The sequence below is a fragment of the Gossypium hirsutum genome, chromosome A08 (genome assembly GCF_007990345.1).
Source record: "Gossypium hirsutum isolate 1008001.06 chromosome A08, Gossypium_hirsutum_v2.1, whole genome shotgun sequence".
NCBI classification, from domain to species: Eukaryota; Viridiplantae; Streptophyta; class Magnoliopsida; order Malvales; family Malvaceae; genus Gossypium; species Gossypium hirsutum.
Genome location: NC_053431.1, coordinates 10108271 through 10180359, shown reverse-complemented (window position 1 = coordinate 10180359; position 72089 = coordinate 10108271). Strand labels below are relative to the sequence as shown.

General features: G+C 35.8%; 2 protein-coding genes and 2 non-coding genes across 8 annotated transcripts; 3 read left to right on the top strand and 1 right to left on the bottom strand.

Moving 5' to 3' along the window:
• Nucleotides 1–20609: 20609 nt before the first annotated feature.
• On the top strand, nucleotides 20610–20716 carry LOC121205360 (small nucleolar RNA R71). The gene has a single exon (XR_005900441.1). It is a non-coding gene; the product is annotated as a small nucleolar RNA R71 (small nucleolar RNA).
• Nucleotides 20717–33344: 12628 nt separating this feature from the next.
• LOC121205783 (small nucleolar RNA R71) lies at nucleotides 33345–33451 on the top strand. The gene has a single exon (XR_005900858.1). It is a non-coding gene; the product is annotated as a small nucleolar RNA R71 (small nucleolar RNA).
• Nucleotides 33452–55486: 22035 nt separating this feature from the next.
• On the top strand, nucleotides 55487–57730 carry LOC107928136 (uncharacterized). Of its 5 annotated transcripts, none has more exons than XR_005900113.1 (4): nucleotides 55487–55802; nucleotides 56190–56271; nucleotides 56892–56947; nucleotides 57284–57730. XR_005900113.1 is itself a non-coding variant. In XM_016859352.2 (3 exons), the coding sequence occupies exons 1-3, from the start codon at nucleotides 55749–55751 to the stop codon at nucleotides 57555–57557; spliced, it is 390 nt and encodes a 129-aa protein (XP_016714841.1). In that variant the 5' UTR covers nucleotides 55688–55748; the 3' UTR covers nucleotides 57558–57730. The 5 variants fall into 5 exon arrangements, 2 of the variants coding, with proteins under 2 accessions (XP_016714841.1, XP_040931767.1); XR_001692579.2 differs by having other exon boundaries at nucleotides 55511–55802; nucleotides 56886–56947; XR_005900112.1 differs by having other exon boundaries at nucleotides 55687–55802; nucleotides 56196–56271; nucleotides 56886–56947.
• Nucleotides 57731–61188: 3458 nt separating this feature from the next.
• LOC107894065 (putative BPI/LBP family protein At1g04970) lies at nucleotides 61189–69286 on the bottom strand. Its single transcript, XM_016819297.2, has 7 exons — nucleotides 69038–69286; nucleotides 68371–68510; nucleotides 67633–67683; nucleotides 67463–67542; nucleotides 66974–67015; nucleotides 61913–61988; nucleotides 61189–61414 (listed from the first exon to the last, which is right to left on the bottom strand). The coding sequence occupies exons 1-5, from the start codon at nucleotides 69104–69106 to the stop codon at nucleotides 66999–67001; spliced, it is 357 nt and encodes a 118-aa protein (XP_016674786.1). The 5' UTR covers nucleotides 69107–69286; the 3' UTR covers nucleotides 61189–61414; nucleotides 61913–61988; nucleotides 66974–66998.
• Nucleotides 69287–72089: the final 2803 nt, after the last annotated feature.

Here is a 72089-nt window from a genome sequence, read left to right as displayed (position 1 = left end):
CGTGTGCTAGGCCGTGTGTCAATTAGGGGGTATACTGACTTGTAACGGACCAAATTCCAGTGGTGTCGAAAAAATAATTTGAAATCACTAAATCTGACAAATGAGCAGAAAATAATATTAATTTAATGAAAATAAGTTAGATGTGAAGTTAGGAAAATGATTAAAATAGTGAATAGTATTTTATAATAAATACTAAATAATTTGGAAGTGAAAATGAGGTATCAAGACCTCGATATATTAAACCGAGCCATAAATATTTTTATAAATATTTATGGAGTGTTAGGTAGTTAGTATTAAAGTTTCGTCAAGAAATTTTAAGGTTTCAGTAGTCAATTGGGTAAAAAGAACTAAATTGAATTAAGTGTAAAATTGTGAAATGTGATTAAATAGCTCTAGTAATAATTAAAGGAGGACTAAATAGGCAATTAAACACCTATTATTGGGTTAGATGGCATGTGTGTGCAGGAAATATTGAAATTAGGTGTGAACAAGGGGTAAAATTGGAAAAGAAGTAAAAATTGAATAGTTAAAAATGGGATGTAAATGGAAATCTAAAGATTTCTTCAATTTTCTTCATCCTCTTCAGCTAAAAATAGCCATTGAAGAAACCTTAGAGCTGGTTTTTCATATTTTTACTGCAAATAAGTTCAAATCTCGATTATTTCTTGAATTTTTTGTGTTCTTGGGACTTTTACAACTAAGTCCTATCATCTAATTCATTAGTTTTTGATTTCATGGTTGATTTTGAAAGTTTCCCTGAATAAGTATTGGAATTTTATGATGATTTAGCATGAAATTAAAGCTTTAATTTGTTTATATGCTGATTTTATTGAAAGAATTATATAGAAATTGAATATTTGGGGACCTAATTGTAAAAGAGCTTGAAATTAGGGTTTTAGCAGAAATTCTAAATTTCAATGGTTGTGAAGTAATTTAAAATGTCTAAGGAAAGTGTTAATTGAGAAGAAAAGGTTCTATTGATAAGTTAATTGGTCAGGGACCAAATTGTGAAAATTGTGAAATTTGAGGTAAAAGTGTAATTTTAGGAATTTAAAGGGTATAAATTGTGAGATAAAATAAAATTGAAATGAATGATAATTAATGAATGATTTTGCAATTATAGATCAAGAAATTGAAGTGAATCGTGGAAAGGAGAAAATAGTCGAATAATTTTCTCGAACTTCTACAACTATTGCGAATTAGCCCAGGTAAGTTCATATGGCTAAATTTTAGTGATCATTGTTATTCTTATAAATTTTATAATGAGTTATACTATATGATTATGATAAAACCATGAATAATGTAAAAATATGAAATTTCAGAAATGATCAAATTGAATGAAACATCGGATTGAATATTTCTATCTAGTGACAAATGAGGAATTGACGGAAAAAGACCATGGTTGGACCATGGCAACAAGTGATAAGCGATATCCGTATAAGACCATAGCTGGGCTATGGCATTGGAAAACAAGTGATAAGTGATTCCCGTGTAAGACCATAGCTGGGTTATGGCTTCGGATTAAAGTGATACAAGCGATCTGTATAAGATCACAGCTGGGCTATGGCATCGGAGAAAAGTGATAAGTGCTTCCGTGTAAGACCATATCTGGGATATGGCACCGATATGATATATGACTCGTGTAAGACCATGGATGGGCCATGGCTTTGGAAAGTAAAACGTGATCATGTGCAAGTCCATAGTTTTACTATGGCAAAGTGAAAACGAAGTACTCAATTTCGTATAGTTTCTTAATTTGAAAAGAGATGGTAAGCGATAAACGGGCCCAAAAGAATGAAGTTTAAGTGTGAATAATATTAAGTGAAATTGACTTGGTTTGTGAATGACAGGAGAAATTAGTGAATTGTATAATATACGAATGTTTTACCATATTTGGTAAGTTTACGTTCTAAGCCTATGAACTTACTAAGCTTTCACAAGCTTACTTGAATGTGATTGTCATGTCATGTAGATTAACGTGGAGTAGGAGGATCGGATCATCATCAAGAGTCACACTATCCAGACGTTTGATTGCGTGATATTGATAACAGGTTTTAAAAATTTATAAATGAATCGTTCTTGAGACTAACTTATTATCACGATTAAGGCAAGTGTACCTATCAAACAGTAGTATAGTCGAGTAAGACCGAATTTTCGAACCCAAAAGAACTACGAGTACTAGTATTTACTTTCTTTTTATTATCTAGCCAAAAAAGTAAGAGGTTTGGATTATCTAAACTAATTACTAACTAAGAATGCATAGAAAGAAAACTTGGGAAAATACTTTTGGGAAAATTCGATTGATTGAGACAATACCTAAGGAAAATTCCACCTAGACTTCACTTGTTATTTGACTCTGAATCAGACGATTTATTCATTTGACTTGATCCGTAGAAATCCCTAAGTTATATTATTATCTCTCTCGAGACTAATAACGTCTAACCCTAGGTTGAATAATTGAAATATCTTTCTAATTAACACCCTAGAATTGCATTAACTCGATCTATGGATTCCCTTATTAGGTTTCACCCTAATCCGGCAAAATCTTATCACCCTATCTCTAGGTGTGCACTCAAATCTGCTTAATTATGACTAATTTACTCTTAGACAGGGTCTATTCCTCCTCTGAATAAAAGCTTAACTTGAATCAATATCCTGGAATATCAAAACAAGAATTAAGAACACATAATTAAGAACAAGTCAAATATTTATCATACAATTCAGATAATAATAACAAGATCCGACTTAGGTTTCATTCCCCTTAGGTATTTAAGGGGGTTTAGTTCATACTTATGAAAGAAAACATCTCAAAAGAATAAAGATAACAAAACATAAGAAAACCCAAAACTCCTCAGGGAATTTGAAGGGAGATCTTCAGTCTTGATGATGAATCCAGCTTTTGAGATGGATCAATCGGCTTTCTTTGAGCAATTCCTTGCTTCCTACTCCGCGTCCCCCCTTTAAGTGCCTCCTCAGGTGTTTAAATAGGCTTTGGAATGCCTAAGAGCCCTAAAAATTGGCCTTTTCCAAATTGGACTAAACTTGGGCTCGGCAGGGACACGCCCGTGCGACACACCCGTGTGCAATTACTTAAAGCCATGGTCAAGGCTATTAAATGGGCACAGGCGTGTGATCTACCTGTGTAAATCATGCTTCGACCTTGCCAAAGGGACACAACCATGTAGTCAACCCGTGTGAAGAGGTTCAGGCTGTGCCAGAGCCTCTCAAACCTACACAGGCGTGTGGTCTACTCGTGTGGTGAACTCTAAGCCGTGCTGATTTCCCATGTTGGCCTATTTTCTCTGTTTTTGGCCTGTTTCTCGGTCCTTTTACTCTCCTATGCTCACCTAATATAAAACATGAAAATAAAGGATTAAGAGCATCAAATTCACTAAATCTAAGGAGAAATCATCCATAAAATGTGTTAAGCATGGGGTAAAAATATGTATAAATTACGGTTTATCAAATACCCCTACACTTAAGCATTTGCTTGTCCTCAAGCAAAACCCTCAACTCACAATCAAAATAAATTCTTCTTGACTTATAATTCCTATTCATAATATTTCAAAATAATCCATAAGTAATCATACATTGAGAATTTGACTGAAAGAACATCAAAGTTTCAAACATTCCAAGTTGAGTATTTTATCATGAAAGCATAGGTGTCTCCCCTCATCTAAGTAATTACCTTCGACTCAAAATATCACACAGTTTCATATCCTTACTAAATATTCACTCAAATCACTCAAGGTGTTTAAGAACAATACATGAAGCACTCAATAGTCAATAATGAAAAGTCATTACCATAGGCTTGCATGAAAATCAAATCTCCACCACTGTATATTGAGATGAACATTGATCAAAAGGTCTTTAAAGGGTCGTAACGTGGCTTTGGTTAGGGGGTGTGGTCACAAGCTGAAAGAAAAGGCTAGAATCGAGATTGAATTAAAAAATCACTTAGCTAGAAAAATAACTAGTCATCAATTGAATACAAGTGAGCTTCTTCTCAGAATATGGACTTAACATTCAAGCTCAAAAACGACGAATTACTACTAATATGTATTGAATTAATTTTTTTTAAGAACAAGCTAAATACACAGAAGAACAAAACATAGCTAAGCAATCAGTTCAAATCAAATCTCGACAAAAATAAGGATCATATTAAGGGATTTCAACAATAATGGGTTATGGGTTAATATTAAGGGTGAATCAATTAATGGCTTGTTAAGCTCAAAGGGGTTCACTAAGGGTTAATTATGAAGGTAGGCTTTTGTAGAGTGAGTGGGTTAAACCTAAGCACCTTTATCATCTTGACATATCAAATCAAATGGTGTGGTCTTGACATGTATAATCAAGCAAGTTCTAGAATAACAAATCAAAACTGATGCACTCATAATGAAAGTGAGCATGAAAGGAATACAATATGCTCTAAAGGCTCAAGATCTCACAAAAATTATGGTTTTTTTATGTTCAAACTTGTGAATTTCAACTCAAGATAATATCTAAACTTAGGGAAACAACCTAAAAGTTTCTAATTCTTCAAAAATCAACTTATCATTCTTGATTCTCTAATATCTTAAAGTTTAAACAATCAATGCATAAATGCCTAAGTTTTAATTCAAGACATATCAATAAAAATCATAAATTAATCAAAATTCATTCTAATCATGGCATGAGAAGATCACATGAGAATAAGACAAGATTCAAAGATTTTTCGAATAATGAAATAAATAACCCCCTCACACTTAGGATGTACATTATCCTTAATGTACAAAGATAAAAATAAAAATAAGATCATAAGATAGGGAGAGAAGTGAAACTTCCTAATTTATGAATGGATCCTAGAATTGGAGTTATGGAAAGTAATCAGCCAAGGTACTGACGAGGGTAGGGAGGATACTCCGGTGATGGTAGAGGTTGGGTTCCACAAGTGCTGCGCCAAAAGAATATTATATCTCGTGGTAGCTATGGTCGTGGTCGAGTAGGACATGGCAGTCGTGGATAACCTCTCTCAGTGGAGTTTCAAGTTCCTAAGTGATAGTGAGCTTTGGAACTCTTTATAACTGTGATAGAATCGAGAACTTTTTAGGAAATATATAAAGAAGAATAATTACTCGTAATGGAATAGACGAGATTAAAAATTGTTAAATAAAAATTATAAAACTTAATAAAAATAAAAAAATTAAAGAAAAATAAAAAGTAGTCCTAGAAAGATAAAAGTAAAAACATAAAAAATAATAAATAAAAGTTTTTAAACATCTTCATCGCTAGATGGTTCACGAGGTGGGGGTAGCGATGAGATGTAGAAGTGCTGACAAATCTGTTGTAGAGTCGCATCAATGTGATCAAAGCGCTGAAAACATTACTGCTCAAATCGATTAAGGCGCTCAGAGATGTCAGTGTATGAAGTCGCCGCATGAACTGGACGAGAATGGGTGGTGGCTGAGTCGGTGGATCCTCGTGACGTGGAGGGACATCATCAATAATGTCCTTTGAGTCCTCCTCCTCGATGGACTGGGCGAGGCGGTATTGAGGAGGGCATGTGCCACGTCGTTTCTCGATCATCCTCATACTTAGCATGCTCGAGATGCCCTGTGGGGACATCTGGCTGATTAGAGTGAGGGAGGATAATTGGCCTGCTGTGTAGAGGAGCCCGAAGTGCTGAGCCAGTCGAGCACATAGGGCCTGATAGAGATGACCCTTCTTCTGTACTACTCCGTCTAGTGGCAAATGGCAAAGGCAATAAAGTAGGCGAGGTCGATGATATGCCCATTTGCCATACTCCATAAGAAATAGACGTCGTGGGTGGTGACGACGCCGGTGCTCTCTCGTCTCCCTGTCAGAGTGTGAGCTAAGATGGCGTATAGATACCTTAAAAATGGAGGTAAAACCGATGCCTTGGAGCAGCTAGGATCGTAGGTGGTCGAGGCAGGGACGAGGTCCCTCTAGCGTTTCGAGGGGGAGTAGTGGATGTGGCGGTTGAGGGTGTTGAGTTCATTATCGTCCATGAACTCCTCCGTGTATAGCCCTAGTACAATCCCAAACTCAGGTACGCTTAACTGGCATACTAGACCACCAAGGCGGAACTGGACCATTCTAGGATCGTCGAAGTTGGTCATAACGGTCTGAAGATGGAACGTCGAGTAGAGCTCCAATGTAAACTCGAGATATCTTAGCTCAACAATCTCAAAAAAAAGCCCCCACGGGTCAGTCGTTAGGAGGGCTCAGACCGCGTCAGCCAATTGGATCTATTCGAGTGCGACCTAGTCAATACAACAGTCCACACCCAGGGGTTGTGTAACGCCCCAATTTTCGAGAATTCTGTGAATGTTGGCATAGGTTTAATTATGTTAGTGAGCCTCTAGAAGGCCCAAGCTTAAGATAGAACCCGACAATTTTAGTTAATTTTTGTTCCATAAGAAAAAGGGGGTGAAATTATGAAATAGATGTGAAAATGTTTGAAAATGCTATAGGCTAAATTGAAGTGGCCAAATAAATAGGAGTGCAAAATAGGAGGATTTGCATGACAAACCTCCCATTTTACATGAAGTGGCCAGCCATCATGTTTTTGTAGACAATATGAGCACTTGATATCCATAATTCATGGTACAAATTGATAATGGGTTAGGTAAATGTTCCATGATAATGGATTAGGTAAATATTCCATGATAATGGGTTAGGTAGATGTTCCATGATAATTGTTTAGGTAAATGTTCCATGATGGGCATTTCATGTCTTTTGTATTAAAGAATTAAATGGATGAAATATGAAATTTTATTAAAAGAAAAAGGGGTGAAAAGAACAAAGTTTTTTCCATCTTTGTTCACCATAGCCAAAAGTTAGAGAAGAGAAAGGAGAGGAGAAAGCTCTTGAATGTTCGGTCACTTGGGGAAGAAAATTGAAGGTAAGTTCATGGTAGTTTGCTTCTATCTTGATGTTCATGAGTTCTTCTTGATTCTACCTTAACTCTTGAAGCATATTTTGGTTTTTAGTTGTGTTGTGAGCATTTAGTCATGAATTAAAATGAAGGAAATGGTTGTTGTGTCATGTTCTTTTGATGAAAAATGGAAGATAGGTGAAGTTGAGCCAAACAAATGAGCATGCATGTGCCTTAGATGCTAAGGGGAAAAATCGGCTAACATGTTGTGCTTTAAAATATGAAATGGAGATTATACTTAAGTAAAATCATATATATGTGATGATTGATTGGTGATATACATGTTTAAATAACAAGCATGCAAGTTAGGTGTGAAAGAGTGATTTGGTAATAAATCTGCTTGCGACAGCAGCAGTAACGTGACTTTGGAAAATCACCATAAATTGTAGGAGATGAGTTAAAAGCTGCATAAATTATGTAATTAAAGCTTAATGAGTCTAGTTTCAAATGAAATAAATGAGAACATATTTTGAATTTTGTACAATGATAAATTTGATTCGTAATGAAGAGTGGTCAGATTAGTCAAATAGTGAAACATGGGAAACTTTAAGAAAAATCTGGTATTGATTTGCCAAACCAAAAAATTCTGAAAATTTTATGGATAGAAGATATATGAGTCTATTTTCATGGAAAATTAACGGCACTTGATTTGGAGTTTCGTAGCTCCAGTTATAAATGATTTAGTGACTGTTGCTCAGGAAGACAGCTTGCAGTGAAATTATGATTATGTGGTAAACATTGACAAAAATTTGTTAATGAGTTGCTTATTGATTTCTTATAAGCTTACTATGACCTGTAGGTGTGGTTGGCCGAATATTGTAAGGGGTTAATACGTAGTTTGTATTTGAATAGTTAGATTAACGTGTTAGTAATCCAATTGTGGGCAGTTCGTGTGTGGATCTCGTCAGCATATCGTCGCAAACAGGTGTGTAACTAACACCCTCTTTCTTAGTCTAGATCGGCAAAAGCTGAAAAGCCGAAATGCCGAAAACTGGTATTTTGTAGATTTGTGAGTGTGCGAATGCTCGTGAGGTAAATCGATTAATGTTTTTGGTAAGCTGCAATGTTTGGATTGTAAAGTGCATGATTTCTATGCCCTCGATATTTTTGGGCTTAATGGGCCAAAATTGGAATGATGGGCCAATGGGCCCGATTCAGTAAGAACCCTCAGTAGTGATTCTGTTAGTACGTGAAAGGTAGGAATATGCATGGAAAACCCTAAAATAGATAAATTACTGAAATACCTTTAAAAGTGGAAAATTTACAATTTTACCCCTAAGAGATAAATTACCGAAATACCCCTACGGTTAAATTGACCTAAATGCATGTTTGACTGTTCTTATTTACTGCATGCCATGTTATTATCTGATGCATGGGACTGGGATATTGACGGATGAAGTACTGAAAGTGGCTTGTCCACATACTGGAGGCTTTGCATCAATTTACTGTTAACTGAACAGCAAGGCTGCAACTGTGGAGTGTTGGGCTGGGTGGGTTGAGCTGTTCCCCACATGGAGTGTATGGCTGGTACGGGTGGAATGTAGTGGTTGGTGGGTTGAGTAGTCTCCCCAAATAGGCTGGCATATGTTTGCTGATGTTGCATGTATTTTGAAATGGGCCTATGGGCCATACTGTTATCTGAATAAGGGGCTAAGGCCCAGTTTATTGTAAGCTGAAAAGGGCTCTGGCCCAGTACCACTGTTACCTGAATGGGCTTAGGCCCAATGGGCTTGAGCTGACTTGGGCTTTGAATGGGTTTTCCTTACACACTGAGTTTCCCCAAACTCACCCCTTCTTTAACCTTGCAGGTGAGCCTTGATGTGGGTGACTTGGAGCCGAAGGGGATTTAGAGTGGCCATGGTGAACACTTTTGGGTTTGAAAAAGAGACTGGTTTTCTTAAGTTATTTTTAATTACTATTTAATTTTTGGGTTGTAATAAGGTCATTTTAACTTTATTTTCTTCTTTGATTTTTTGGGATTATATTATTTTAAACAACTTTAAATTGATGGATACTAATTCAAATGGGCTAGACTTAGGGCGTGATTTCAAAATGATACTTGTTTTTTTAAAATAACACGACGTCACGAATATTCGATTTACCAAAGATAATCACTCAAAGAAATTTCAACTTGTTATAACCAAGTATGGCAATGGATGTGGGCATGTCTACGATTGGATCTAATCGGAGAGCTTGGTACTTAAGCAGCCTTCATGGCTCACCTCCTCTGTTATGGATACCTACCTGGTCCCCAGCTTCCGTTCACTTGGTTAGTTTGACAAAAGTCGCCTTTTTAAAACACTAAAAAGGGAACACGGGTTTTTGACTTCAAAGTGGCACGTCGGATTCGGCCTTAACGTCTAGGCCGGGTTTGGGGTGCTACATTTAGTGGTATCAGAGCCCGGTTGCAACAACTCAGCTGTGGATCGGGTCTAAAAATTGTTTTCAAAACTTTATGCCAAAAAAAGGGTATTTTTGGAAAAATCTGACTTTTGAAAATTTCCTGTTTAATGGAGATAATCTCCGAACTTGTTTTTTTTAACACAAATGTTTGGAAAATGGATTTCAAAAAGTCTAAATCTTTTGAGTTTATCTAAAAACTGATGAGGTGGCACACTGAATCCCTGGCACCAAGGCTGTAAGTACTATTCTGTTTTATATACTGAACTGTACTATAGTTAGTACTAAACCTTAGAGATAGTACTATAGATAATATAGCGTAAAGGCTACGAAACTGAGACTGTAGGGTAAAGTAAGCCCTAGGAAACTGAGACAGTAGCTAAACTGTGGTTACGCGAGAACAACTCTGAAACCTTATCTGTTCATAAGATATTCTATAATAAACAGTGGAAATAGTAAACTAACTGCATAAAATTCGTAATCAGATAAATCGATATAAGTACGAGAGCTACTTGGGGAAGAGGCCGTGGTCGAGGCCGAGGTAGTACTCAAGTTGGATCTTCGTTTTCTGAACACATACCTGCTGGAGTAGCACGACCACCACCGGTGGATGAGAATGGGCCATATGATCGGGCCGTGGGGGATGACGCTCTGTCCCAGACCATGTTAAGAGTTTTGGAAAGGGTGGCCGGAGCTAATATCGGGCCCATGAATAGGGGTCCCATTTCTGAGTGACTCTGGGCCAACGGAGCGGAAGTTTTTAAGGGTGTATCTGGAGTAGTCCCAAATGTGGCTGAGTACTGGCTAGAAGCCACGGAGCGAATTATGGATGACTTGGACTGCTCAGTAGAGCAAAAGTTAAAAGGACCAGTATCCTTACTACGGGACGAGGCGTATCAGTGGTGGATCACTGTGAGAGAGGGTAACTTGGGAGTTGTTTAAGCAGTCCTTCAAGGCGAAGTATGTCGGAGCTAGCTATGTGGATGCGCGAAGGAAGGAATTCCTGAACCTGACCCAGGATGGTAAGACCGTTGCTGAATATGAGGCAGAGTTTCTGCGATTGAGCTGGTATGCTAATGGTATTGTCTCTACCGAATACGAGCGTAGTGTTCGCTTTGAGGATGGCCTCAGGGATGAGTTAAAGTTGCTCATAGCTCCGCAGAGAGAGTGCGATTTTGCTGCACTAGTAGAAAAGGCTAAGATAGCCGAAAAGGTGAAGCAAGCTGAACGAAGGAACCGCAACAGGGATCGAAATCGATTCAAGAGAGATGCTAGACCAACTGGTGCTGCAAACCGGAATGTTAAGAGAGCTAGGATGGAGGAACCAGTTTGAGTGGTTCCGGTGAATACTGTTAGACCACAAGCTTGTGGAGATTATGGTAGAATGCACCTGGGGAATGTTGGAAACGTTCTGGGGCTTGTCTTCGTTGTGAATCAAAGGAATATAAGATCAGGGATTGTCCTAAGAGGCCAGCTCAGGCTCAAGTGGTTGAACAAAGGGCTGTGCAACCCGTGCAAACAGCGCGAGGTGGACCGTCACCGTCGAGAGCTAATAGCCGAGGTTGCAGTGGCAATAGCCATGGACGTGGGGCACCTGGCAAAGGTACTGTTAACACTGAAGCTCGTCAACTAGCTTTGGTATATGCTGCTCGTCGTCGCGAGAAGGGTGATGCACCTGACGTCATAACTGGTACATTTTTGGTTTCTAGATGCCATATACTGCCTTGGTGGATGTTGGATCTACTCATTCCTATGTTGCATGTGCCATATCTGGGTCGTTGGGTGTGCACTCTGAGGAGATTGTGAGTGGGGTTTCTGTACTAAGTCCTTTGGGTCACTCGGTTAGGGTAGACAAACTGTATAGGGATGTACCCCTAAAAACTCAAGGTAAGATTTTCCCTGGAGATCTGATGGAGTTACCGTTCGGAGAGTTTGATCTCATTTTGGGAATAGACTGGCTTGTTAAGCATAAAGCGACTCTGGATTGTGCTGCTAAACGAATGGTGTTAAGGACCACAAAGGATGAGGAGGTTATGGTGATAGGTGAGCGAAGGGATTATTTGTCCAATGTGGTGTCGGCATTAAGAGCCGAAAAGTGGATTCGAAAAGGTTGTGAGGTCTATTTGGCATTTGTAAGTCAGTCAGAAGAGGAGGGACTAACAATGGATAAGGTTAGGACCGTAAAGGAGTTCCAAGATGTTTTTCCGGAGGAGCTTCCAAGATTGCCTCCGAACTGAGAAGTTGAGTTTGGAATAGATTTGTTGCCTGGAACGACGCCTATGTCCATCGTACCATATAGGATGGCACCGAAGGAGTTAGTGGAGTTAAAGGCTCAAATTCAAGAGTTGTTGGATAGGGGCTTCATTAGGCCAAGCGTGTCTCCATGGGGAGCACCGGTGCTATTTGTGAAGAAAAAGGACGGGACAATGCGCATGTGCATCGATTACCGCCAGTTGAACAAACTGACGATAAAGAACAAATACCCTCTGCCAAGGATTGATGATTTATTTGACCAACTTAAAGGAGCTTCGGTATTTTCCAAGATTGACCTACGATCTGGATACCATCAGTTAAGGGTAAAGGAAGTGGATATTCATAAGACAGCATTCAAGACTCGATATGGCCATTACCAGTTCCTGGTTATGCCGTTTGGGTTGACGAATGCACCTGCCACTTTCATAGATCTGATGAATCGAGTGTTCCAACCTTACTTGGATTGATTTGTGGTAGTTTTCATCGATGATATTCTGGTATACTCAGAAATCGAGGAGAAACATGAGGAGCATCTACGTATTGTGCTGTAAGTGCTGAGAGAGAAGGAACTGTATGCAAAGTTTAGTAAGTGTGAATTTTGGTTTCGAGAAGTGGTTTTTCTAGGTCATGTGGTTTCTGCTGAAGGAATTAGAGTGGATCCTTGAAAAGTTGAGGCAGTTCTGGGATGGAAGCCACCAAAATCAGTATCGGAAATTTGGAGTTTTCTGGGTTTGGCAGGCTATTACCGAAGGTTCGTAGAAGGATTTTCTCTGATTGCTGCACCATTAACGAAACTGTTACGGAAAGGGGTAGCATTTGTCTGGACTGAGAGTCAGCAAAAAGCTTTTAACCATTTGAAAAAGGTATTGACTGAAGCACGAGTGTTAATTCAACCGGAGTCTGGGAAGGACTTCACTGTGTACAGCGATGCGTCACATGTGGGGTTAGGATGTGTACTGATGCAAGAGGGTAAGGTGGTCGCTTATGCTTCGCGGCAGCTTAAGTCTCATGAAGCGAACTACCCTACGCACGACTTAGAGCATGCAGCAGTGATCTTCGCGTTGAAAATCCGGAGACATTACTTATATGGAGAAAAGTGTATCATATACACGGACCATAAGAGCCTAAAGTATCTGTTAACTCAGAAGGAGTTAAACCTTAGGCAACGAAGATGGGTAGAGTTGCTTAAGGATTACGACTGGTCGATTGAGTACCACCCAGGTAAGGCTAACGTGGTGGCTGATCCGTTGATTCGAAGGGTTGTTTCTGATTTGAGAGCCTTGTTTGTACGTTTGAGTCTGTTTGATGATGGAAGTCTGTTAGCAGAATTGCAAGTGAGGCCTATTTGGACTGAGCAGATTAAAGAAAAAAAGTTGAAGGGTAACTCGTTGGTTCTTCGGTTTCAGCAAGTTGAGAAGGGTGAGAATGAGGATTTTGGACTGAATACTGAAGGAGTTTTATGCTTCTGAGGAAGAATTTGTGTTCCGAAGGACTCTGACTTGAGACAGTCAATATTGAAGGAAGCTCATGGGGGACTTTGTGCCATGCATCCTGGAGGGAATAAGTTGTATCACTACTTGCGAGAACTGTACTAGTGGCCTGGGCTCAAACGAGAAGTAACGGAGTTCGTGGGGAAATGTCTGACATGCCAGCAAGTGAAAGCTGAACATCAATTTCCTTCTGGATTACTGCAACCGGTGAAAATTCCATTGTGGAAGTGGGAGAGAGTCACTCTAGACTTTGTGAGTGGGTTACCTTTGACACCTACCAAGAAAGATTCTGTGTGGGTAGTGGTGGATAGGTTAACAAAATCTACCCATTTCATACCAGTTCGTACTGATTACTCCCTGTAAAAGTTGGCTAGGTTGTATGTGGCAGAGATAGTGCGACTAAATGGAGTACCAGTGTCGATTATTTCCGACCGAGACCCTAGGTTTACATCTCGGTTCTGGAAGAAGTTGCAGGAGGCATTGGGTACACGTTTGGATTTCAGTACTGCCTTTCACCCACAGACATATGGACAGTCGGAGAGGGTTATTCAGATTTTGGAGGATATGTTAAGGGGTTGTATCATCGATTTTCGTGGGAGTTGGGAGGACTACTTGCCATTGGTGGAGTTTGCATACAATAACAGCTACCAAGCAAGTATTCAGATGGCTCCATATGAGGCACTTTATGGGCGGAGATGTCGTACGCCTACGTGTTGGACAGAGTTGGGTGAACAACAAGTGCTTGGACCGGAGTTGGTGGCAGATACTGAAAGTAAGGTTAAGTTGATAAGAGATCGATTAAAGGAGGCATCTGATAGACAGAAGTCGTATGCAGACCTAAAGCGCAAAGAGATAGAGTTCGCGGTTGGGGATATGGTTTTCTTAAAGGTTTCACCTTGGAAGAAGATCTTGAGATTCGGCAAGAAAGGCAAATTGAGTCCGCGATTTATAGGGCCTTATCGAGTTCTTAAGCGGGTAGGGCCAGTAGCGTATCAGTTAGAGTTACCACCAGAGTTAGACAGAATCCATGACGTTTTTCATGTGTCTATGTTAAGACGATATCGATCAGATCCCTCACATGTTGTGCCAATGGAGAAGATTGAAGTAAGGACTGATTTGACTTTTGAGGAAGAACCCATACAAATTTTAGATCGAGAGGTTAAAGTTCTAAGAAGGAAGTCGGTTCCTTTGGTAAAAGTACTGTGGCGTAATCATGGAAGGGAAGAAGCTACTTGGGAATCAGAAAGACTATGCGTCAACAATACCCTTAACTATTTAGATCCGGTAAATTTCGAGGCCGAAATTTCTTTAAGGGCGGTAGAGTTGTAACGCCCCAATTTTCGGGAATTTTGTGAATGTTGGCATAGGTTTAATTATGTTAGTGGGCCTCTAGAAGGCCCAAGCTTAAGATAAAACCCGACAATTTTAGTTAATTTTTGTTCCATAAGAAAAAGGGGGTGAAATTATGAAATAGAACCTATGTGAAAATGTTTGAAAATGCTATAGGCTAAATTGAAGTGGCCAAATAAATAGGAGTGCAAAATAGGAGGATTTGCATCACAAACCTCCCATTTTACATGAAGTGGCCAGCCATCGTGTTGTTGTAGACAATATGAGCACTTGATATCCATAATTCATAGTACAAATTGATAATGGGTTAGGTAAATGTTCCATGATAATGGATTAGGTAAATATTCCACGATAATGGGTTAGGTAAATGTTCCATGATGGGCATTCATGTCTTTTGTATTAAAGAATTAAATGGATGAAATATGAAATTTTATTAAAAGAAAAAGGGGTGAAAAGAACAAAGTTTTGTCCATCTTTGTTCATCATAGCCGAAAGTTAGAGAAGAGAAAAGAGAGGAGAAAGCTCTTGAATGTTCGGTCACTTGGGGAAGAAAATTGAAGGTAAGTTCATGGTAGTTTGCTTCTATCTTGATGTTCATGAGTTCTTCTTGATTCTACCTTAACTCTTGAAGCATATTTTGGTTTTTAGTTGTGTTGTGAGCATTTAGTCATGAATTAAAATGAAGGAAATGGTTGTTGTTTCATGTCCTTTTGATGAAAAATGGAAGATAGGTGAAGTTGAGCCAAACAAATGAGCATGCATGTGCCTTAGATGCTAAGGGGAAAAATTGGCTAAATTGTTGTGCTTTAAAATGATGAAATGGAGATTATACTTAGGTAAAATCATAGATATGTGATGACTGATTGGTGATATACATGTTTAAATATTAAGCATGCAAGTTAGGTGTGAAAGAGTGATTTGGTAATAAATCTGCTTGGGACAGCAGCAGTAACGTGACTTTGGAAAATCACCATAAATTGTAGAAGATGAGTTAGAAGCTACATAAATTATGTAATTAAAGCTTAATGAGTCTAGTTTCAAATGAAATAAACGAGAACATATTTTGAATTCTATACAATGAGAAATTTGATTCGTAATGAAGAGTGGTCAGATTAGTCAAACAGTGAAACATGGGAAACTTTAAGAAAAATCTGGTATTGATTTGCCAAACCAAAAAATTCTGAAAATTTTATGGATAGAAGATATATGAGTCTACTTTCATGGAAAATTAACGGCACTTGATTTGGAGTTTCGTAGCTCCAGTTATAAATGATTTAGTGACTGTTGCTCAGGAAGACAACTTGCAGTGAAATTATGATTATGTGGTAAACATTGACAAAAATTTGTTAATGAGTTTCTTATTGATTTCTTAGAAGCTTATTATAACCCGTAGGTGTGGTTGGCCGAATATTGTAAGGGGTTAATACGTAGTTTGTATTTGAATAGTTAGATTAACGTGTTAGTAATCCAATTGTAGGCAGTTCGTGTGTGGATCTCGTCAGCATATCGTCGCAAACAGGTGTGTAACTAACACCCTCTTTCTTAGTCTAGATCGGCAAAAGCTGAAAAGTCGAAATGCCGAAAATCGGTATTTTGTAGATTTGTGAGTGTGTGAATGCTCGTGAGGTAAATCGATTAATGTTTTTGGTAAGCTGCAATGTTTGGACTGCAAAGTGCATGATTTCTGTGCCCTCGATATTTTTGGGCTTAATGGACCAAAATTGGAATGATGGGCCAACGGGCCCAATTCGGTAGGCCCAATTCGGTAAGAACCCTTGGTAGTGATTCTGTTAGTACGTGAAAGGTAGGAATATGCATGAAAAATCCTAAAATAGATAAATTACTGAAATACCTTTAAAAGTGGAAAATTTATAGTTTTACCCCTAGGAGATAAATTACCGAAATACCCCTAGGGTTAAATTGACCTAAATGCATGTTTGATTGTTGTTATTTACTGCATGCCATGTTGTTATTATCTGATGCATGGGACTGGGATATTGACGGAGGAAGTACTGAAAGTGGCTTGTCCACGTACTGGAGGCTTTGCCTCAATTTACTCTTAACTGAGCAGCAAGGCTGCAACTGTGGAGTGTTGGGCTGGGTGGGTTGAGCTATTCCCCACATGGAGTGTATGGCTGGTACGGGTGGAGTGCAGTGGTTGGTGGGTTGAGTAGTCTCCCCAAATGGGTTTGCATATGTTTACTGATGTTGCATGTATTTTGAAATGGGCCTATGGGCCATACTGTTATCTGAATAAGGGGCTAAGGCCCAGTTTATTGTAATCTGAAAAGGGCTCTGGCCCAGTACCACTGTTACCTGAATGGGCTTAGGCCTAATGGGCTTGACTTGACTTGGGCTTTGAATGGGTTTTCCTTACACACTGAGTTTCCCCAAAGTCACCCCTTCTTTAACCTTGCAGGTGAGGCTTAATGTGGGTGACTTGGAGCCGGAGGGGATTTAGAGTGGCCATGGTGAACACTTTTGGGTTTGAAAAAAATACTGGTTTTCTTAAGTTATTTTTAATTACTATTTAATTTTTGGGTTGTAATAAGGACATTTTAACTTTATTTTCTTCTTTGATTTTCTGGGATTATATTATTTTAAACAACTTTAAATTGATGGATACTAATTCAAATGGGCTAGACTTAGGGCGTGATTTCAAAATGATACTTGCTTTTTTTTAAATAACACGACGTCACGAATATTCGATTTACCAAAGATAATCACTTAAAGAAATTTCAACTTGTTATAACCAAGTGTGGCAATGGATGTGGGCATGTCTAGGATTGGATCCAATCGGAGAGCTTAGTACTTAAGCAGCTTTCATGGCTCACCTTCTCTGTTATGGATACCTACCTGGTGCCCAGCTTCCATTCACTTGGTTAGTTTGACAAAAGTCGCCTTTTTAAAACACTAAAAAAGGAACACGGGTTTTTTACTTCAAAGTGACACGTCGAATTCGACCTTAACGTCTGGGCCGGGTTTGGGGTGCTACAGGTTGGGCCCGTAATATCTGATATAATTCCTCCTAGGGTCCCAGGGGAACTTGGAGGAACGAGTGCCTAGTCTCCGTGGTAGGACCCGAGGATGACGCTACTCCTTTCCACTTCTTCGAGGCAGGAACAACAGTCTTCTTACTACATGAGGATAACATTATAACTATGTTGAAAAATTGAAGTTCAACCAATACGTCCTAGAAATAGCACGGAAGCACAAAACTAAGTAGGAAGATTTCATAAGACTTACGTAGTGGATGAAGTAAACAAAACTACTAAATATATCAAGTAATAGTTTTATGGGAATAATGTAACAGGAATATGAATGAATGCATGTGGGTAAGCATAAATTTCATGAAACTAGGAAAAATGAAAAAGTAGAGCATAATGGAGTAACTAAAATGAAAAAAAATTTACAAACAAGCATGAGTATTTTAATATTCTAACTATGAATATTCTTTCAAAATAGTTCAATAGAGCGGAGAGATCATGAAATAAGCAACATATTTAGAGAAAATAGAGGGAAAAGAGTAAACAAACGCAAAAGGAAGGAGCTTGGGGCGTCAGAATCGGTGTTTTAGGCAGCGCACGGTTGTGGGGGGAAGGCATGTGAAGTTGTAGCAGCTAGGGTTAAGGATTTTTGGGGAGCGAGATGATGAATAATGAGGGGTTTATATAGATTTTGGGGCACACAACCGTGGGACATGCCCGTGTGGCCTAATTTTTACCCGTTTGTTTCGCGAATTTTGAATTTGGGTGCGTCTGACAATCGGGCCACACCCATGTCCTTTGGACATGTGGGTGCACACGGCCGTGTCGAACGGCCGTGGCTTGCTTTGTTCACTTCTCCCACGCCCGTGTACATAGGTACACACCCGTGTTCGTTTTGGGAGTGTCGACCACGGGTGTATGGCACAGGCATGTCGTACGCACATGTTACTTTCTCAGTTTCAACCATGGTCTCGAGGCACGGACGTGTTGCACACCGTGTTGTTTTGGCAGTTTCACCCACGACCATGTCGCACGGTCGTGGCAACTTATTGTATCCCGTGTTGGGGAAAAAAATTTGCCCTATTTTCACACGGCCTAGTGTACGCCCGTGTGCCTGGCCGTGTGGACTTTAAAAAGTCTGCGTTCCATGATTTGGTTAGTATGTTAGATGTTAAAAACTAAAATTTTAAAGAAATTAACACTGTTAATGCTCGGTTTGCCTCCCGAGAAGCGCTTATTTATAGTCTAAGCTTGATTTACCTCTCTGGTGTGTGATCATGGTGGATCTAGGAGTTTACACTCCTCATCCTTGCTATCAATTTGATCAAAATAAGGTTTAAGACGAGTACGATTTACCTTGAACGTATCGATTTTGGGGTGATTTACCTCGACCGTACCGTATGGAAAAATGCTAATTACAGTAAGAGGAGTTTCTTCATTCGATTCAGAAGTGGCAATTCAAGGATCTACTGCATCTAGTAGTACTGTGTCTCCAACTTTAAGTTGATTTTGGGAGGAATTAAACTCATCATGGCGTGGTTTTGGTTTATCGTGTTTTCTCGGTTTATGTGACCGCCACTCATCTAGCTCTTCGATTTGTAACCTTCATTCTTCATAGATACATCCCTTGTTGTTGTTTGAACACGGCTCATATGCGTTTTTCGTAACTGTTTCCTACACAGAGGGTGTCACCACATGATTAGTACTAGTAGAATGATTTATACAACCACCTTCAATTTTTGATGTGTTACTTGAATTACGAGCTTGAAGGGTGATTGTTTCGTCTCCCACCCAAAGTGTGAGTTTACCTGTACCAACATCAATAATGGTTCTAGCAGTTAATAAAAAGGGTCATCCTAAAATTAAAGGTGCGTTACTATCCTCTTCCATGTCTAGAACAACAAAGTCTACTGGTATATAAATTTATCGATCTTAACAAGAACATCTTCAATGATGCCCCTAGGAAATCTAATAGTTTTATTAGCCAATTGAATGTTCATCCTAGTTTGTTTGGGTTTCCCAAGGCCTAGCTGTTTAAACATTTTATAAGGCATAATATTAATGCTTGCCCCTAAGTCAACCAATGCGTGATGTACATCTAAACTACCAATTAAACAAGGAATCGTAAAACTCCTTGGATCCTTCAATTTGTTAGGTAGCTTATTCTGTAATATGGCTAAGCATACTGCATCCAACTTTCGTTTATTTGTCAAAAGCTCCTTTAAAAACTTGACTGCATTTGGCATCTATGAAAAAGCTTTAATAAACAGTAAGTTAATATGTAGTTTCTTTAAAAGTTTAAGGAATTTACCAAATTTTTTGTCTGAGCGGTCTTTCCTTGTCGTATTGGGGTATGGCACACGAGGTTTATATTCTGTAATTACCGGCTTTGGCTCATTGTGGCCTACCTCATCCTTACCTTTGCTTACCACCATTTCTGGCCTTGGTTCTGCAACTAGCCCTTCCTCATCTTGAATGGAAATCGCGTTGAGTTGCTCCATTGGGTTAGATTCAGTGTTGCTTGGCAGGCTACCTTGTGGTCATTCGGAAATCAACTTGGCGAGCTATCCAATCTGAGTTTCAAGCCCCTGGATTGATGCTTGTTGATTTTTGAGTGCCGTCTCGGTATTCTGAAAATGAGTTTCTGACAATGAGATGAATTTGGTTAGCATCTCCTCAAGGTTTGGCTTTTTCTCCTGCTGGTACGATGGTCTTTGATTTCCTTGGCCTCCCCATGAAAATTTTGGGTGGTTCCTCCAACCTGCATTGTAAGTACTGCTATAAGGATTGTTTTAAGATCAAGGATTGTTACCCATGTAATTTAACTACTCGTTCTCCATGTTGTGGCCATAAGGTGGGTATTCTGAACTACTTGATCCACCTCCACTTACTTTGCACTGTACTACTAGATGAACCTATGAAGAACTAAGAAAACCATTAATTTTCTTATTCAAGAGTTCTACCTGATTAGAGAGCATGGTGACCGAATCGACGTTCTAAACGCTGGCTATTTTCGTTGGCTTTGTCCTCATGACTTGCCACTGATAGTTATTCAGTGACATCTCCTCTATAAATTCATAGGCATCTTCAGCTGTCTTATTATCGATGGCTCCGCCAGCAACTGTGTCAACCATCTGTCGAGTCGAAGGATTCAGGCCATTATGAAAGGTTTGAACCTGTAACCAGAGTGGTAACCCATGGTGAGGGCATCTTCTCAAGAGGTCCTTGTATCTCTCCCATGCATCGTAAAGTGTTTCTAAATCCATTTGCACATAAGAATAGATATCATTACGTAATTTAGTCATTTTAGCTTGCGGAAAATATTTTAATAAAAACTTTTAAGTCATTTGTTCCCAAGTAGTGATTGACCCCCGTGGCAACGAGTTCAACCACTGTTTAGCTTTGTTTCTCAATGAAAAAGGGAATAACCGAAGGCGAATGGCATCATCAGAAACGCCATTAATTTTAAATGTATCACATAGTTCCAATAAGTTTGCCAAGTGAGCGTTGGGATCCTCGTCCTGCAAACTATGAAACTAAATAAACTGTTGTATCATTTGAATTGTGTTAGGTTTCTGTTCAAAAGTATTTGCAACTATAGCAGGTCTAACTATGCTCGATTCAGTTCCTATTAAAGAAGGTTTAGCATAATCATACATAGTGCGCAGAGTAGGATTCTGATTAACAGCAATCGCAGGAGGTAGCGGATTTTCTTGATTTTTAGCCATCTCCTCGGTTGTGGTTGAAGTATCGTCCTCTTACTCTTCCTTTGTGTATCGTAAGCTTCGCCTTATTTCTCTTCAGTTTCTGCAAACTGTGCGATCGATCTCACTGTCAAAAAGTAATGTCCTGATGGGTTCCTTCTAGTCATAAACTAGAAAAACCTATGAGGAGAAAATAAGAGAAAAATTAGCAAAGAAAATAAAATAAAAACTTAAATCGCAAATAAACTAAATGGCTAAAGTAATAAAAATCGAGTTTTCCTAATATCCTAGTTCCCCGGCAACGGTGCCAAAAACTTGATTGCATGATATTCGTAACAGGTTTTAAAGATTTATAAATGAATCGTTCTTGAGACTAACTTATGATCACGATTAAGGCAAGTGTACCTATCGAACAGTAGTATAGTTCAGCAAGACCAGATTGTCGAACCCAAAGGAGCTACAAGTACTAGTATTTACTTCCTTTTTATTACCTAGCCTAAACATTAAGAGGTTTGGATTATCTAAAATAATTACTAACTAAGAATGCACAAAAAGAAAACTTGGGAAAATACTTTTGGGAAAATTCGATTAATTGAGACAATACCTAAAGAAAATTCCACCTAGACTTCACTTGTTATTTGACTCTGAATTAGACGATTTATTCATTTGACTTGATTCGTAGAAATCCCTAAGTTATATTATTATCTCTCTTGAGACTAATAAAGTCTAACCCTAGGTTGAATAATTGAAATTCTTTCTAATTAACACCCTAGAATTGCATTAACTCGATCTATGGATTCCCTTATTAGGTTTCACCCTAATCTGGCAAAATCTTATCACCCTATCTCTAGGCGTGCACTCAACTCCGCTTAATTATGACTAATTTACTCTTAGACGAGGTCTATTCCTCCTTTGAAAAAGAGCTTAACTTGAATCAATATCATGGAATATCAAAACAAGAATTAAGAACACATAATTAAGAACAGGTCAAATATTTATCATACAATTCAGATAATAATAACAAGATTCGTCTTAGATTTCATTCCCCTTAGGTATTTAAGGGGGTTTATTTCATACTTATGAAAGAAAACATCTCAAAAGAATAAAAATAACAAAACATAAGAAAACACAAAACTCCTCAGGGAATTTGAAAGGAGATCTTAATCTTGATGATGAATCCGGCTTCTGAGATGGATCAATCGGCTTTCCTTGAGCAATTCCTTGCTTCCTACTCCGCGTCCCCCCCTAAGTGCCTCCTCAGGTGTTTAATAGGCTTTGGAATGCCTAATAGCCCTAAAAATTCTCCTTTTCCGAATTGGACTAAACTTGGGCTCGGCAGGGACACGCCCGTGTGACACACTCGTGTGCGATTACTTAAAACCGTGGTCAAGGCTGTTAAATAGGCACGGGTGTGTGATCTACCTGTGTAAATCGTGCTTCGACCTTGCCAAAGGGAGACGACCGTGTGGTCAACCCGTGTGAACAGGTTCAGGCTGTGCCAGAGCCTGTTAAACCTACACGGGCGTGTGGTCTACCCGTGTGGTGAACTCTAGGTCGTGCTGATTTCCCACGTTGTCCCATTTTCACCGTTTTTTGTCCGTTTCTCAGTCCTTTTACTCTCCTATGCTCACCTAAGTATACAACATGAAATTGAAGGATTAGGAGCATCGAATTCACCAAATCTAAGGAGAAATCATCCATAAAATGTGTTAAGCATGGGGTAAAAATATGTATAAATTACGGTTTATCAACGTTCCCCGTTAGTTTTTGGATTAATATATTTTGATTTATATGGCATGTATAAGTATTTGGTTGGATAAAGTTATAGATGGTTAAAATATGTAAAAGGGATGGCATATGTGTATGAAACTTAGTTTAATGGTTAAGTGGTAGTGTGTTAATATAAAATGCATATTATAGGCATAAATTGGTTGGTTGGTTGATTGTAATTTGTATATAATTGTGTTTAAGTACAGGTAATGGATGAAAAGGTGAGAAAAGTGGCCTAAAACGGCCTATTTTCATCAACATGGTTAGACACACGGGCGTGTGTCTTGGCCGTGTGTGACACACGATAAGCCCACAGGAGTGTTATATGACCATCTGTCCCCTACATCTTTAAATGTGAAGTCAGGATAGTTGATCGCGTGATTCATAACAAGTAATAAATATTTATAATGAAGATCAAACCTAGACTAACTATTATCACGACAAAAAGGCAAGCGCACCCATTGAACAATAGTATAGTAATGGCAAGACCGGGATATCGTACCCAAGGGAACCAAAAGTACTAGTAATAACTATCTTTTTATTATTTAACGTAGAAATAAAGAGGCGTTGTTCATTAAACTAATTAACTAAACTAATTAACTAATTAAACTAAAGCAAAGAGAAAATTTGGAAAAAGACTTGAAGAAAAGTAATTGATAAAGACGACACCCAAGGAGGAATCCACCTAGATTTCACTTGTTATCTAACTCTGAACCAGACGATTTATTCACTTGACTTGATCCGTGAGACTCCCTAACCTATATTATTATCTCTTTCGAGACTAATAACGTCTAACCCTCAGTTGAATTAATTGAAATATCTTTCTTAATTAAAACCCCTAGGGAAGTAGTAAATCGATCTATGGAATCCCATATTAGGTTTCACCCTAATCTAGCAAAATCTCGTAACCCTATTTCTAGGAGTTCGATCAACTACGCTTAATTATGTCAAACCTACTCTTAGACAGGGAGTTTTGCTCCTCTGCATAAGCACATCAAATCATGAATCAATACCTGAAATATTAACTCAAGCATTAGGAACACATAATTAAGAACAAATCAAGTATTTATCATACAGTTCAGATAATAATAACAAGATCGATCATAGGTTTCAACCCCCTTAGGTATCTAAGGGGTTTAGTTCATAATAAAATAAGAGTACATCTCAAAAATATGAAAATAACAAAACATAAAGAAAACTCTAAAACCCTGAAGGAATTCTGAGAGAGATCTTCAGTCTTGGAGTAGCTCTGGCTTTTGGGATGGATCGTCTGGCTTCCTTCAAGTAATTCCCAGCATGTGGTTTTGTACTCCAGAAAAGTTCTAGGGGGAGGCCCCCTTTCTAAGTCATACTTAGGGTGTTTATACAAGCTTTGGATTGGCTTTCTTCCCCCCTAAGCATCCTTTTCCATGTAAAATACATCTTCTTGAAAAAGGGACACGCTTGTGTGCCACGGCCGTGTGACGTGATTGCCAGGCCATGTTCGATCTGTTAAATTGTACACAGCCGTGTGGGTCAATGGCCAGGCCGTGTGAATCGTGAAAGCCTTGGTCGACACCCTCGAAAGACACGGGCGTGTGAACTACCCATGTGGCAAGGCTTAGGCTGTGTCATCTTCTCGATTTGGTCTATTTTGTCCCTTTTTCTGCTCATTTTTGGCTCCTTTTGACTCTTAGTGCACTTCTGAGTACAAAACATGAAATAACCGGATTAAGAGCACCAAAATCCACAAATCTAGTAATAAACATCCATAAATATGCTAAGTATTTGGGGTAAAAATATGTATAATTTGGCGTTTATCAAATGCCCCCACTTAAGCATTTGCTTGTCCTCAAGCAGAACTCTCATTTACTACTAGAATCCATTCCTTTCAATCACATAACATTACTGATAATGTTACAAATTATTCCATGGAAAATCATATAGTGAGAATTCAATTTAGGGGCATTAAAAGCCTCAAATAATCTAAATCGAATATTTTGATAATAAAATCATAGGTAATCTCCTTCCTCTAAGTAATTAACTTTAGTCCTAAATATACAAGAGATGACATCCTCACTAAAGATTTACTCAAATCACTCAAAGTGTTTAAGGTTCAAGATTAAGCACTCGATTGTCTAACATGAGAAGTTATTACCATAGGCTTGCATGAAAATCAAATCTCCACTACTTGTATATGATACACAAATCAAAAGGTCTTTGCATGGTTGTAACGGGGTTTAGGTTACGGGTATGGATACAAGCTGAAAAGAAAAAGGTTAGAATCGAGATAATTTCAATATGTTACCCCACTATCAAAAACTTAATTACTGAATCACAAACAAATATCTACAACTATATTACATGAGCTCTCTTTTTTTTTTCATGACAACTTTAGCTTGCTGAGGATTACAATAGTAATACTGAGTTTTTTTTTAAAGAACAAATCAAGTTAATACAATATAGAAATCATACTTCATGATTCAGTAACAAAAAATGGTGAACATAGTGAGGTAACAATATTAAATTTAATCTTGATAAAAAAAAGTAAATTAAATAAGAGGATTTCAACAATAATGGGTTAATGGATTAATGATGAGGGTTAATTAATAAAAAAGGTTAGTAGGCTCAAGGGGGTTCACTAATGGTTTAATTATGTAGGAAGGCTTTTTTATGGAGTAAGTGGGTTAAATCCTAAGTGCCTTTATCATCTCAGTATATCAAATCATACGTGTGATCTCGACATGTATAATCGAAGCAAGTTCTAGAATAACAATTCAATGTTGACATACTCAAACTACAAAAGAAGTGAGCAAGAAAGAAAGCTATATGCTCAAAAGGCTTAAAAATCTCACCAAAAATTTGGGTTTGTGATGTCATTCCTGTATACTTAAGATTTCAAGATAATACCTCAATTTAAGAAAATAATCTAAAAATTTTAGTTCTCAAAATATCAACTTATCATGCTCAATTCTCTAATGTCCTATAATCAAATAATCATGCATAATTCCCATGGTCTAATTCATGACATATCAACAATAGTTATAGATCAGTCAGAATTCATTCGATCAATATTATGAGAAAATCACTTAAGCACAAGACCAAATTCAAGGATTTGAGAATAATGCAAAAAGTTAGGCATCATGTTGATGTTCACCCCCCCACACTTAAGATGTACATTGCCCTCAATGTACAAAGATAGAACATTCAATATAAAGAAAATCATAAGAGGGAAAGAGGTAAAACCCCCTGTTATATGGATGCGGAGCTTGATTCTGAGGTTGGAGTGTTCGGGGAAAGTGGTAGATGCCACTGTTCGTTGCTAGATGAAGAAATTGGGTCGTTGAACATGGCATTTGTGAGGTATTGTTCCCTATTTGTTTCCTCATTCCATAAGATATTCCTAGCAGCTTTGCTTGGAAGTCTGTAGAATCATGAAGAGTTTTATTAAGAGTGGGTGTGGAAGAGAGCGTAATGGGATTACTTGTTAGAAATACCAAAAAAATGAAGAAAGTAAAATTTATTAATATAGATATGTCTTTCAAAAGAAAATAATAAAATTAAAATGAAAATAAAAATAAAAATAAAAATAAAAAGATAGGAGGATTCAATGATCCTCGTCAGTGGGGCCCTTAGTTGTTGGCGCTGGAGTGGCGATATGAAAGTGCTGGCATAGCTGTTGCATCATGGCCTGCATGTCGTCCATCTATCTATCACGTCGCCGATCTCGCTCGTGAATCATCTCGAACTGTGTAGTGCAATACTACTCGAAGTGAGTGAGTCGGTCAGAAAGGTGTGCCAATAAAGCAGCCGCATGAACTGGTCGTTCCCTAAGTGGCATGGTAGAAGGCTCCTCGTGCTATGGGGGGACATCATTAGGAACGTCTTCAAGATCCTTCTCGTCAGTGGCATGAGTGAGAAGGTACTGAGGAGGATCGGTACCACGTTGGCGCTCGATCATCCTTATGTGTAACAAAGTTGTGATGCCCTATGGGGACATCTGACCTATCAGTGTAACCGTTGATGACTGGGCCACGATGTTGAGGAGGCCGAAGTGTTTAGCGAGGCGCGTCACGTAGGGGCCAATAGAGATTACTCCCTTCCAATGTCACTCGGTCTGATGGTGAATGGCAAAAGCAATGGAGTATGCCAAGTCAGTCACGTGTGCATTTTCCATGCACCATAAATAGTAGGCGTCGTGGGTGTTGACGATGCTGGTGCTCTCTCTCCTTCTGGTCAAGGTGTGTGCCAATATGGCATGGAGATAGCATAGTGAAGGGGCGAGAGCTGATGCCTTCAAGCGGCTGGGGTTATAGGTGGAAGAGAATGGTGCCAAAGCCTTCCAGCACAAGGAGGGAGAAATGTGGATATTGCGTAGTGCATTCATGTCCTCCTCCTCCATAAACTCATCGGTGTAAAGTCCCAGAGTGACTCCAAACTATGGGACACTCATCGCGCAAACTAGACCGCCTAATCGGAATTGAATGGTGCCGGGGTCGTCATTGTTCGTCATCACTACCTGTAGATAAAAAGTAGAGCATAATTCTAAAGTTAGCTCTAAATAAGTGGGTTCGGTAATAGCGAAGAACCATTCCCATGGGTCTGTGGACAGGAGGGTGCGGATGGCATCAGCTAGCTGGACTTCCTCCACGGTAGCCCAATCGATGCAACGACCTGTAGTGAGGGGCCGCGCGCGTAATATCTAAAATAGCTCCTCTTACGAAGCTTGCAGAAACTCAATGAACGGGTGCCAAACTTCAGTTGTAGCACGTACCGAGGAAGAACCCGGTCCCCTACGTCTTTTTGAGGATTGGACCGCGGCCTTCTTGCCTCTTGATGATGACATAATGTATTTGAAAATGTATGAGTATTGATATAATCGTATAACAGTAGTTCCAAGATGTGTTAACATTTAACGATATCAAGCGAAAGGTGAAAAATTTATATGACTATTCAGAAACATTTACTGGAATCAAAGATGCATCAGCAGTTAAGCAAGAATCCTAAAACTAGTATATGCTATTTAGTAGCTTTAACAGTTCAAATATAGAAAATACTAAAGCAAATTCCTAAATCATTCAGAACAAATTGGTAACAATAACAATATCTGTGTAAGGCATAAAGAATACCAAATAGCAACACAGATTGGAAAAACAAGGGTGAGAAAGTAAACCAAAAGCTGTTGTAGGGTGGCACACGGGTGTGTTGGAGGCGAGCACGAGCGTGTGGCGTGGGGGTACAGCCGTGTGGAGGAAAAATGGACAGAAAAGAGATGGGAAAGTGAGGATTAATGCAGGAGGAGTGGATTTTAAGATGGTTTGGGGGTTGAGGAAATGAGAATCTGGGGAATGGATGGCCTAGGGCCACGCCCGCGTACTTTGAAGGTGAGCCCGTGTTTTTCAAATTTTGCGATTTAGGCCGTGCCCAGCTACTATCCCACGCCCGTGTGTCTTAGGCGTGTGTGGCACACGGCCATGTCGCACGGTCGTGCCTAGCTTTGTTCGCTTCTCTCACACCCGTGTGTTAGGGTACCACGCCCGTGTATTGTTGTCCATGGCTTAACGGCACGGGCGTATCTCACACTCGTGTCGAAGAAACAGAATCGAGCCTTTCTCCTGGCACACTCGTGTTCTTCTATTCCCACGCCCGTGTTCACCTATCAAGTTCATCCACGGCCATGTCGCACGGCCATGGGGATTTATCACATCTCATGTTTTAGGTAAATCATGTCCTGCTTCCAAACGGCCGTGTCTCTTCCCCTGTTTGGCCACGGCTTTAGGCACGCCAGTGTGCCTGACCGTGTGTGCTGAAAAACTTTGCAATTCAAAGATAAAGTTAATGATTTAAAGTGTTAGAAATTGAAAATAAAGAAATCAAAATATGTTAGTGCTTGGGTTGCCTCCCGAGAAGCGCTTATTTATAGTCTAATCTCGACTTACCTCTCTAGTGAATGGTCAGGGTGGTTTGAGGAGTTTATACTCCTCATTCCTGCTATCAATCTCATCAAAGTAGGGTTCTAATCGTGTGTTGTTTACCTTAAAAGTGCCAAACTTAGGGTAACTCACCTCTACCATACCGAATGGAAAAATACTGAGTACCATAAGAGGGATTTCCTCATTCGGTGTGGTAGTGACAATGTGGGGATCTGCGGCATCTAGTAAGACTTTATCGCCAACCTTAAGTTTATTTGGAGAGGTATCGGCCTTGTTTTGACGTATTTTCGGTTTATCATGTGTTCTCGGCTTGTGTGCTCATCAATCGTCTAGCTCCTCTATCTGTAGCCTTCTGTAACAACCCTAACCCGTATCCGTCGCCAGAAGGGTTATGGAGTCTTACAAAAAAAATTCATGAGCGAACAGTTGAACAAAATAAAATAGTGGATAATTATTTTTACCGATCTTTGCAATTAAAACAAAACCGAATTTACAAGGAATCAATTTATCATAAATAAACAATTTCATAATCCAAACGTATATATGATGTACAACGTGCCTTGCACTCATATATGCATCACAAAGAAGATCACTATTCATTTGGTAGTTTGCCATAATAGTTGAATGCATTACAAAATTTAAATACCTATATTATTTGCCATAAGCCTAACTTTGACCTATTTAAATTAATAATCTAAATACCCATTTAGTAACATTTCACTTAATCAAAAGAGTTGTATTATAAAGCAAACATAGCCATTTTTGATAGTATTAAAGGTTAAGCCATATTCATATGGCCATGATTACAAAATTTAGTATTATGCCATGAAAATCCCAAATTTAATATCTATACATGCCATAATGTTATACTTAAGACCAACTAAGAAGGGGTACCAAAACGTTGCAGGTAGGTGTGATGACTTCGAGGATGGTCCCGAGCATGTAACGAATCAAAAAGAAATCTAAATAAGAGACAAGTAAACACACCAAATGAGTTTTCAACTCAGTGAGTCGTAAGCAAAATAATGCAACAATTAACTTAATATGTCAAAATAGAAACTAGAGAGGTCCATATATTACCCAAATTATCCATTCAACTACTAGTCCAGTCTTACTATTAAATCAAAATATCATATAACCGAATACCTTAATTCCTTCCTCCAATATTTATCAATGATGAAATAGATGCATTCAGGCATATAGGTTTCAATTTTTCATGTCTCCAATTTCTTATTTCAAACAATAGTTTTTTATTTTTTGTCCCTCATTTAGCTCCTACATTTATTTTATCAACAACCAATTTCGTACACATAGTGCTCAAGCAAGGAAATTCGCACCCATAGTGCCATGTTAACCCGCACACATAGTTCCTTAGTAATCCACACACGTATTGACATTCAAATCCGCACACATAGTGCCATACAAATCTGCACACATAGTGTCATTCAAATCCGCACACATAGTGCAAAAGTTATTTCGTTATAACAAAGTGATTGATTTAATTAACTAAATAGAGTCAGTCACATACTTTTCAGTCAAAAGAATCCATAAACGAGAGTAATTCCTTCATGATATGCATACACCAATTATGTATAGAATAACCAATCTTAATTGCTATATAGACTTACCTTGTGTTGGATAAAACGGTTCCAATCGGCTACTCGATACTCTTCGCTTTGCCCTTGCTTGATTCCCCTCCTTTAAGTTCTTGAGCTTAAAATAAATAAATTGACTAGTTTAATCACCTTGCTAGTTATTTATATCCCATAATATTAATGATTTTAGATCACAAGAACTACACGGTAAAATTTGATCTTTCTACCTTATGTTTTTAAGCTATTCGGCTGTTGCCCACCTAAGATCACTTTACTATTAATAATCCAATCATTACTTCAAATAAACACACATATATAAACACATATATATATTTGTATATACGGCAACCACCCTTGCTAATTACTCACATATATAATTTAATGATTTTCACTACATCTTACAACCGTCCTTGTTCAAGACATTAAGACTTCAACTAATGTTTATCTAATGCCTCAAGGCCGAATACATTATCACTATCAAATTAGCAATTACTCACTATTTGTCATTTAGCACATAGTTTCATCTCATGAACACTTTGACCGAATTCTTCTAAACTAGCATAAGCTTCACATCTATTCGTAACATCATATAAATTCACATATATCTATTTAACTAGCTCCTTTTTCACCTTTCTATTATTTCTATCCAAAACATCAAAAAACACCATCCTCTTAGCATTTATCCAATCTAACCGTATGCCCATTTTGTCACCTAATTAAGTAAAATATCAACATATGGGTTATAATAAAACATTGACTACTAACTAAATTTTCATTTAATTTAATAGAATTAACATGAAACCCTACCTTAATCAACCCTTAGGATGGCCGAATGTCCTTGAGAATTTCCCTCTTCTATCCCCTAAGTTACGGCTTGCAAGAGGAAGAAGATGAATACTCTCTCTCTCCTTTCTTCTTTTATTCATATTTTCCTATTAATTCATTTTTTTATTTAGATTATTTTAACCATTTGCCAACATAAAATTATAATAAATTTAACTTAGTGGGAGAAACATCATTACTTGGCTGGCCATTAATTGAATTTTGGGCATTTTGACATGCAAACCCAAGTTTTCCCACTTTGTAATTATTTGATCCTTACAATTTACCTATCACATTTTCTAAGTTTCTCAACTAAGTCCTTTCAAGAAAATTCACATTCCTAAGACTAAATTAAAACATCAAATTTTCACACATACACTATCACACATAGAATATAAAAAAATTAACTTTAAAATAAATATTATTTTAAGACTCGATTTTGTGGTCCTGAAACCACATTCCGACTAGGGTCAAATTAGGGCTATCACACCTTCGTTCTTCATGAATGTGTCCTCTATCATTTCTGGAACATGGCTCGTGAACTTCTTTGAAGCACAATTTCTACAAAGTCATATCGTCAGTTTTAGTAGATTGGTGTGGACTATTACCTTCAATGTTCAATGTGATGCCAAAATTACGAGCTTGAAGGGTGATCGTGTCGTCTCCTACGCGAAGTGTGAGCTCACCTGTACCAACATCAATAATTGTTTTACCAGTTGCTAAAAAGGGCCTCCCTAAAATCAAAGGGGTGTTATTATCCTCCTCTATGTCCAAAACAACGAAATCAACGGGGAATATGAACTTATCTACTTTTACGAGTACATCTTCAATAATACCCCTAGGGAATCTTATAGTTTTATCTGCCAATTGAATGCTCATCCTAGTTTGTTTAGGTTTCCCAAGACCTAGTTGCTTAAACATTTTGTAAGCCATGACGTTAATACTAGCCACTAAATCAGCTAATGCATGACTTATATCTAAACTACCAATTAAGCAAGGAATTGTAAAACTCCCTAGATCTTTCAATTTGTGGGGTAGCTTATTTTGTAGAATAGCTAAACAGACTGCGTTTAGCTCCACATACGACGTTTCGTCCAACTTCTGCTTATTTACTAAAAGCTCTCTTAAAAATTTCATTGCATTCGGCATCTGCGATAGAGCTTCAATAAACGGTAAGTTAATATGTATTTTATTCAAAAGTTTAAGGAATTTATCGAATTGTTCATCCGAGCGGTCTTTCCTTGTCGCATTAGGATATGGGACACGAGGTTTATATTCTTCATTCACCGTTTTGTTATGACTTACCTCACTTTTACCTTTGCTCAGCACAGTTTCTTTCATCAATTCTGGCTCAGGAGCAATGAATCCTTCCTTATCTTGAGTACTAATTGTGTTGAGGTGTTCCCTTAGGTTAGGTTCAGTATTACTTGGTAAGCTACCTTGTGGTCGTTCGGAGATTAGTTTGGATAGCTGGCCTATCTAAGTTTCGAGTCTTTGGATCGATGCTTATTGATTTTTAAGTGCTGTCTCGGTATTTTGGAAATGGGTTTCTGACATTGATATGAATTTTGAGAGCATCTCCTCAAGGTTCGGTTTCTTCTCTTGTTGATAAGGTGGCTGTTGAAAACCCTGAGGATTTTGTGGCTTTTGATTCCCTTGACCACCCCAGGAGAAATTTGGGTGATTCTTCCAACCTGCATTTTAAGTATTACTTATGGGTTATTTTGAGATCTAAAGTTATTGTTACCCATATAGTTGACTTGTTCCTCTTCGATTGTACGATTGAAGGATTGATATTCTGTATGCACACCTCCTCCACTTGAGTCACACCTCATTACTAGATGTACCTGCGTAGAACTAAGAAAACCATCAATCTTTTTATTGAGAAATTCTACCTGATTTGACAGCATAGTAACTGAGTCGACGTTATAAACGCTGGCTGTTTTTGTTGGCTTAGTCCTCATGACTTGCCACTGATAGTTATTCAGTGACATTTCTTCAATGAATTCATAAGCCTCTTTAGGTGTTTTGTTGTTGATGGTTCTGCCAGCAGCTGCGTCAACCATTTTCCGAGTCGAGGGATTCAAACCATTGTGGAATGTTTGTACTTAAAGCCAAAGCGGTAACCCATGGTGAGGGCACCTTCTCAGTAAGTCCTTGTATCTCTCCCATGCATCGTAAAGTGTTTCTGAATCCATCTGCACAAAAGAAGAGATATCATTACGTAATTTAGCCGTTTTAGCTGGCGGAAAATATTTTAGTAAGAATTTTTCGGTCATTTGTTCCCAAGTAGTGATAGACCTTCGTGGTAACGAGTTCAACCACTGTTTAGCTTTGTTTCTCAGTGAAAAAGGAAATAATCGAAGACGAATGGCATCACCAGAAATGCCATTGATTTTAAATGTATCACAAAATTCCAGAAAGTTTCCTAAGTGAGCGTTGGGATCTTCATCCTGCAATCCATCAAACTGAACAAACTGCTGTATCATTTGAATTGTGTTAGGTTTCAGTTCAAAAGTATTTGCAGCTACAGCCGGTCTAACTATGCTAGATTCAATTCCTGTTAGAGAAGGTTTAGCATACATAGTACGTGGAGCAGGATTTTGATTAGCCGCAATTGAAGGAGGTAGCTGATTGCCTTGGTTTTCAGCCATCTCGTCGGTTGGAGGTTGAGTATCATCTTCTTGCTCGTTCTCTGTGTATCTTAAGCTGCACCTTATTTCTCTTTGGTTTCTACGAACTGTGCGATCGATTTCTTCGTCAAAAAGTAATGGTTCTGACGGGTTTCTTCTAGTCATAAACTATAAAAACCTACTAAGAAAAATAAATTAATAAATAATAATAATTAAATTAAATTAAATTGTAAGAAAAATAAATGGCTAAAGTAATAAAAATTAAGCGTTCCTAATATCTTAGTTCCCCGGCAACGGCGCCAAAAACTTGATCGCGTGATTCATAACAAGTAATAAATATTTATAATGAAGATCAAACCTAGACTAACTATTATCATGACGAAAAAGAAAGCGCACCTATCGAACAATAGTATAGTAATGGCAAGACTGGGATATCATACCCGAAGGAACCAAAAATACTAGTAATAACTATCTTTTTATTATTTAACCTAGAAATAAAGAGGGATTGCTTATTAAACTAATTAACTAATTAAACTAAAGCAAAGAGAAATTTTGGAAAAAGACTTGAAGAAAAGTAATTGATAAAGACGACACCCAAGGAGAAATCCACCTAGATTTCACTTGTTATCTAACTCTGAACCAAACGATTTATTCACTTGACTTAATCTATGAACTCCCTAACCTATATTATTATCTCTTTTGAGACTAATAACGTCTAACCCTCAGTTGAATTAATTGAAATCTCTTTCTTAATTAAAACCCCTAGGGAAGCAGTAAATCGATTTATGGAATCCCATATGAGGTTTCACCCTAATTCGACAAAATCTCGTAACCCTATTTCTAGGCATTCGATCAACTCCGCTTAATTATGCCAAATCTACTCTTAGATAGGGACTTTTACTCCTCTGCATAAGCACATCAAATCATGAATCAATACCCAGAATATTAACTCAAGCATTAAGAACACATAATTAAGAACAAATCAAGTATTTATCATACAGTTCAGATAATAATAACAAGATCCATCACAGGTTTCAACCCCCTTAGGTATCTAAGGGGTTTAGTTCATAATAAAATAAGAATACATCTCAAAAGTATGAAAATAACAAAACATAAAGAAAACTCTAAAACCCCTGAAGGAATTCTGAGAGATAACTTCAGTCTTAGAGTAGCTCCGGCTTTTGGGATGGATCGTCTGGCTTCCTTCAAGTAATCCCTGGCGTGTGGTTTTGTACTCCAGAAAAGTTCTGGAGGGAGGTCCCCTTTCTAAGTCATACTTAGGGTGTTTATATAGGCTTTGGATTGGCTTTCTTCCCCCTAAGTATCCTTTTCCGTGTAAAATACACCTTCTTGAAAAAGGGACATGCATGTGTGCTACGGCCATGTGGCGTGATTTCCAGGCCGTGTTCAATCCGTTAAATTGCACACGATAGTGTGGGTCAATGGCCAGGCCGTGTGAATCGTGAAAGCCTTGGTCGACACCCTCGAAAGACACGGGCGTGTGAGCTACACGTGTAGCAAGGCTTAGGCCGTGTCATCTTCTCGATTTGGTCCGTTTTGTCCCTTTCTTGCTCATTTTTGGATCCTTTTGACTCGTGGTGCTATCCTGAGTACAAAACATGAAATAATCGGATTAAGAGCACCAAAATCCACAAATCTAGTAATAAACATCAATAAATATGCTAAGTATTTGGGGTAAAAATATGTATAATTTGGCGTTTATCAATAGTACACGGGCTAAAGACACGGCCGTGTGTCTTGGTCGTGTGAAGGACACGGGTTTCAAGCATGGTTGTGCATCAAAATCATGTGAAAATGGTTTAAAAATGGTGAAAAATCAGTTTACCACATGGCCTAGCTACATGGGTGTGTGCCCAGGCCGTGTACCCCTTTGATGCTTAAGAAATTGCAAGTCAGAATTGCCCACGGGCTGGCCACATGGGCATATGCCCCTAACTTCAAGAAATTTTTTTTAAAGTTTTCCAAAGTTACTAGTTTAGTTCCAAATCACTTCTGAAGCATATATTGGGCCACGTATGCCCATATTAGGGACTTTATGGTAAAATTTGAAAAGTTTTGATTTGGAATGCAAATTTATGACTCAGTTTTGTACAAATGCTAATGTATAATTCGGTAATGCCTGGTAACCCTATTCCGGTGATAGATACAGGTTAGGGGTGTTACTTAATTCAACACCAGGGGACACATGCCGTGTAACATGACCGTGTGTCACACACGGTTGAGACACACGCCTATGTCTCTGCCCATGTGGACAAAAATAGGCTATTTGCAAAGCCATTTTGCCACCCTATTTTTACATACCTGCACAAGCATAATTTGCAAAATTTATAACTCAATAGGCAGCCAATCCACAACATTTCATACACATTTTATACCAATTCGACATAGTATTCAAATACCTAATTAATATCATGCATTTTCCATTCATATGCCTATCACATATCAAGACAACATTGCATATTTCTATTTCATCTACTATTTGCCAAAACATACCATATTTGAATACTTATACACAATCAAAACATTGCATCAAGTTAAGCCAAATAACATGGCTTTAACATAAACCACAACATGTATCAAAATCACCATCTTAAGTAACTATAACTATCATCTTTATAGCTAGCCTATACATGCCATATTTACATATATCCATAAGTTCAAAGGTACCAATCGGTAACTGGATAGTATGATGCGTAACTCTAACTTTATTCGAATCGAGCAAGCTATCGAACCTCTATAAAACATGAAAAAGAAACAAAGTAAGCTCTATAGCTTAATAAGCCTGTATAATTCAGTAGTTAACTTACCATTTAAACATAATCAAACAATTAAACAAAGTATATCAAATTCACTTGCCAAATGCCTATACACAATCATTCATCAAAATGTTAGTCTCATAAGTACATATAATCAACCTTTAGCTCAATTTCATACATTAATGTATTATATCATACCAATTTCATGTAACTTGTATAACATATGTAACAATTCATTCTCATTCATATAATTGACAATTTATTTATATAACCAGGAATTCATTCGTATAATCATTAGTAGAATTATGCCCATTGAACCTATTAGAATATCAATAGATACACGGGTGATACACACTAAGTGTATTAATCGATAATCCGTCAATTCATCATCGTATTTTCTCTTTTGAGCTATGATCGGTAAGCTTCTTCTGAGCTGATGAATATTAAGCTCTATCGAGCTGGAATCAGCAAGCTCTGACATGTTGAGAACAGTTAGCTCTTACGAGCTGATATATTAGTAAGCTCATACAAGCTGCGATAAGTCCGCAACACATGTAGGATCTTGACCTAAACAGTAACCCTAGTGACAGGTCACTTGTACCCTACGAATTCCTACAGTTCAAACGGGGCTCGGTAACCATCAGACTATACCCATAAGGCATTCGTATTTCAAGTAGATCATTTATTCAATTACATAAATTCATTTCAAATAATTACAAGTATTTAAAAGTTCGATTCTAATTATACGTACTTACCTCGTATCAATTGGATAACAAATATCGGCTAATCGTCAACGTTTCCTTTTCCCTCCTTGCTTATCTTGATTTATATATTATCAAAATCAGCTTATTTAATCAACTATTTATTCAATTTAGTTTAAAACACGTATTAGGACTATTTTACACATTTTCCCCTAAACTTTCACATTTTTACAATTTAGTCCTTATCACATAAAATTGCAAATTCATGAAATTTAGTACAATTTCATGCTAGCCAAATATACTACATGTTACTAGTAGCCCATACCTTCAATTTATTCACACTTTTACCTAGATAATTTTATATTTTCACAAATTAATCATTTTTTGACATTTTTGTCAAAAATCACTTTACAAAACTAGTAAATCTATCAATAAACCTTCATATTAATCTATCACAATTCATCAAATTACTCAAGCATTTAATAATAGAAACATGATAAATCTTTAACAATTTCAAAATCTGGGTACGGGCTAGTTAGAATACGAAGCAACGATTACAAAAACATAGAAATCATTAGAAACCAACCAAAAACGGTACCTTAATGAGCAAATGAACCAAGGCCGAATAGAAAACCTAAAACTTTAGCTTTTCTTCTTGCCAAATTCGGCTAAGGAAGATGATGATAATATAAAATGGATTTTGTTTTATTTATTATAACATTTATTAGCTATTTTACCATTTTAACCTTAAAATTAATACAAAATTTCATTTATGCCAAACCATTAACATCCACTAACCAACTAATGGTATATTTACCACTTCAGGACACAAACTTCAAAGCTCTATAGCTATTTGATATCATTAGCTAATAGAACAGCACTTTTGCAATTTACGCGATTGAGTCCTTTTTACCGAATTAACCGTTCAAACAGTAAAATTTATTTACGAAACTTTCACACAATAATTCTATCATGCTGTAAACTTTAATAAAATAATAAAATAAATATTTTAACTTTGGATTTTTGGTTCCGAAACCACTGTTCTGATTTGACTAGAAACGTGTTGTTACAACATTGGTTAGGCACATAGGATGTATGAAATTAGCAAGAATTTGATTTGTTTTGAGGTGTATTGATGACATTTATGGATTGGTTTTTCACTTGGCTTGATGGCCAAGATAGGGTAGCAATTTACCTTGTTTTGGAACAAATTATGGCACACACGGCCTAAGACACGGGCTATCACAAGTCCTTGTGTCACACAAGATCTATCTACACGGTCATGTGTCTTTTTGTATCTAGATATAGATTTCACACGAACTGCGACATGGCCGTGTGTCTTAAAACAGTTTGTTACATGGTCTAAAACACGGCCAGTGACACGGTCATGTGACCTAACATCGAATGCACACACAGGCAGGCACACGTCCTACGACACAACCGTGTGACCTTAATTCGAATATACACACGGGCTAGGACACGGCCGTGTGTTTGGACTTTGAATGTCCACATAGTCTGGGCTGTGACACACGGCCCATGTGTCCCTTATTTTCAAAATTTTCAACTTTTACCTAACTTTTCTGTTTGTTTTGAATTGACCCTAAAATGCTTCCAATCTATTTTTAGGACCCCGTAAACTTAGTTTAAGGCCCGTAAGTGTATGTCTATTGTGAATTGATTGTGAATTGATTGTGAATTCATTAATTGTAATTATATTGAATATTTGTTTTTTAGTAGTGTTAAATGTTTGAAATGTTATCGTAATACTCCATGACCCCAATCCGGCGACAAAAACGGGTTAGGGGTGTTACACTAAGTGCCTAGCTCGAAGGCTAACATCCTCCAGAACACACCTTGCCACCAAGTGCTAAGAAATATCATGAATCATCATCTCATCACATATCAAACCTATACCGCGCACAATATAACATATTGGCATGCCAATCGTACTCTATCCTACGTTCATCCTACTCAGGATATGTCATCCGTGATCAATGCTATAACAATTCATTACTTCCATTCTCAACTATAAGCATCAATAGATTATCCAACATATAAAAATTAAGTTCATATAATATACATTTAAATTGTATTACAATTAACTGAACGAACTTACTTGATCAAGAACGAAGTCGAAGTAGAGACAACGATCAATCCGTTACTTTAGTCTTTCTGAGATTCGAGCCTGATCGATTTATTTCTTAATCTAAAATAATAATTCCATTCAATTATCAACTTCCAGCAACATAATTAACTAATTTCATGCAAATAAGTCCTTTTAGAAATTTTTACAAAATTACCCCAACATTTTACCTTTTATGCAATTTAGTCCCTAAGACCCAAACTTGCAATTTCACCATTCCCAACAAAAACTAAGTTCAGCCAAATCATTAACTACTTTACTATAAGCTATACTTGTTTTTATTTTACATCAAGTACTTGTAATTTTATCACTTTAACATTTTAGTTCTTTAACATTAAAATTACTAAAAATTACTTTACAATATAGTCTTATTTAAAAATCAAGTTTAATAATGTATCTTAAAAATTAAAAAAAATACTAAACTAATTAATTACATAATCCATAACATTTAATAGTTTTACAAATTAGTCCCAAGGTTAGCTAGATTAAGCTAAAACGAGCTCGAAAACATAAAATTACTAAAAACAAGCAAAAATTACCTACTAAATAAGAAACCCTAGCTTGGTCGAAACTAGCAAGGTCCTCCCATGGTGTATTCAGTTCTTCACCAAGAAGAAGAAAGGAAATTAATGATATTATTCTTTAATACTTTAATTTTTTAACTTACCTTTTAACTATTTACAAAATTAACCTTTTAATATAACTTATAAAATTACCAAATCATGTCCATAAATGTCCATAATATAAGTATATGGTATAATTACCATCTAAGGAGGGTTTAATTGCACAATTGGTCCTTCAATTATTTTAAGCTTAATTTTAATTTAACCCTAAACTAATTAAGACTTAATAAAAAATAGCCCAAAAGCTAGTGGATTTATCATATCCACCACCATTTGGACTTTTTGACCATGCTTTAATCACCACTTTGGTCCCTTTACTATTTTAAATCTATAGCGATTAACTTTTACCTCTTTTACAATATAATCATTTTACCTTAATTAAGCAATCAATCATCAAAATTACCGGACCAAAATTCAATTCACTTATAATATGATTCTGTAAATATTTAATAAAAATATTTTTAGCCTTAAATTACAGAAACAAGGTCCCAATACCTCATTTTCAAAAACCACTTGACTTTTGGACTGAACCACTTATACTTATCGATTCGTTCAATTTATAAAAGTTATTAAGCTAGAATTTGATATAATATTGTAATTGACTCATAAATATTAAATAATAATACGGACTTACTCATCGGATTTGTGGTTCCGAAATCACTATTTCTTACACCGCTGAAAAATAGATTGTTACAGTATCTATCTACAATTAACCATGGTATCATTAAAATCAATAAATTCATACTGAATGTCACATCAAACTCATCGAATGTCAATGACATCATATCAGAAAGAATATCACAACCATGAATTCTCAGTGAATTATGTTACTAGTACAAACATATTGATCTAACATATTTTTTCTTCTAATATCATAATCAAACTGAACACTCTTAACCCATATCCATCGTCGGAACAGGGTTATAAAGCATTACTAGATAAATGGAATAATAAACCATTCAAATCATACATTAATATAAGCATAATCAAATTTCACTCAAATAAGTTCATAATGTCCCTTAATCGAGCCCTTGAGGCCCTAAAAGTACCATAGAAATAAATTGGGACTAAATTGGAAACATTTGGAAATTTTAGGAAAATAGTTGAAAATTTTGGACTACATGGGTCACACGACTGAGACACGCACCCGTGTCTCAAGCCGTATGGACATTCAAAATAGGATCACACGGTTGTGTCCCAGCCTGTGTCCATACCTATGTAACTCACTAACTTGGGTCACACGGCCAAGCCACACACTCGTGTGTTAAGCTGTGTAAATGTCTGACTTGTATGCTTTGAACCTACACAAGGGACACACGGCCGTGTGTCACACACACACGTGTCTTAGGCCGTGTGGCCCTAAAATGAGCTTTAAAACACAAGTTTACCATTTCAAGTTTGCTTGGACCTTAAGAAACTCAAATACCATCCAAAATACCAATTCAAAATGACATTAATCGAACCAAAATACATCAAAACCAACCTCATATGTGCCTAACCAATGTACCATCATTGGTACCACAAGTATATACAATTTTACAACAAAATAAACATTAATTCAATACATCAATTCACTCAAGTAATAATGAATCAAAATACCTATCAAAGGTACCTCGATCACAACAATTCAATTATATATATACCTGTAATGCCCCAAAATCTATTATAATTATTTTTTATTTGTTTTTTTACACAAATGTGTGTCTGCTTCAGTGGTTAAGGGTTTTGGGAAGTGTTGGAGTGGTTCCAAGTTCAAGCCTTGGCTTGGGAATTTTTTTATTTTTAATGAATGAACCCTTAGCTTTAGTTAGTAGATTTATAAATAAATCTTCTTAAAGATACGACAGAATGGGCCTGTTGGTCTAGTGGTTAAGTGGAGTGTTATTGTTGCAAGGGGTCAAGAGTTCGAATCTCTGTGCGAGCGAAGGATTTATTTTTACTTGTGGTCGTCTAGGTGTTTGTGTTAGTGAAATTCTAATGCTAGTGGGTGGTTGGAGTGGTTGAGAAGTGTGGGGCTTGTTGTGGCCAAATTTGGGGAGGATAATGGGGGGATTTTCAATTGTTAAGGGATTTGGATAAGCGGGGATTTGGTTGAGAGATTTTAGGAATGGTTTTGGGAATGTAGGATGGAGAGTTCAGGTAGAATTGAAACTAGTAAGGGGGAGAAATTTCTGCTACACTCTCTCTCAATTCTAAATTTTCCTGATACTGTAGGCATTTTTGCTTCTAGTTTTCTCTCTGCTTTCATCTTCTGGCTTTTCTATTTCTCGGTTATTTCATCTGTTACTTTCTTCTCTCCTTTTTCCTCTTTTGTTTTCTTTGCTTACTTACTTTTACTGAAGTTCTAAATGTGTTCTCTTTAGCTACCCTAGCTGAAACATAGTCGTTCCTATCCAAAAATTTCGACTTGGGCATTGGTTTCCTTTCAACTGTTCTGTCTACTATTCTTCATTTCTTATATTCTCTTCACGAAAATTATGTGAGGTTTGTATTTCGGCTATACTCTGTACTTCTTTTCAAATTTGCCTTATCTCGCGATAATGTTTCTTTTTCCTCCTTTGTCGATCTTTCATTTTCTTCCACTCTCGCGGTGTAGTGAACAAAGGGTTCCACTTTGTTCTCCCTTGGCCGAATCTTTTGGTTCTCTGCTCGCGTGGTTGGTAAGTTTGAAATTGTTCTATTCTGGTTTTGTTAGCAAATATTCGTTTAATGGGGGTTGTTTCTATCTTAGGTGAAGGTTAAGAATATGAGGTCAGCTAATCGGTGTTCTCATATTACAGAATTGTGTTTTCACTCTAAAGTAGCATGCCATTGGTCTTCTTGGGAATGTCGTTTTTGTTTGTATCAAATGTGTATCATTTAAATCAACTAATTGGCTGACGAAGTGGTTAATATTAGGTGCGGGTTATCTCAGAATGCAGTTTAACTTCAAACAAAATAAGGTGTGTAAACACAACCTCGACTATGGAAATCGGCAGAAGTCGGAGTAAGTGAACGACAACTCCACACGGGCGTGCGCTCGCTCGTGTGGTAGTCCGTGTGACTAAACATAGGCGTGTGATCGACGAAGCCGACCATGTACGATTTCATGGACTGGGTCGAATTGGGCCGTGTGGGCCCTACGCGGGTGAACCACACTGACGTGTGGAAATATTAGGTCAGCCCGTGTGATCCGCACGACCAAGACCATTTTGGGTCGTGTGGGCCACACGGGCACATGGGCCTACATGGGCCCGCAATATGGGCCATGGGCCTATTTTTACTGTTTGACTGCTAAGGTTGCACAGGTCACCCGAGACGACTGTGAACCTACTGTTGGGTCAGTAAGCTTACCTAGACCCCTTAATTGATTGAATAACTGTTATGCCCCAATGTGATGTATGGATCTATATTCATGTATGACTATATTTTAGCATGTTATTTTTAACTGTATTGAGTACATGTATAATATTATGATATGACATGACATGTTTGCATGATGCATTGCGTGGGGATGGGTATATTATGATTGAAGGAACTGTACTGTACTGGAAGCTCTACTGCATATCACTGACAGCTTTAAGCCGATTATATTACTGGCAGCTCAGCTGCAAATTACTGTTTAGTGTCGCAACCAGTACTACTTGGAGTGTAGGGATGGGTGGGTTGATTATATCCCCACATGGAGTGTAGGGTTGGACGGAGATGGAGTGTAGAGGATGGTTGGGTAGATTTCCTAATTGTATATCTGAACCGTTACTGTTACTGAGATGGGCTTAGGCCCAAACTATTATTGGTATTGTAATGGGCTTAGGCCCAGATTGTATTTGCTTTTTGTCTGGTTGTTTTATATGGGATTATAGACTGAGTTTTTGTAAACTCACCCCTCTGTTTTATCTGTACAAGTAATCCCTAAACATAGGCAGATCGGTGCTGCGGAGGACTCAAAGATGGCCACACGACTCATTTCGTTCTATTTTAGTAATTAATTATAAATTCGGTCTTATTTTGGGGTATTTACTGTAATAATGGCCTCTTAAATTTTCATGGATAATTTGGGATTTTTATTGTTTAGATTTATATCTGCTAGCAGTAGGGACAATCAAGTTTTCAAAAATCAAGCTATTTTAACAAATTGCACAAGAATACGCAAACTATTTTAAAAGCTTTCACGAAAAAAGATGTTTTGAAAATTAATAACGTTCTGAAAGTAAACAACTTTTTGATAATGATTCATGTTTAGAAAATGAACGACATATCTTAAAAACAATGAAATGTGATAAAAAGAGGACTAATAGAAAGAGGGTTTAATGACGACTTGTTTTATAAAAAACACTTCAATGTGACATCGCCAGATTCGGCCATAACATCTAGGCCGGGTTTGGGGTGTTACAATACCATACATAGTAGCATATCAATTATACCTCATTCTCATATATGATAATATGTAAGTTGATTATTTGCACAAACTATCATTCATAACATTCACATAAGCCAAACATTAACCAAAACCGCACAAAAGCCTATACATGCCATATAATCTGAATTAAAAGTTTCAAAAACTACCGAGATAAGTTGGATAGTGTAACTTGAGTGCCGGTCCAATCGTCTAGCCTTTCGAGAATCTATAATGACATTAAACAACACAAGTAAACTTAATGAAGCTGATGCGTGATATTCGTAACAGGTTTTAAAGTTTATAAATGAAACGTTCTTGAGACTAACTTATTATCACGATTAAGGCAAGTGTACCTATCGAGTAGTAGTATAATTCAGCAAGACTGGATTATCAAACCCAAAGGAATTACGAGTACTAGTATTTACTTCCTTTTTATTATCTAGCCTAAAATTTAAGAGGATTGGTTGTCTAAACTAATTACTAACTAAGAATGCACAGAAAGAAAAACTTGGGAAAATACTTTTGGGAAATTTTGATTGATTGAGACAATACCTAAGGACAAATCCACCTAGACTTCACTTGTTATTTGACTTTGAATCAGACGATTTATTCATTTGACTTGATCCGTAGAAATCCCTAAGTTATATTATTATCTCTCTCGAGACTAATAACGTCTAACCCTAGGTTGAATAATTGAAATCTCTTTCTAATTAACACCCTAGAATTGCATTAACTCGATCTATGGATTCTCTTATTAGGTTTTACCCTAATCCGGCAAAATCTTGTCACCCTATCTCTAGGCGCGCAATCAACTCTGCTTAATTATGACAAATTTACTCTTAGACAGGGTCTATTCCTCCTCTGAATAAGAGCTTAACTTGAATCAATATCCTAGAATATCAAAACAAGAATTAAGAACACATAATTAAGAACAAGTCAAATATTTATCATACAATTCAGATAATAATAACAAAATCTGTCTTAGGTTTCATTCCCCTTAGGTATTTAGGGGTTTAGTTCATAATTATGAACGAAAACATCTCAAAAGCATAAAGATAACAAAACATAAGAAAACCCAAAACTCCCAAAGGAACTTGAAGGGAGATCTCCAGTCTTGATGATGAATCCGACTCTTGAGATGGATCAATCGACTTTCCTTGAGTAATTCCTTGCTTCCTCCACTAGATCCCCACTCCTAAGTGCCTCCTCAAGTGTTAAAATGGGCTTTGGAATGCGTAAGAGCCCTCAAAATTGGCCTTTTCCGAATTTGACTAAACTTGGGTTTGGTAAGGACACGCCCGTGTGCGATTACTGAAGGCTGTGGTCAAGGCTATTAAATGGGCACGAGCGTGTGATCCACCCGTTTTGTTTTCCCAAATTGACACAGCCGTGTGACACGCCATGTGAGGAAGTCCAGGCCGTTTTGTTTTCCCATGTAGGTCCATTTTCTCTGTTTTCAGCGCGTTTCTCGCTCTTTTTACTCTCCTATGCTCTCCTAAGTATAAAACATGAAATTAAAGGATTAGGAGCATCGAATTCACCAAATCTAAGGAGAAACCATCCATAAATGCATTAGGCATGGGGTAAAAATATGTATAAATTATGGTTTATCAGAAGCTTAGTAAGCTCAACAAGTTAAACGATAAATCTTACCAAACTAACTATAATAATTCAAATAATAATAACCATCCAAGAGAACTCTCTGTCATTCACAACATCAATCGATAAATTCATCCATTTTTAACTTAATATGAAATAAATAACATATCTTTCAAATTCATTAACAGATTACCTTACCAAAATTTTCCATTCGAAGAACGACTTACGGGTAAGAGTACATCGTCAACAGAAGCTCATAAGAGCTAGTCCTCCCGAACACACCAACAAAAGCTCTTAATAGTTGGTCTACCCAAATCATGCCAAACAGAAAGTAAAACGCAAGAGTTCACAACAAATTCTGAACCCCGATTTAATTGGGTAATATGCTGGTATCTCCCTCTAATACCATCTCCACTCCAGACTCCTGTCACACATCAAACATGAATGTACTCAAATCTCACGTTCAATCCAAACCGAGTAATAAATTAGATAATATAATTCCAACAATAGAACATATATAATACCAATCATCAATTTATACAAATGTTAAATTTTAACCTACGAACTTACCTGGACTGAACTGTAGTCGTTGCAGAGGTTCAGGGACTATTCCGCTATTTTTTCTTTTCCACAAGTATCTACAGGATTTTGATCTAAAATGTAAAATTCTTCATTTATTAGCATATATTTCAATTCCAAACTATTTTAAAATTAAAACCCTTTTATTTTTCAAAGTTACACAATTGCCCTAAACTTTTACCATTTTTGCAATTTAGCCCTTTAACTAGAATTTCATCAAATTAACAAATTTTCTCAAGTCAATATTTTATCCAAATATACTAGGCCCTCCAAAAACTCCTAATAAACATCAAATTCACTATCCAACCCTAATATTTTATCATTTTCACAATTTAATCCTAAAAATTAAAATCTAACAAAAATCTCTTTACAAATTCATCAAATAACATAATCAAAGTTCCAAATACATAGTATTCATAAAAAATATTCAATATTCATCAACGGAAACTTCCAAAAATTTTAACAGAATAAAAAAGGAGGTCCGGGCTAGCTAGACCTAGTTGGAACGATCTCAGACACATAAAAATTACAAGAATTGGGATCAAAATGGACTTACATGCAAGGTTTTTAATGCTAGCCGAAGCTTCTCCTCACCTTAGCTATGGCTTTCAACCATTAAAGAAGAAAATAAAAGTGACATTTGTTTCTTTCATTAATTAAATTTGTTTTAACTTAGTTTAATTTACAAGTTTGCCATTATAATTAATTTATATTGTCATTTTCCTTCATTTAACCGTCCAACTAAATTCATTTGGGACTAGTTGTAATATTGGTCCCTCCTCATATAGTTTATAAACTATTTAATCATTCAATTAAATTAATCACTAATTTTTACACCTTTTTCAATTTAGTCCTTTTTCTTTAATTAATTATCTAAACGTTAATATTTCTAAACTAAATTTTAATACAAATCTAATGACTCTATAAATATTCTAAAAATAATATTTACGAGTAAATATGATAGAAATTTGTGGTCCCAAAACTACTATTCCATCACCACTAAAAATCGGGTTGTTACACAAACAACTCTACTACCATAATCTCTTTAGTTATTAAAACAATTCAAAAGTAAGAATGTATTATTCCAAAATTAATCACGATCTATATAAAAATAGTTGACAAAGAAAATGTTCCCGTAATATCATCAATAATAGTTGCCTCTTCTGACTTGATCAGTATAAACGCAGAAAGGTGCACAAGTCTCAAGTCTTGATGATGTATCTCTGGTCTCACCTAGACTGGTAGTAGCATTATCACCAATTTCTAGTCTTCTACTCTTTTATGGAGTTTATATCAATTTAATAATCTGATATCTAATAACATTTGGCTTCTTCGATCAATCCTGCACATAATGTTCAGTGGAGCTACATCAAAAGCAAGCTCTTATTTTCAGTCTAAACTTTCCAAAATGCTTTATACCACAATACTTGCAAAATGCTTTATTCACACTGTTAATATTCCCTGGAGTACTTAATTAAGTAAAGAACTAATTTTGGAGGTAACTAGACTTTTTAGATGAAGACATCGAAGATGATTCGACTGCACTACATTTTTGTGAACTTCTGATCTTGAACCTGTCTTCCTTTTTCTCAATACATTCATTCTCCCTTTTTCCCTTAGAATCATCTGTCTCATGCTTAACTAAAGTATCAATCAGAAATTGTTGATCATTTACCATATTAATATTCTAAGGACAGGGGAGTGTCGAAAAAGACACGATTGGTGGTAGAGTTTGTCGAGCCTTAGGATTAACTTTCAAACACTCTAAAAAACCACTGACTCATCATATCGAAAATGGAATTTTTCATATCACTTTCTAACATTTACAGAATTAGCAGACTGTGACTCGTTTCCTATTCAAAATTTGAAATATTACTATCAACTTCATCATTTATGGCACGATTAAACTCAGCTGACATTGTAAATCTATAAGGAAAACAGAGTCAGATCGAATTGGAATCATTCCACAAAAATACAAGTTATTATCGCATGTCTTTCTAAACTCAATACATGCTATGTTAACTCCTAGAACGACTAAACCGTAATTCTAATACTACTAAATGTAACACCCAATACCTAGTCCAATCGCCAGACCTGAGCTACAGGATGCAAGAAAATAATCACATACGTTATTATCAGTAATATTCAATATATAAATAAATACGAGTCAAATTGAATGATTAATACACATTTCAAACAAATTCGAGTCTTAAACGAGCTTACAACAGGTCTTAAATCAGCTTGGAACCAATTCAGGATCAATTTGAAACTTTTACAAAAAATATAGGTAAAAAGGTGATAATACTCTAGGATGACATATTTTTATGTATTAATTATATGTTTATTTTGATTATGATCCTACTAATTTGAGCTATTTAAGGTTTTTTATCTTAGAGGAAATAAATTGAAGACAAAAGGAAATTTAAGGGTAAAAAGCATGAATTTAAAGTTAAAATGGGCCAACATGCGAAGTAGGAAAGAAGTGGTGCTGAAAATGCAAAGTGTGGAAGATTTTGGGAGTAAAAATGCAAAAGAAGAGATTTTATAGCACAAGACTCTATTTTAATTCCAATTATATTAGGATAATTATTAAGGATTATTATTTAGATTTAATTTTAGCTTTTATCTTTATTTATCCTTATTTATCTTTAATTATCTTTATTTAATTGTATTTATCTTTTAGAATTTAATTAGGAATAGACTAGGTTTTCTAGTACTATAAATAGGGGATGGAATGACACAAATTGGACACATCTTTTCTGTAAACACTATCTACCCTACAAAGCTTAGCCTTATTTCCCTTCATATTATTCAATAAAAATTCTATTTCCATTACATCTATTTTTTCCCCAAAAATCATGAGCCACTAAACTTATCTAGCCAAAGGTTTTCAAAATTCCCCAAAAGGGTTCATGAGGCTTAAAATCCGCGCTTAGCCTTCTTAACGAATATTCATCATTTCTCCGTAATACGGGGCTAACGCTTCTGTCCATGTCCCTTAAAAGGTGATCTTTTCAACTTGAGTAAGGAACGGTCGCTTTGTATGTTTTGGGAAGGTTGCACTGTCGGTTCGTTAGCTTATTGCGTCAAAGGTTGGCGAGTCCAAGAGACAAACTGGCATGACATTCGCCATTGAGAAGTGATGATCTAGCATAAGATGGTCCCACAAAAGTGATTATTGGCTAGAGTCAGGTTCTTCTAAATCATAAGTCTAAAATCTTAGAGCTGGTGATCATAGGCGTCCTCTTCTACTATAACTGGCTTATTCTGTTTAAGAAGGATCACCTAAAAGTCGAGGATTGAACCCAAGGCAGATCGAGACAACTGGAGGCTGGAATCTCTCCATAAGAACTCTTTTTCCTCAACTATATTTATCTCTACTATTTTAATTTTAATTTCAATTAAATCAAAACTTTTAATTCTGTTTTTTTTTCCAGGTACGCAGGTTTTCCTGGGCACGATTCTGTTCGGGATTTCGAGGAACAAGCACTTGTGCAAATCCAATCCCTGAGGATTTGACCCTACTTCCCTTATATTATTCTTTTTCATTATTTTATAAGGATAGAATATTTTTGGTGCTCTCAACGACCGCATCAAAAGGAAAAACAGGGGCCACATGGCTGTGTGGCCTGGCCGTGTGACAGGTTAAAGTCGTGTGATGCTATATCAAACACTCGTGTCCCCAAACTGTGTAATAGACTAATTCTATATAATCCAAGGTCACATGGTCATGTCGCTAACTAACTATATTCATGTGAAACTAAAACCATCCTGAACCAATAGAGCACATAGCCATGTCACCTACCCGTATGTGACACACAGTCGTATGGTAGAACGTGTGCAGCATATATGAACCTTTTACATAAAGAACATACCAATCCTACAAGGTAACCTAAAATTTCATTCATACCAGTCAAACCTAATTCAAAACATACACATTTTAAATCTAAAACATACATCTATATAACCATTTAAACATTCAACCAATATACCCTCATTGGCACCGACATATATTCAAAATCAAATCAAATACAATTCATACCAAAGGTTTTAACCATTTCATGCCACAATCTAATTCACATGTGTAATACAATTCAAAACTTTTCCATATACCTTAACCTTCAAAATATCAAACTTGACATTAAGCCATACATCATATAAAAATATACTCCATAAATTTATACATTCACATACAAACATAAACATACCAAAACATATACATTCACTTAAACAAGTCTAACCATCCTTTGTACATGCCACAAGTAACCAAGTTGTGACCTCAAAAGTTTACCAAATAGAGAGACGGTAGGTGTGTGCTTCTTGTTGATCCGATTGACACGTTCTGGACGTCCAAAATCTACATAAAAGTAGTAACACGAGTAAGTATTTAAAATACTTAGTAAGCTCATAGAATATAAATGATTACTTACCTCAATTATTAATCACACACACAATTCATTATGCGAAATAGTCATCCCTATCAAGGCACAATGATAAATCATCATAAACATAAGGTTTTGATATCAAACCATACATATAACCTCAATAGTTTATATTTCCATCATAATATAACTTGTATCAACTATCCAATCATGAAAATTCATTTTTACGAACATCAACCTCATATCGTCGCATTTCCATTTTTAAAATTCCACCCGATGAAACTTCGTAAAAGAACTCCATACATAGGTGAAAGTAATAGTGCCTAGTTACCCGTTTAGGTTAAACCTACATGAATAATGAATAATAGTGTTTGGTTACCCATTAGGGTTAAACCTACACGATAAATAACCTGATCAAGGCTTATTTTACATGTATTCTCTAGTACATAACACATGCTAGAGCTCTGAACCTTCAAGCATTAACCAATAACCTTGTATATGAAACTTTTACTAAGTTCATCAAGATTTAACCACAAATTATACCACAATTCATAATCAACAACAAACCACTATTTCATAATTAAGTATAACACATCAGAAATAGGAAGTTAGTTATATTGTATGAACTTACCTGACAACACAGTAACACTTTAGATAACAGGGTCTATTCAACAGTTTTCCCTTTTCCGCGTAAATCCTTCGGTTGTTGTAATTCTTGATCTAAATCATAATTTGTCTCAATTATCCATCCCAAATATCACTTAAAAACATATTAAATTTATATAGCAGCTCAATTTCATCAATGCAATAATTCTTCCAATTTTTTATTTATTTCAATTTAGTGCCTAGAATCGAAAATGCCATAACTCATGAATTTGAGTTTCGATTTCGAAAACGATCTCAAGTTCATCCCACTACAGTCCATTAGAACCAATATTTAAAAAAATTATGCTAACTTCAAATTGATTACATTTTAGTCCCTAAGTTAAAAACTTTCAACTTTTACTTTACAAACTAGCCTATTAACATAACTATGCTTTAAAACTAATCAAATAACCACAAAATCCTCAAGACTGCATCAATGGAATCATTAAAAGTCTTTAACAATTTGGAAAATGGGGATACGGATTGACTGAACCTAATTGCAACGATCTCAAAAATATAAAAAATTACAAGAAGTGGGCTTGAAATCACTTACCAATTGAGAGATTTAAGCTTAGACGTGACCAAGGGTTTTTTCCCTTCTTACTTTTGGCCTTTGAGAAGAAAAATATGAAAATAATGTTTGTTTTCTTTTAATTTTAACATATATACTATGATTAGCTTATTATTTAATTATAATTGGTTTAATTAATCAACATTAACTTTAAATAACACTTTTGGTGACCATTTACCAATGGTTTAATTATTCATTTGGTCCTCCAATTAATTAAGATTTTATAGTGATTAACTTTTACCACTTTTACAATTTAGTCCTTGTACCTTAATTAGTCACCAATTCGGCAAAATTACTTGTCCACAATTTAATTCACCTATATAATCACTTTATAAATATTTAAAAAAATATTTCCAAGCTTGTTTTATGAGGTCTCGATACCTCATTTTTTTACATCAAACTTTTGATATACACCACCTGTACCTTGACTAACTGACCAATTAATAAAATCTATCAAATAATGATTCACTATTATATTATATTTAACTCATAAATATTAATTAAATGGATCTATGAACCCTCTGGTCAAAATTGTGGCTCTGAAGCCACTATTTCCAATACCACTAAAAAATGGGTTGTTATAGATAATTTTTATAATTTGGCCTGTAATGTTTTTATGGTTGAATTTCATCTCTTGGTTACTAGTTAATATTGCTTGATTATGTGATTTTGAATGTGAAAATTGATTGGTTTGGTAATGATCTATTGAAGGTTATAATTTGGTAAAGTTTAAACATTTTTAGATAGGTTAATTGGATGAATATGTTTTGTGGTAAGTTTTAAGTAAGTTTAAGTTCATTTGGTTAAGGAATTGAACACTTAGAAGTGTAGGATTGACCATTTGGTCATTGAGTTTCAAGACAGAAAGCAAATGTCTCAAGACTGCTAGAACAAATTTCATTTAAATTTTGCATTCAAGAGCCTAAGGTCTCTAGACATATTTGTATAGTCTAGAGACAAGTGGCCTTTGTCTTGGGACAAAAGAACATCGAAGCTAAGTAGATTTTTCCTTGCTCTAGGTCTCGAGACAAAAACCCCTTATCTCAAGACATTCAAACATCGAAGCAAAAATAGGAAAATAAGGGAGCTTGTTCTCGAGACCTAGTCTCAAGACATAAAGGACAATGCCTCGTTTATGAAATGAATCTCTTATTAGGTTTAAAAAACCACATTACTAACGTATGAGTTTATTCCAATTGGGAAAATAAAGTAGACTTTTCAAATGCTTCAATTACATTTGTAGAGAAAAATATTGTATTAGCATTAATTTCAACTAATGTTCACTACAGGAAAATAGGGCTTTAGCGGCGTTTTATCAAAAAACGCCACAAAAATTATAAAAAACGGAGCAATAGTGGCGTTTTACCAAAATGCCGCTAAAAACAGAGCAATAGCGGCGTTTTAACAAAAAAACGCCGCTAAAAACAGAGCATTAGCGGCGCTTTTGGTAAAACGCTGCTAAAAACCAGAGCATTAGCGGTGCTTTTGGTAAAATGCCGCTAAAAACCAGAGCATAAGCGGCGCTTTTGGTAAAATGCCGCTAAAAACCAGAGCAGTAGCGGCGCTTTCGATAAAACGCCGCTAAAAAAGTCATATAATCCCTAAAAGGGATTATATACTAAATATATATTTTTGGGTAAAAATATAGGCCCAAAATATAGGTTTGGGCAAAAAAATGAGGCCCGTTTAGAAAATGGGTCGGGCTCGGGTAAAACTTTTTTGGCCCGGGCCCGGCCCGAATTATATACTAAATGTATATTTTTTTTATTTTTAATCATATTGATATTTTATTTTTAATTTTAATATAATCACTTTTTATTATATTTTCAATTTGTCTATTGTTTTAATAATTGTTTTAATATCATTTTTTATTTGTTTCTTGTTTTAATATTTGTTTTAAATGTATTTGATGATTTATTATATTTTAAAATTTTTTATTTAATTAAATAAGTTAAAAAAAATTAATATGGGCCGAGCCGGGCGGTGCTCAGGCTTAACAATTTCATTTCGGGCTGGGCTTGGACAAATTTTTAGGCCCATATTAAATGTATTTGTTTTAAATGTATTTGATTATGGTTTAAAGGTGGTTTAAGGGTTGGGGTTTAAGATTTAGGTGTTAGGGGTTAGGGGTTAGGGGTTAAGGGTGAGGGGTTCATGGTTCAGGGCTTATGTTTTAAGGTTTAAGGTTTAGGGATTAGAAGTTTAGGGTTTAGATTAGTTAGTGTTTTTTAATTATATGATAAATATTTTCTTATATAATTATAAAAGAGATAGTATTAATTTTAAAATATTGAATTAATTACATTATAGTTTAGGGTTTAGGGTTTAGGGTTTAAAGTGTATGAGTTATTATTTAAACCACAATTAGAATTTCATGTCTACAATTACACATTAAACCGAAATTCATATATAACTCTAAGATGTATCTCTATTAAAATTTAGGTGTATACATATAATTAAATGCCATTTATATAAAAATCTAAACAACCAAAGCGGACCATACTTAAAAGAATAATACTTGTATTACTGTGTCATTTTGTATTTTTTTAATTCATCGATTTCATTTTATTTCTGTTAAAGTTTCCTTTTGTATTTTATATGATAATTTAAAAATTAAAAAAATCTTCAAAAAAATTTTAAAATTTTAAAATTAAAAAATAAAAAATAAAAAATAAAAAACTTAAATATTTAATATTTAATATTTTAGTTCATATTTCAGTTAAAAAATTCAATATTCAAAAATTAAAAAAATTCTAAAAAATGATAATGTCAGCACAAAAAATTTATAAGAAAAAATAGAAAAAAATATGTTAAAAATGAAAAAAAAAAATCAAAATTGAGCAGTAATGGCGTTTTTGAGTAAAACACCACAAAAAAATTGGACTATAGTGGCGCTTTTATTAAAAACTCCATAAAACACTATTATTTTTTATCCCGTTTTCAAAATCCCGCTCACAACGAAAAAAAGAATTTTGGTTACCCGCTTCTCATCTTCTTTCTCATCTCCTTTTACTCTCAAAATTTGCCCCCAAATTTCCCTAAAGAAGCTTTGCTTTTTTATTATTATGTTTTCAATTATTTTCAGTTATTGAATGTCTTTCCCTAAAGAAGCGTAGATTGAAGAGTACAGTGTAATAAATTAGGGTTTATTCGGCTATGAATTTTAATTTCTATATTATGTTAATTGCAAGATGATTCATTACTTGCTGATGAAAAGCTTAAGGCTCTACAAGAGGAGGTTCGTTTTAAATGGTTTAATATAAATATAATCCCTAATTCCATTTTTTTCTAATATAATCCATCATTTTCTTAATAGCAACTTCACTTTTTTTTTCTTTTTATAATGTTAGATACAACGGTTTCTTCTTGTGAAGGAGTTGATTGTTTGAAGCTTAATAGGTTTCATAAATTTTGCAAAAAAACTAGGTTGAGAGAAAGAGAGAGAGTTCATCGTATGTTTGAAGAAGCAGAACAGAGACTTGATTTAATTATTGCATATGGCATCGAATACAAAAACTCTCTTGCATTTCGAGGATCTGGCTCTCCCTTCGGTATGTTTTCTGGGTTCTTTTCTTTTCATCAAAGTTTGTTTCCATTGATCATCGTTGTCCAAGGTTTAGCTTCTTGGTTCTGCATCATTGGCTTGTTTCTCTACTTTTAGGAACACCTTTGGTGTTATATAACTTTTTGGTTTTCTTGAGTGGTAGTATCTGCAGATTTATTTAACTTCTTTTGGTTCTTCCTTCACGGTTATATGATGTTTCTATATTGAATTTTTTTTTATCAAAGACCCTCTAACAGTTTCATCATGAACATGAAAAAAAAAGGGTAACTTTAAGCTTCTACAATCTTAGCAGCAGTGTGAATTTCACACATGCAAGTATTGCTGTTTTAGAGTTTAATTCACTAATTTAGAAATCACATTGCTTAAACTCCAGTTTCAGGTTATAGTGATGAGTGCAAACAGGGGGTGCGCTCAATGCAGAGAGAAAGTCTCTAAAGTTACTTCTAAAATGACTGGTAGGAACTTTGATGGGTAAACCTCATATCATAGTAAACTAATCTCTTTAAATTGTCCAGTCTAAAAATCTTCAAAGCTAAACTCCATTTCTAAATTTTCTTGAGAAGATTTCATCAACTCAAAAATTGAGGATAAATTGGTTTGGAACAGATAAGAACGTTCAGAATAAAGGAAATTGTTGTTTATGAAGGGTAATTACTAATGAAGTGAGGGAGGTGGAATTTAGAGATCTTTGATAAATTAAGCTTAAAGCTTGGGTTGTTTATGTTTATATGCATAAGCTGAGCAGAGGCTTAATAATGTATGGATGCTTTGTGGAGTCCCTGTTTTGAATTTTAGAATCATATGTAATCTCTTTAAAAATTGGCATTAAATTGTTTTTAGGTTTTATAATAACATTTCTCTTTGTGATGTTATTATGCAACTTATTTGATTTAACGTCTGGATGCTTTTAGGAGTACTTGTTTTGAATTTTAGAACCATATGTAATTTCCTTAAAAATTGGCATTAAATTGTTTTTAGGTTTTATATTAACATTTCTCTTTGTTATGTTATTATGCAACTTATTTGATTTAAAATTTTAAAACATTTATTTACTTAAATGTTTTTGTAGGAGCAGGTTTTATTTGGTTTAAGATTCTCTAGCTTGACAATGTTAAAGCAAAATTCGGTTGGGTAATTTCTTATGTCTACTGTAATGTTCTTAATTTTCATTGTAATTTTCACAGACACATACTCTCTTCCACTTTGTCATAGGGACACGAAGGAGTCAGTTATTTGAATTTCCTCAACTTAATGGCAATAATAGTTGTGGCTTGGCTTACATGTGAAATTTACCTTGTTCTGCATTAATTTTGTGAAGTACCACTAACCAATGACAAATTTAATTTGCATTTTGTTTTCTTTCGCTTTTTCATAAGTTTTGCAAAAATTAAGTCCAAATGTTGATTCTTAATTTGATATGTAATTAGCTCTAATTTCAAATAAATTTTTTCTTACCTAATAATGCAGGCTGAGAATGGGTCAGGTGAGCAAAGTTGTGGAGGTTGAAGGTTTGGAAATTTATTGTAGCATCTGCAAGGATGCTGCCAAGGATTTGAGCTTGAGCAATACTGGGGGTTCTGAATCCTGGTTCAATTCACACAGTGTTGGTGATAAGTCTGAACATATAGTAGAGCCATTCAATGTATCACTGTCTCTTTTGGTATGCAAATTTTATTGGAGCTTTTTAATTCTTCTGCTCAAGATTTATCCCTGTTTGAATTTCATTGTAGTCTCTATGTAATGTTGGTATTGGTTGGTGATTTCTATATATCTTTATATGTGCTGAAATGAAAAAGAGTAGTCTGTAGCAAAGCTAGGGAGCTGCTTTAAGGCAATCATAGTTATATCTTTTATGAACTTTTCTCTTCAGGATTTTTGTTGATCTTTGCTTGTGATAACAAGACTCTTTTGTTCTATTAGTCTCTTTTATGACTAAAATCAGTTAACATATAGTGATTTTATTATTCTGTAACTCTCTCTCTGCCTATGCCTTATGTTTTACTTGCATCCTTAATGTGGGCATCATGTGAAGCATGTCAGCATCTTGAAGGCGTTTTTTTTTAAATTTCATTACCTTTAGCGGCGTTTGTGGGAAAAGCGCCGCTAAAGGTCATGACCTTTAGCGGTGTTTTTTTAAATAAACGCCACAAACTTTAGTGGTGCCGTCTATAGCGGCGTTTTTTGCGGCGCTTGTAAAAATGCCGCAAATAGTTTTAAGCGCCGCTAAAGACCTTAAAAAACGCCGCTAAAAGTTAATTTTGCTGCAGTGGTTATTTGCAATAAATATTTTCTCTCATGACTAATTGTTTGAGTAGGGTAATATGTCATCCTCCATAATATCAAGTTTATTTTGTGTTATCAAGTAATTTGTAAATATAATTTTAAGGATTACAAGAAATAGAAAATATGCATGATGCAAATACTCGTATGATATAAGATAACATTAAGATAAAGATATTTCTATCTCTAGTGAAATGAATTATTGTTTTCATAATGGTCCATTAGAAAATACTAAGAACATCAAAACTGTTGACTTTGATTTAGTATTCTTTTTATATAATAATAATTAAGAATGAAGTTAAAAGTTATTCCTATTTAAATTGCAGAAAAAAATTTTGAAAATTCATAAAAGATTTTCAAGCATTCAAAATTTCAAAAACTCATTTTGAAACACTTTGATATATTGGTAATCTTTTAGAGATTGTTAAAATCTTTTCTAAATTGATTTAGAAATGCTTTTCAAAGATTTTAACTACTTGGGTTGATCCATCCAAGATCAATCCTCAAAGTCAATCTCTAAGAGATTTCTTACAGAATCCAAAATTATCAAAAAAATAACACAATGCAATATCTTCTGAGTCTAACAGACATGGTCTTTTTAATAATAAACTACACAAATGGTCACCAGATGTTCACAAATTTTCATTTTGAACACCAAAAAATAAAAATTTTCATTTTAGGCATCACGGTCAAAAACTATTTTCATTTTATGCACTGTCATTAAAAACTATTCTCATTTAGGTCATTGTCGTTAATTCATTGTTTGTTATTGTACACTCAATTTAGTCACAAAATTTTAATAAAATTTTATTTTGGTCAATGGTTTCCTTTTTTAAATTCATTTTAATTTTTTTGAACAAAAAAACTTGAATTTTTACAAGGAATTGAATTGTTTAACTGCGGAGATGAAACCTAAATTTTTCCTTGTAACTTACTTTTTTTTGTAAAAACTCATGTTTTCTCTTGTTACTCGAAAAAAAGTTAAAATAAATTTTAAAAGAGGGGAAACAAAGGAAATGAAAAAAATAAAATGTTTTCCCTAAAACTCAAGTAAATCCTTGTAAAACCCCAAGTCTTTTTTCTCTTTTATTGGGAAAATGTTTAAAATTAATACTAACAAGTGAAAAAACTAAAGGAAATTCATAAGATAAAATAATTTTCCTGTAAAGACCTAAGTATTTCCTATAAAACTCAATTAATTCCTTGTAGAATTCTTCCTTTGATTGAGAAAAAAAAACTAAAATTTATTCTAAAAATAAAGGAAAAATAAAGAAAATGAAAACAATAAATGATTTTTCCATGTAAAAACCTAAGTTTTTCCCTATACACCCAAGTTTTTCCCTTTTACTAAAAAAACTAATATTAATTCTAAAAAATTAAAAAAGAAATCAAAAAGTTTAAAAGAAAAAAAGTGACCAAAATGAAAGCTTACTAAAGTTGAGTTATCAAAATCAAAATTTACTAAAGTTTGATGATTAAAATGAATGTACAATTACATTGAATTAACAACTAATGACCAAAATGAAAACAATTGTTAACAATAGTGCCTAAAATGAAAATGATTTTTAAAGGTAGTGCCTAAAATTAATTTTTTTATTTTTCAGTCGCCAAAATAAAAATTTTTGAAAGTTGAGTGACCGATTGTGTAGTTTACCCTTTTTTAAAAGTCAAGGATACATATTTTCATTTAGAGAGTCAATTCTTGTATGTTGATAAATGCTAAAATCAATGCTTCTTAACAACTTGAATTCATTCCTTTGGTATTAATAGGGCTCAACAACACTTTAAGAAGGAAGTTGTAGTGAACCAAGCATGAATATAAAGATCTTACAAAATTTCCAATAGAATTTTCATTTTTTTCATTTTATCTTTGTACAGATATTGTAAGTTGTGTTCAATATATTTTTAGAATTCTCACTTAAGTTTAAGGAGGATCAGTTAGAAATAGTCATGTTTGGTTCACATTACATGTAGTTTTCATGCTATGCATCCATGATTAATCTATGTCATTTGACTATATTTGTATATGTGACCATTGATGAGTTTAGTCATGATTAATATGACAAAGACTACTTTAATCCTATATGAATATAATTGATGGACGAGACTGTTATAGAATGTTAGGATCGACCCGATTAAGCAACAAGTAAAAAAAATAAAGGAAAAAATTGAGAAATTGAACACACAAATTTAACGTGGAAAAACCCCTCCAAAGAGGATAAAAAAACCACAAGCAAAGATAATTTTACTATAATAGCAAAAGAACGAAGAGTACAAAAGATGGAGATAAAAATTAAATCCCGAAAACCCAAAAACAAAGAACCCTCAAAACGTAAACACAAAATTCTCTAAATATGTTATGAGTTCTAATATCTAATGGGTGTATTTTCATAGGTTGTAAAAGAGCCTATTTATAGGTTAAATTTATAGGTCAAATAATAATAAAATAATCTAAACTAATCAATGTTTGATTGAAACATATTAACAGAGTTTAACTGAAAGATTATTTCTCAAATTTAACTGAAAATAGGAGTCAGATTTAACAAATCTGCACCTTAACTCATATTTCCACAACGCAATCACTACAGCAAAACTGACTTTTAGCGGCATTTTTCTAGGCCTATAGCGGCGCTTTTAAGCGCCACTAAAACTATTTGCGGAGCTTTTACAAGCGCCGTAAAAAACGCCGCTAAAGACAATGCCGCTAACATTTTGTGGCATTTATGAAAAACGCCGCTAAAGAACATGATCTTTAGCGGCGCTTTCCCCACAAACGCCGCTAAAAACCATGACTTTTAGCGGCGCTTTTCCTACAAATGCTGCTAAAAACCATGACTTTTAGCGGCGCTTTCCCGACAAATGCCGCTATAGAGCTGACCTTTAGCGGCGCTTTTCTCACAAACACCGCTAAAGAACAAGACCTTAAAAAATTATTTTAATTAAATAATATTTATTATTTATTTCTATGATAAATATTATATTATGTTTAATTTTTGAAATTTGAACTTTAAACTATATACTTTTAAGGATAAATAAAAAATATTAATTAAATTAAATTTTCTATTAAAATTTTAACTTTAAAACTAAATATAAAAATTAATGAATTTAAATTTAATACATAAACATTGATTCAATATGTAATTTAATACATTTAAATTTAAAACTGGTGACAGCAAATGCAGCAGCTGCTAGAAACCCTACAACAAGAACTGCTGCGGTACTAATTATAGTAGTCACCATTCCAAGCTCTAGCATCACTCTGTTGGATATGGAAGATGCCACTGGATGAGGATACTTTGGTATTTTACCCACCCAAGACTGCATCACAAGTTTAAACAATAAAGGAGATTAATAAGGAACATAACATACAGATTACCCAACACCAAAGTACCAAACATGCTTCAATGCCTATGACATGCGCAATGGTCTCTATTCTTCACACTTTTTTTTCTCAGAACATCAAGGAAAGGTATAGTCTTAATATTTAATCAAAGATATTACTAACAAAACTCCACATACTAATATTATATAAGATTCAAGTGATCAAGGCAATTCTTACAACAGGAACTATGATCTTGCTAAGTTGACATAAACCTCATCATTTCCAGTTAATTCAATTATTAAGTGGATACTTTGGACTATAGTTTTCACAAAAACCAGGGCATATACATCAAAACACATGTACAAAGTGAACTAATCCATGGCTATCGAAATAAAGCAACTTTACAACCACCTCATAGTTATTCTATAAAATACTCATAAGCAGCGATTTCATGTATAGCTAGAGAATCAAAGAACCGTTAAATGGTTTATCACCGTCATGGGCGTCTCAATTTCATATCGTTGTCCAGTGTACTCTCTTAAAAGATCACTCTCATTCAATCTCATTGCCCTACAAAGATAAAACAAACCGCATAGATATATTACAAAGAACTGCAAAGCAATACAACTAGAAAAAATTCCAAGCCATATTAATATTCACATAGATATATATTATAAGAGAAATCTGTTGAACATGGACTGTAAAGCAACAAAGGAGCAACTTGGTGCATTTTGTTTATTTTGTTTATTTTGTTTATTTTTAATATTTGTAATGATAGCTATAATTGAAACAAGTTGATATGCAACTTGGTGCTTTCATAATGATAGCTATAATGCTTTCATCTTTTTAATTATTAATTGGCAAGTTGCCAAATTTAGTGGAAATTGTTAGGTAAACATTCCACTTTTGTAACTCTATATTTTGAAATGAAATGAAAATGGTATCATCATTCGGTTTCAATCAAACATATATTTTTTTTCCTTTTGCTTGTCAACCGAGAGCTTATGCTCTTGTTGCTTTGTGTTTTTCTGCTTGCTGTTTGAAGAGCTTATGCTCTTAGTGTTTCATTGTTTGGTTGTTGCTGCCATTTTATCTAACAAATGGTATCAGAGCATCCTATCTTTGAGGACTTTTGTGGTTTTGTTTTAGTTTTCAAAACAAAGTCAGTTTTGCTTCTGCAAAATCAGTTTCAGCAACATGAGCTTTGCACCTCCTCCACCACCAATTTTTGCTGGAGAAAACTACCACATTTGGATAGTTAAAATGAAAACTTACCTCCAAGCACTTGATCTGTGGAGTGCAGTTGAAAATGATGTCGAGCCACTACCATTGAGAGCAAATCCAACCATTGCTCAGATCAAGCAACATGGTGAGGAGCAAGCCAAGAAGCATAAAGCCATGGCCTGCCTACAGAATGGAGTGTCTGATGTAATTTTTACTCGCATCATGGCCTGTGACTCACCCAAACAAGCTTGGGACAAGCTGAAAGAGGAGTTCATGGGATCAGACAAGACAAGGCAGCAACAAGTAATTAATCTTAGAAGGGAGTTTGAAAATTTGAAGATGAAGGAGTCAGAAACTATCAAGCAATATTCTGATAGGATTATGGCTACTGTCAATAATATTAGACTCCTTGGAGAAGATTTCAGTGACAGCAGGGTTGTTGAGAAGGTTATTACCACCTTACCTGAAAGGTTTGAGTCAAAAATCTCCTCATTGGAGGACTCGAGAGATCTCATAACCACTTCTTTGTCTGAGTTGGTTAACTCACTTTATGCACTTGAGCAGAGAAGAGCAAGTAGGCAGGAGGAAAGTCCTGAAGGTGCTTTTCAAGCAAAGATCAGAGAAGGCTCCAGCTCAAGTCAGAAAGCTAAGAAGCCTTGGTTTGAAAAGAGGGAAAGATCAAAGAAAGATGTCGGTAGAAGGAGGTTTCCACCATGCGTTCACTGCAAGAAGACTAACCATTTGGAGAAGTATTGCTGGAACAAACCAGACATCCAATGCAAGAGCTGCAAGCAGTATGGTCATCATGAAAAGATTTGTAGAAATCAAGAAAAGTCACAAACTCTGTCAGTACAAGCCAAGACTGCTGAAGATCTTCAAGCTCAGGAGGAGCATGTCTTCACTGCCTCATGTTCTACAACCACAAGCAAATCCAAATGCAGTTGGCTTGTGGATAGTGGCTGCTCACATCACATGGCATCAAATGAGAGCCTGTTCAAGGATCTTGACAGGAGTTTTGCTTCAAAGGTCAGAATAGGCAATGGGAATCTGATTGAAGCTAAAGGCAAAGGTGATGTTGTGATCAACACTAGTTCAGGTAACAAGGTTATTTCAGATGTGCTTTATGTACCTGAAATAGATCAAAATCTACTTAGTGTAGGTCAGCTGGTTAAGAAAGGCTACTCTCTAGTTTTCAAGAATGATTCTTGTGTTATTAATGATATTCTTGGTAGAGAAGTTGTTTCAGCACCCATGGCAGATAGGTGTTTTATGTTGGATGTGAGCCAACTTGAGAGAAGAGCCTATACAAGTTCAGTTGACAATGCTGATCTGTGGCATAGAAGATTTGGCCATGTCAATTTCAGGTCACTCAATTTGCTGCACAAGATGAGTTTGACAGAGGACATGATTAAGGTTGATGCAAATGAGTCTGTTTGTGAAGTATGTCAGCTTGGTAAACAGGCCAGGTTGCCTTTTCCAGTAAACCAAGCATGGAGGGCTCGAGAAAGACTTGAATTGGTGCACTCAGATGTCTGTGGACCAATGAAGACTCCTTCACTGAATGGCAATAAGTATTTTATACTGTTTATTGATGATCTGACCAGATTTTGCTGGGTTTATTTCATGAAACAAAAGTCAGAAGTGTTTGAAGTTTTCGGAAAGTTCAAGGCATTGGCAGAAAATCAAAAAGGCTGCAGGATTAAGGCCTTGAGGACAGACAATGGTTCTGAATACTTGTCTGAAAGATTTCAGAAGCTATGTGAGCAGGCTGGGATTCATCATCAATTGACCACAGTGTATACTCCTCAGCAAAATGGAGTATGTGAAAGGAAGAACAGAACAGTGATGAACATGACCAGGTGTTTGTTGTTTCAAAGCAAGCTTCCAAACATTTTTTGGGCTGAAGGTGTCAACACCTCAGTGTACCTGCTCAATAGGCTGCCAACACATGCTTTAAATGATAAAACTCCTTTTGAAGCATGGTATGATCTTAAACCAACAGTTTCCCATTTAAAAGTGTTTGGTTGCATGTGTTTTGTACTTGTCCCTGCAGAAAGAAGAACCAAGCTTGAGAAGAGATCAGTTCCTGGTATATTTGTTGGCTACAGTAGCTGCAAGAAGGGCTACAGAGTATTTGATCTTTCAACCAAGAAGATTTTGGTAAGCAGGGATGTCAAATTCGATGAAGGAAGGTTTTGGAGTCTAGATGGCTCTAACACAAGTCAGTTTGAAGAAGAGCAGATTGACAACAATCTGGAATTGGCAGAAAATGAAGTCAGTAATGCCAATGTAGATGATACTCCTGTGAGAGGGACCAGGTCTATTGCTGATATCTACCAAAGATGCAATGTGGCCATTGTTGAGCCTTCAAGCTATGAAGAAGCTGCAAGAAGCAGGAGCTGGAAGAAGGCTATGGAGGCTGAAATCGACATGATCCATAAGAATGACACTTGGGATCTGGTAGACAGACCTGATCAGAAGAAGGTCATAGGTGTCAAATGGGTTTTCAGGACCAAATTCAATGCTGATGGCTCTTTGAACAAGCACAAGGCAAGGCTTGTGGTGAAAGGGTACAATCAACAGTTTGGCATTGATTTTGAGGAGACATTTGCTCCAGTAGCAAGGCTGGACACCATAAAGCTCCTGTTTGCTTTGGCTGCACAGAAACAGTGGAAGGTCCATCAGCTTGATGTCAAGTCAGCTTTCCTGAATGGCTTCCTAAAAGAGGAGATTTATGTTGAACAGCCTGATGGATTTAAAGTCCAAGGAAAGGAGGACAAGGTTTACAAGCTGAAGAAGGCACTCTATGGACTAAAACAGGCTCCTCGAGCCTGGTATGACAGGATAGATGCTTACCTGTCTAAGCTCAATTTCGAGAAAAGTTTGAGTGAGCCAACTTTGTTTATAAAGAAGTCCAAAGATGAGACTTTGCTGATTGTCTCAATATATGTAGATGATCTATTAGTGACTGGAAGCAGGGTCGATTTGATTCAGGAGTTCAAGAAGAATATGCAAGACATGTTTGACATGACAGACTTGGGAATCATGACTTACTTCCTTGGTATGGAAGTAGACCAGTCTGATCAAGGCATTTTTATCAGCCAGCATGCATTTGCCTTGAAAATTCTCACTAAGTTTCATATGGAAAACAGCAAACCAGTGAGCACACCATTAGCTGTGGGAGAGAAACTAAGCAGCTTTGGAAATGAAGAAAAGGTAGATGAAAAGGAGTATAGAAGCCTGATTGGATGTTTACTTTACTTGACAGCAACCAGACCTGACCTTATGCATTCAGTTAGTCTACTGTCTAGATTCATGCACAGTTGCAATACAACTCATTTGAAAGCAACAAAGAGAATACTCAGGTATGTCAAAGGTACTTTGAAGTTTGGTGTAATGTTCAAGAAAGGAAGTGAGCTGAAATTAACTGGCTACTCAGATAGTGACTGGGGTGGATCAGTTGATGATATGAGAAGTACTTCAGGCTACTTCTTTACACTTGGTTCGGGAGTTTTCAGTTGGAGTTCAAAGAAGCAACAAACTGTTGCTCAGTCTACTGCTGAAGCCGAATACATAGCAGCAGCTGCAGCAGTGAATCAAGCCATTTGGCTTAGGAAGTTGCTATGTGATTTGAATGAAGAACAGCTCGAGTCTACTGAAATTTTGGTGGATAACCAGTCAGCAGTTGCCATCTCTAAAAATCCTGTTTTTCATGACAAAACCAAACATTTTAAGCTCAAGTTTTACTTTGTTCGAGAAGTTGTCCAATCCAAAGAAGTGAGTTTAATACATTGCAGCTCACAAGATCAATTGGCTGACATTTTGACAAAGCCTCTTGGCACAATCAGGTTTGAATTTCTAAGGAAATCAATTGGTGTTTGTTGCCTACAGTCCAAGGAGGAGTGTTGAACATGGACTGTAAAGCAACAAAGGAGCAACTTGGTGCATTTTGTTTATTTTGTTTATTTTGTTTATTTTTAATATTTGTAATGATAGCTATAATTGAAACAAGTTGATATGCAACTTGGTGCTTTCATAATGATAGCTATAATGCTTTCATCTTTTTAATTATTAATTGGCAAGTTGCCAAATTTAGTGGAAATTGTTAGGTAAACATTCCACTTTTGTAACTCTATATTTTGAAATGAAATGAAAATGGTATCATCATTCGGTTTCAATCAAACATATATTTTTTTTCCTTTTGCTTGTCAACCGAGAGCTTATGCTCTTGATGCTTTGTGTTTTTCTGCTTGCTGTTTGAAGAGCTTATGCTCTTAGTGTTTCATTGTTTGGTTGTTGCTGCCATTTTATCTAACAAAATCATGGCATACCTTTTTCTGAAGCTCAGAAATTGATTCAACCATAAGTTGACTCTGCAAGTTAAACATTATCAACAACCAAGTTATGTTGCTGCAGAATTATAAGCAAAATTATATGCATGCATGCATAACTTCTTGTACAAAAGTAAGATTTGATATTCGAATTTTGAGTTTATTAAAAAAATTTAACTAGAGGGGCAAATTTAAAGGCAAGCAGGGACTTGACTCGTCAAAAATGAAACCATATTTGGTATCTTCAAATTTTTAAATTATCAGACCGTAAGAGACTCTTGGCTATATCCTCCATGGGGTTTCTGCAAAACTAGAGTACTTAACAGTATCCTACATCTATCAGTGCGTCCAAATTTTTAAATTTGAATGATTTCGAGTTAGTCTCTAATTTTTTTAGAATTAAAAAAAGAAAAAAGTATAATTTGTTAGTATAAACATTTACAAGTTTGCTTTCAGAAAACATTTGAAAAAAAAAAGGGAAGCAATTACCATGGACGAATATCACTTCCATTTGCTCGCAATATGTTCTCTCGCATAGCCAAACCAGTGTAAAGGAACAATAACCATGCCTGACAAATACATATCATACACTCAGCATTAATTCAAGAAATGCACGCCTTAAGTTCTCAAATTCAATAAACCAGTAACTTATGCTTTACCTGCTACTTCTGTTATCAATACAAATCTGTACAGTTAAGGGCAGATAAAACCTACAGAACATCATAAGAAACTGTTAATCACAACAAATGCCAAGAGACAAAAGAAATAGCACAATCCAAGCAAAAACCATTGCAGGAAAGGAAATTCTGTGCTCTTTTACTGTAATAGTTTGAAACTGAAATTTCATCTGCTTCGTTGAATAAACTATTAATTTCAAGCTCTACGGAAGAATTAGTTAACAAAGGGTCATCCATGAAAGTCACATTCAATGCAACAACACTATTAACTTGCAGTTGTTTTGGAAGCGACTGCAACAATGAGTTAAGCTTTATTATTCCTTCTTTGATCTTCTTGATAATCGCATTTTCAACTTCAGACATGATTTTCCCTCGGAAAGCATCAATGATCCTAGATAATAAATTGAATAAATACAATAATTATCATAACAGGAAAGATAAGTATCTCAAGCAGAACCTAAAGAACAAGATGGTAAACCTAAAAGATTCATGTATGTGATTTTTAACTGATGCATAATTTAGTTTTGTAGAATACTATTAACAAGTTATAAAAAAACCCTATGGTTTAATGACAGAATAATGACTGATTCTATGTATTTGGAGGGTCCTTGAAGGATCATATTCCCATTCTTATGTCTGAACATATGTGGGACGTGGATGCTTCAATAAAAATGAAGAGTTGGATTGGCATAGTTGTCCGAATAGGCAACGATAGCATACCCTTGATAAAGCCAAAAAGCTCCACCATCTATATTTATAGAGATATCTTTCACATGACATTCATAGTCTGATAAAAATAGCTTGAGAGTTCCTTCTTCGATTATAACAGCCACTTTAAGCCACACCACCATGCCTAGAACCTATGAACCAGCAAATATAAACATCACGTCTACAAACCATCCTAACAATCAAAATTTTAAATAGACATTAGTTTGTTACTGGTTCTTTTAATATACTTATTATCTGATAAATATCAAACTATGACAAGGTAAAGGTTAGCATAATGGATAAGCACAAGGTTCTTTGATGCAAGATGATATGAACCAAAACCAGTACCATATAAAGAGGGGCTTAATAATGGGCATATGACATCTCAAATAACCATGAAAAAACTATGTAAATTTCCCAACTATAAAACTTCAAAATACTATAACATGGACAGGTTAAAACATACAAATTATAAATTATTCAAGCAGAATCTTCTTTCCGAGCTTAACTAAACTGAAACAACTATGGGAATATGTTTCTAAAGTTTTTTCACCTTTGAAAGATTATATCTCTGTACTCATGAATATTTAAACAAAAATGAAAGTGAAAGCCAAGATAGAACCAAATCAATAGTATCAATTACTTTGTTCTTTCAAAGTTCCCAACTGTTATCCCATACCTCAACAGTGGCAGTTCCTTGATCAGAAATAGTGACTATCCATGTTTTGTAAGAATACTTCCACTTCATATTCAACTTAAGGAAAAGAAGAAGGAGAAAACAGAATCTAATAATTAAATACAGATCTAATAGAGTATAGACTTTACATAAAAAAATAAGAAAAACAAATCTTAAATCCAAAATCCCGTTTGTTTACAGAGAGGAAAAAAAAGTAATTTCTCGGTAATCAAACAGAGGAAGAAAAGAAACAACTACCTGAAAATTAAAGAAACAACTACCTGAAAATTATATCAACCAAAGTAAATTGAAGAGAAGGAAAAGATTTTTTTTTATTTTTTATTATAAAAAAGAAGATTAGGAAAACGGGGAAAAAACACTTGCTGTTTAATAGCTTTTTAAGTTACTATTTTTGTTTTGATTTTAACCTGATTAAGCAACGAACAAGAAAATAGCGAAATAAATTGAGAAATTAAACACACAAATTTAACGTGAAAAAACCCCTCCAAAGAGGATAAAAAACCACGGGCAAAGATAATTTTACTATAATGGCAAAAGAACGAAGAGTACAAAAGATGGAGATAAAAACTAAACCCCGAAAACCCGAAAACAAAGAACCCACAAAACGTAAACATAAAATTTTCTAAATGTGTTATGAGTTATAATCTCTAATGGGTGTATTTTTGTGACAGCCCTAAAGTGACCCTAGTCGGAAAGCGGTCTCGGGACCGCTAGACCGAGTCACCAAATTATTTGAATGTGATAATTATTGCCTAAAATATGTGAATATAAATGTGTGAAAGTTTTAAGCTTCGATTTAGTTAATTGCATGTGAATTTAGTTGATAGGACTTATGTGAGAAAATTTAGAAATGTGCTAGGCAAATGCAAGTGGCCTAATAGTGCATGTAATCAAAGGGGTGGACTTGCATGTCAATTTCCCCCCATTTAAGTACTAGTGGCCGGCCATGACCAGGGATGATGGGCAAAACATGTCATGAAACATGTTGTGTTAATGGAAAAATAAAATAAGAAGCATGGGCAATAAACTAATAAGAAATGGAAGGAAGAAAACAAAAAAAAAGGAATGTGTGTGAGTGTTCCCCCCCCATTGCCGTGAGTTGGAGAAAAGAAAAAAAAATTTTGTTCATCCTTTTTCATTTCTTTTGGCCGAAAATTCTAAGGAAGAAGGAAGGAGTTCTTGCTTCATGTTTGGTTTGGAAGAGGATTAAGAGGAGGTTTGGCCATACTTGTATCTAGATTAAGGTATGTTTGAGGTTGTGCCATGAGATTCATGCATGTTTTTAGTTGCTAGCTTGAGTTCTAATTAGCCCATGGTTCAAATCTTTGCTATGTCATGGGGATGATATTCGGCCTAGGTGGATTTTGTGTTAATGCCATTGCATGCTAAATATGAAGCTTGTTAATGATACATGTGATGGTGGATTGATGACTCTTGGATTTTCTTTTTAGCATTTTTGAGTGAGACATTAAATTCTGTGTTTAACCATGACCAAAATTGAAATGGTATGGTGTTGTGATGTATTCGGCCATGGTATATCCATAAGTATGATTTATGCTTATTGCATGGTAGGTAAGATTTGTGTTTTGGATTTATGTTCATGTTTAGTTATAATCAACTTTTAGATTCGGCTCTTGCACATATATATATATATATATATGTTTGCACATGACGTATTGGTATGACATATACAATATCTCAAGGTATATATTTACATATGATGGTGTTTCGGTTATGGAGTACATGATGGATGCGTATTGAGTTATAGTATGTAATGCATTAGTTAGTAAAAGGTATGCCATTTGTGTGTGGTATTGAGTATATAATTGGCCTCAACATAGACATGCATAATCGGCCACATGAATGAGTACATAGGTTGATGTGTTGTTCGGCCATAGGTAAGCATATTGAAGGCTTTATCTTGACTTAGAAAATTCGGCTAAGGAGAGTATTAACGAATGTGTTGAGTTTGATTCATGATTCCATACATATGTGACTTTAATGTCTAATGAATATATGTGGGCCAAGTACCTTGAGTTCCTCTTTTCGATGCTCAAATGATTAAATCAATTTATTTGTTAAATTAAGCTCAAGAACAAAGGGAACTAAATCCGATAAAGGGAAGGAAAAAGTGGTCGAATAGCCATCGGAATCGTTCGACAACATCCGAGGTAAGTTTTCGAGTAATGGGACTTAAATTATGATTCGATTAGATTATGTCTTAAGTAAATCAAAATCATGCTCTTGTATGTGGCTATTGAGCCGAAATTGTAAGTGTAATAAGTGTCTTGTGTTTGAGCTTTGGTAATGAAAATGAAATATGAATGTGTCACTACTTATTGATATATGTGCATGGTTACTCGAATGATATCCGGGCTAAGTCCCGAAGGCTTTTGTGCTAAGCGACTACATCCGGACTAAGATCCAAAGGCATTTGTGCTAGCGACTAAATCCGGGCTAAGTCCCGAAGGCATTTATGCTAGTGACCATATCCGGGTTAAGACCCGAAGGCCTTGTGCGAGTGGTTATATCCGGCTAAACCCCAAAGATGCTTGATTTGGGAATGAGCGATCTTGCTGTAAAAAAATTTAAATTAATACGCTCTTAAAATCCCAGCAATGAGGTATGTTTCATGTGTGCTTTGAATTAGTTGATCCCTTACAAATCTGTATTCGCTCAGTCGATAAATGAGCTACCGGCCTTTGGCTAAGTTGATCTTTTGTGTATGAACATAAGGGTTGGTAATGTGAAGTAAGTATGATATTGAGAATTTATGCATATGAAATTATCCGTTTAGCTATATGAATGCTATACTTTTGTTGTGCTGGAATCCCTTGCTCAAAACTTACTAAGCATAAATTGCTTACTCCGTTTCTTTGTTTCTCTGTTTTATAGATTTTGGCTCGTCAGCTATCGGACTCGGGATTTTTGGAAGTCGAAGTCTCCCACACTATCAAAGCCCCCTTTTGGTACAATTTTGGTTGAACTTTGAAATGGCATGTATAGGACTACCCTTCTTGTTGTTGGTCATGTA

What these genes read in the sequence shown, in the direction of transcription:
- LOC107894065 (XM_016819297.2), bottom strand. Translation starts at nt 69,106, where the DNA reads ATGAAGTGGAAGTATTCTTACAAAACATGGATAGTCACTATTTCTGAT. An exon ending in AAGGAACTGCCACTGTTGAG is followed by an intron (nt 68,511 to 69,037) that starts GTATGGGATAAC and finishes GCTGGTTCATAG; the next exon opens with GTTCTAGGCATGGTGGTGTG. An exon ending in ATTGATAACAGAAGTAGCAG is followed by an intron (nt 67,543 to 67,632) that starts GTAAAGCATAAG and finishes TGTATTTGTCAG; the next exon opens with GCATGGTTATTGTTCCTTTA.
- LOC107928136 (XM_016859352.2), top strand. Translation starts at nt 55,749, where the DNA reads ATGGCATCGAATACAAAAACTCTCTTGCATTTCGAGGATCTGGCTCTC. An exon ending in AGGATCTGGCTCTCCCTTCG is followed by an intron (nt 55,803 to 56,885) that starts GTATGTTTTCTG and finishes ATGTTTTTGTAG; the next exon opens with GAGCAGGTTTTATTTGGTTT. An exon ending in TTAAAGCAAAATTCGGTTGG is followed by an intron (nt 56,948 to 57,283) that starts GTAATTTCTTAT and finishes CTAATAATGCAG; the next exon opens with GCTGAGAATGGGTCAGGTGA.